The sequence below is a fragment of the Tachysurus fulvidraco genome, chromosome 3 (assembly GCF_022655615.1).
Source record: "Tachysurus fulvidraco isolate hzauxx_2018 chromosome 3, HZAU_PFXX_2.0, whole genome shotgun sequence".
NCBI classification, from domain to species: domain Eukaryota; kingdom Metazoa; phylum Chordata; class Actinopteri; order Siluriformes; family Bagridae; genus Tachysurus; species Tachysurus fulvidraco.
In genome coordinates this window covers 13,631,801-13,703,889 of record NC_062520.1, presented here as the reverse complement: position 1 = coordinate 13,703,889, position 72,089 = coordinate 13,631,801, and the positions used below count along the sequence as shown (strand labels likewise).

Below are 72,089 nucleotides of genomic sequence, written 5' to 3'. Positions count from 1 at the left end.
GTGTGTGTGTGTGTGTGTGTGTGTGTGTGTGTGTGTGTGTGTGTGTGTGTGTGTGTGTGTGTGTGTAAATTATATATATATTTATCACCAACAACAGGGTTGCCAGGGTTTTGGCTTTCACTCCCACATATTCTAGTTTTGGCAGAAGGTTGTGGGTGGAATTTTTATTCAGCTGGCTTAAAAATAGTAAGCTGCTGCCATGAATTTACACTGCTGTTCCATTACACAGGAGGAATGGAAATCTTCTTATCATCTGACATTTTCAATCAGTATAAACAAACAAATTATTTTATCGCTGCAAGTCTGATATATTTTTACCACTGTTCAGAGAACCTTACACAGCACAGAATTTACTGGTTAAAGATAATGCCTTCACATTTTAGATGCTTATGAACAAGCATTTGGGACATCTTACAGAGCAGAAATGGGTTTGAGAGCAGCATTTACTTTGAAGATGGACTCATTTGTGTGGTAAAAACTATCCTTTGTTTGTTGGAACATATTTATGAATATATTGGCCCAAGTAGGCTAGGTGAAAACATAAACACATGCAAATTCCTAAATCCCTAAGTGTCTACTTTCATATGAGTCATTAAGCACCACTGTGGATTGTGAAATTGTGGGATTGTGATTGTGTGTGTGTGTGTGTGTGTGTGTGTGTGTGTGTGTGTGTGTGTGTGTGTGTGTGTGTGTGTGTGTGTGTGTGTGTGTGTGTGTGTGTGTGTGTGTGTGTGTTTATATATATGAGTGTGTGTATATTCTGAAAAGCTAAATTAACCCAAAATATTCATCCTTTGAAATGGTGAATACCACAAGAGAGGTCTATTCATATGGAATCCTCTTGTAACCACAGTGAACGTGACCCCATTTGAATGCAGCACATATTCTGAGGTCCTACTCTTGCACTGTAACAGTGTCTGTGGTGGTTCCTGGTTAGGGTTTTGCAATAGTATTCTCCCAAAATCATTTTGTTTCTATTATAATAAATATATTTGCCTATTTCATTTCTTTGTTTGTTTTTGCTGCAGGTATTTTTAAAAGTTCTGATACTGTGCTCTGCTTGGTCACCTAGTGGTTGTTGTAGTTCAGTGGTTAAGGTGTTGATCAGGAGGTAGTGAGTTTAAATACCAGGACCACCAAGCTGACACTCCTGGGCCCCTGAGCAAGGCACTTAAACCCATAATTTGCTCAGCTGTATAAATAACAAAAAAGTAAGTCGCTCTGGATAAGGCCATGTTATGGCCAATGTACATGAATGTACAAATATTTGCACTAGCATGTATTTTGGTAGCAGAGAATGTGTAGCAAATACACTTAAGATCTGTTGTCTATAATACAGTAAGAGTATTGTTCATAATGGTCTAAAATGAATGCCTGTGTTCCATCAGGTGTAAAGAGAATGACTTTGAGAATGACTCAAATAATGTCTGTGTGGAAGTGTGTGTGTGTGTGTGTGTGTGTGTGTGTGTGTGTGTGTGTGTGTGTGTGTGTGTGTGTGTGGAGAGAGAGAGAGAGAGAGAGAGAGAGAGAGAGAGAGAGAGAGAGAAAGACAGAGAGACAGAGAGACAGAGAGAATGTATGTGTGTATAACTCAGGAAACGAGTGAATGAATGGCTGACGTCAAGTGACAACAAAAGAACGATGCCAGAGGGTTCACAGAAACCCATATTTACTATCATTCTACTTTCTTACTCATCAGTGTCCTTTCATTATCTTCAATACAAGAGGAGAGTTGTTTACCCCCCCCCCCATCCTTTACTCGCACATGTGCGCACACACACACACACACATACACACACACACACACACACACACACACACACACACACACGCATACACACACACACACACGCACGCACGCACGCACGCACGCACGCACACACACACACACACACACACACACACACACACACACACACACACACACACCATATCCAGATATAGTTGTTTATTTGGCTTCTGTTTTCACCTCTAAATTCAAAACCTTGCATCATTCAAAATGGTGAAAAAGCACTGCTTTCTTTTATTGTTGCCATAGTGACTAGACAAGGCTTCTGTATTCTGGACTGAATTTTCAGTTCAGGAAAACTTCTCACCTAAATCATTTCAAGTAATTCAGCACTGACACGTACTTCAACTTGTATAGTGTACAGTGTTAGAAACATTTGTGCTTACAGTAAATAGCAGAGTAAGTATTTTCTTGGTGCACCTGACAGGCTTCCTATACTCAAGTCAAAGTCAGGAGCTGGACTTTGATTAGTTTGGCGTTTTCTTTGCATAGTAAGTAAACATTTTGATTAGAACCTCCTCAATCATTGTCCTTTTGTTCTATGCAGTTAACCAAGATGAATCAGCCAGTCTGGAAAGATAAATGTGCCTGTAATGAATTGTGTCATTAAAATGTTTTAAGTATTATATGTGTGGATTTTGCTTTCAAATATTCATCCATCCATTTTCTGTACCACTTAGCCGACAAAGAGTCACAGGGAATCTGGGGTCACTTCCAGGAGAGTCAAGGCACAAGGTGGGACAACTCTGGAAGCAGTGCTAATCCATCACAAACACACCCATTCACAAACTACAAACAATTTAGAGATGCTAATCAGCCTTCAATGCATGTCTTTTTACTGGAGGTAAATTGGAGAAACAAAAGGAAACCATGGGCACAGGGATAATACTTGAAACCCTGAAAAGGGGATGGCAGAGGTCCCCAGCCCTGGAGGTGCAAGACAAGCATGCTAACTACAAAGCCACAAAGCTTTTCCTCTTTCAAATATAAATATTAAAATTAATTCTATAATAAAATAGATCTCATGTCATGAAATCAGTTTATTTAAATTTGGATTCTAAGTGTGGATAGTGACTTTATTTTCTCTTGACCCAATTATGTGAAGGACAATATATGTATCTAAGTATAATAAGCAGCAAGGTTATATTGCTTTGTGATCACTTTGTGTTGCACTTGCTTGGTTAGTTTTTTTATACAATATTTTATTTTTTTGCTAATTTAGCACAACCTACCAGTTAGGTTGCCCCTATCATATACCAGTTACCAAGCAGGCAGGCTTCCTCTGAGACAAGTGGAGCAAGCCAAATGCATCTTTTCAAACTGCTGCTCATGCTGCATCACAGGGCAGTGTAACACAGTCAGAAAAAAGTGCTATCCACCCTTTTCTGTATATATGAGCTCACATACACCTACAACTGAATAGTGTAACAGTTACAGTTGCGATTTACACTCGTGCTATCCAGATGATAGTGTAAAAGTGAAATAAATAGACAAATTTATTGATCCCTGAGATAAATTCTTTTGTTGCAGAAATACAATAAAATAAAAATTCAAAAATAAAATATCAATAAATAACAATAAATTCAGTACTTAGAATTAAAAAAAAGTTATTGCACAGTTAATTTGAAGTGGATGCGTTGACCAGTATGATTGTGGTCGCTTTGAAGCTGTACTGCTCATTGCTGAACCAAGGCTGCATCAGTCTGGAGCTAAAAGCACTCAGCTGCATGATTAGGTGTTCATGAAGAGAATAAAAGATGATCAGCATGATGAGGAGCAGTTTAGCCAGCATCCTGTCCTGCAAAAATGATTCAGTGTGGTCCGGATTGGTCCCAGCGAGCTGTCAAGCATACTCCCGACATACTCCTGCATAAAATATGGTGCTATTCTCAACTTATTGAAAATAAAACATCCTGCTTCGTAGATTGAAGGATCTGAGCTTTAGAGACTTTGCCCAGTTTTGTAGTCAATGTTTGTCCATTCTCAGTGTCCACCTGGTACCTTTAGATCCAAGTCCATTTCCATCTTCATTATCTGGGCCACACTGAGTTTTAGGTTGTTCCTTCTACAACCCTACATACCCGCCTCCTGTCTTTCTCTTACAAAAGTAGTAAAAAACATTCTACCATAACCGTTGACATCTTGGTGACAGATTAATCATATGTTAAATAAGTTGAGAAATAGTTTGTTGCAAAGCATTAGCTTCTATTGAGAAGTAGTGCAAAGCTCCTTACAGAGTGAAGGTAAGGGGCAGCTGGCTGTAATGGTGAGATAAGAGCTTTAGAGACTCTGACTGACTTGCCATTTGTCTGGCAGCCATTAAACAGGGAACAAGAGTGAAAGGTACACTTACGTTGTAATTTATTACTCAACCTGAGACATGTCATATAATCCTTCACACAAAAATAAGACTGAGTTCAAGTTATGCTTTGGTTATGTGAAATCTATTTGAGCTTCCTCAACACACTGCCTTATTTCACTGTGAAATAAGGATAAATAGGTCAAGACACCTGTTAAAAAAGGAATTGTGTGTGTGTTGAATTATATGTACCGGGTTCATATAATTCAACACACACACGAGTCCTTTTTTAAACCCACAATTCAGAACTAACAGAAGCACAGGCTTATAATTAAAGTATATAAATATACAATTTCTAAATAAGAATGTAACCATACTCATTGGTGAGATTTCAAGAGCATGCACTAAGTAAAATTCTCCCAGCAGAAGAGAAAATTCCTTGAAATGGAAATAACTGCAGGACATGAAAATGTGTCTTTGCTTCTGTTACTCATGTCATTAAATAGGTAAATATATATATATAAATAGGTAAATATATATATTTAATATATTATTAAATATATTTATATATATATTTATATATTTATATATATATTATTAAATATATTTATATATTTAATATATAAATAGGTATATATATATATATATATATATATATATATATATATATATATATATATATATATACACAAATATATATATATATACAAATATATATGTATCTACAAATATATATATACATACACACACCTCCAGGCTGTGTAAGGGCTATTTGACCATGAAGGAGAGTGATGGGGTGCTGCGCCAGATGACCTGGCCTCCACAGTCACCGGACCTGAACCCAATCGAGATGGTTTGGGGTGAGCTGGACCGCAGAGTGAAGGCAAAAGGGTCAACAAGTGCTAAGCATCTCTGGGAACTCCTTCAAGACTGTTGGAAGACCATTTCAGGTGACTACCTCTTGAAGCTCATCAAGAGAATGCCAAGAGTGTGCAAAGCAGTAATCAAAGCAAAAGGTGTCTTTGAAGAACCTAGAATATGACATATTTTCAGTTGTTTCACACTTTTTTGTTATGTATATAATTCCACATGTGTTAATTCATAGTTTTGATGCCTTCAGTGTGAATCTACAATTTTCATAGCCATGAAAATAAAGAAAACTGTTTGAATGAGAAGGTGTGTCCAAACCTTTGGTCTGTACTGTATATATATATATACATATTCCAGGATCTTCACCTTTTGCTTTAATTACTGCTTTGCACACTCTTGGCATTCTCTTGATGAGCTTCAAGAGGTAGTCACCTGATATATATATATACAGTATACACACAAACACACACACAATCACAATCCACAGTGGTGCTTAATGACTCATATGAAAGTAGTATGTGCTTACTAGAATGAGCAGTGGTGACTCATATAAACGTAATCCTAATGAGCAAGCCTGAGGTGACCGAGGTGACCGTGGCAAGGAAGAAACCCTGAGAGGAACCAGACTCAAAGAGGAACCTCATCCTCATTTATGGTGTGATTATAAACTTTTATTAAATACCTGAGAGTGTTATTGTGAATAATATCCTTTCTACAATCATATACACTCCGACAATTGTGTATTGATTAGGAGATTGTTGTCCTCAAAGACCACATGAAGTTGGAAGATGGATTTTCTCGGGTTACAGTAACTAACTACATCACCACAGTTATTATGTTATAGACTGCAGTCTGCTGATGAGCAGTGATAGATACATTATATATAAGTTCATTGCATTTTTTAATATGTGGTAAAAAAAAAAGAGTGCCCAATATTTATATACCATGATAATATAAGAGATTGGGTGCTAAAGTTACATGTCTTACATGCAACATGCCTACATGCTAAAAATCTGTGTCTTTATACAGTGTATTTGAGAGCATTCATCAACTTTGAATGTTGTCATTTTGTATTGCTGCAATGAACACATTATATATTATATTATATATTAGTTCATTGCATTTCTTAATATGTGGTAAAAAAAAAAAAAAAAAAAAAGAGTTCCCAATATTTATATACCATGATAATATAAGAGATTGGGTGCTAAAGTTACATGTCTTACATGCTTACATGCTAAAAATCTGTCTTCTATATTTGAGGGCATTCATTTCATGTCATTTTGTATTGTTGCAATGAGCAAATAATGGGATTTGTGATGAATGGCTGGTGAACTGAGTATCAAGTTTAGACCGTGATTGATTATAATTAAATAACAGGCATTAAAATACAATCACAACAACACAATAGGCTTAATGGGTAATAGAAAAGGGAATAAACTGTAGAATAGTGCAGAGGTGCAAACTTAGAGTTGAGGATTAATGTATTTCCCCATACTTTCTTTTTTTTTACCTCTCTCTCTCTCTCTCTCTCTCTCTCTCTCTCTCTCTCCCTTCCTCTCTCTCTCTCCCCCACTTTCTCTCACATCTCATGGCCACAACATCATAATCTGGATAACATAATTTTTTTAATATTTTGAAATAAATTAGTATATATAAGTCATTTTAATTTAATTTTAATTTAGTGAATATTCAATATCTTGTTCAATATTCCAAGCTTGCTGTTTAAATATAAGCAAATAAAGTATGATAGTGACCTTGTTAATTGCTTCGTACAAAAGGGCAGATGTTCTTCATGTCTTCAAGTTATTGAAGCAGGTGTTCAGATGACACTGACCAATTTGATATAAATGGATCATGTGCCATAAATACAAAATACAAAACAGAAGCATATACTAGTGTTTACAGATTTTTGGCCCCACTGTATATTTTAAAATATACACATAAAAAGGACTGAGGAGGAATATAAAAAGTTAAAACCAAGGTACTGTAGGATATATGGTGAAATGTCCTCAACAACATACTACAAATGTTCTCACCTTAATTTGCTATTCAATACTATTTAATTAAAAACCCAAGTACATGCTTTCTGGTCCACTCACTTGTGTCCTGTATTTTAGCAACCACAGGATCACAGATGACCACTTTGACTTTCAATTAAAAATATATATTATCATCCTTTTCTGTGATAAGCACACCGCTTCTGTTCAGGCACTCACAAATTAGCCCCTTAAACACTGGAAGTCAGAGAGGATTAAACCAGTGCTGTGGTTTGCTCCTTTAATGAGTTCTCCTTCTGGTGTCAACAGGATCAGGCTGCTTGGAATAAGACAGGGTGCAAATACTAATTGAGGATTTGTTTATATAATGACTTCTTAATGAAGTAACACAACGGTGCATATGCCAGCAGGTTGTCCAGCTGAGTTGAAAGAATGCACTGTTTTTAACTTAGTAATTTGAAAAACATGGACGCCATCAGCTAATCAGATTTCAGCAATTAAATATCAATTAAACTGTAAGCTTGTGTTAAAATGCTTTTTTTCTCTCTTTCTATTTGCTCAGATTTTCTTATTAGCAATGTTGCAATGAAGTAACACAATTATGCGTATGTTAGCAAGGTTCTTATCATACTGAACGTTCATTAATAGATTTTATTGAATGATCCTCTGTTTTGGAAGCACATTTTGGAGTTTAAGTGCAAGCTTTCTGCACACTTCCACACATTGTGCTGGTAGATAAGTAAATAGAAAGCAGCTTGAGGCAAAGTAAGTAAGGTTCTGTTATCTGTTGGTTATGTAAAGCGAGTTCACCAGAGCTGATATCAACTTGATTGAATTGTGGACTTTGTAAGACTTTGTGGACTTACCTGCATGAAGGCCATCAATTCAAATTTATTTATAAACCCATGGAAATACTTTGGAGGAATTGTAATATGTGGTCATTTTACTCACTGTGGGGTCCAGAAAGCATAGCCATGGTGTCTGCATTTATTTTCTTATCCACAATTACAGTATTAGAGATCCATTTCTTATTGACTTCTGTATATTGTTTCTGTTTATTGGGCAATTTTGTCATATGCATTGATTGATCCAAAGTCAATAACTTAATAATTTTATTAGAAATCTGTTCTGTGCATAGCTTAAGTGACTAGGCAGATTTTTATTGTGTACATTTAACTAATGTACTGAAGTAAATCTGTAGTGATCTTATTTTTATGAGGTCTAGGATTGCTTTTTAAAATCAACTGGACAAATTAATTCTTCAAGTCTATATTTTCTGCCTGACACAAGCAGCATTTTACAAGAAGCCTGCACATAATACATTTCCACATGAAACAGTTTACACATATTTAAAAATGATGGGTGATCATTCAGTTCATTATTAAATTTCTATTACAGGTTTTCACACAACACAACTCAGTCGTTGAGAGCATTGGAGCAAGTGGTGCTACCATAAACATTATGGACATGTCTTTTTCTGATGTATTTAAGGGAGTAGCACTATGGTATGTTATAGCTCTCTCTCTTGCATGAGATATTGATGGACCTGGTCATGAAGCTTTTTGTATTTCAGCTGTCATTCTGCAGTATTGAACGCAATTCTCCTTGTCTGACTCATGCAAAGGAAGAGAGGAAAAGTAAATCTACTTTCCAGTTTTATTGTCTTTCACTGCCTTACGTTCAGAAGTGTGTAATGGCTAGAGTAACCTACAAATGCACAGTGGATAAATACACTTGTGTTGTGTTCACTGCCTAGGGTTACAATGAAAACTTTATGTTCTAACAAGGTGTTAATGCATTGAGAATGACTTCCTGTTATTTACAACGCATCATATTACACATAGGTATGACTGGGAAAAGTGACAATAGATTACATTAGTAATTTATTACATTTATTTTTTAGTAATTTAGTTAATTCTACAAGCATCAAAACTATTAGCAGTCCTCATGTTCACCTGGGAAGCCAGAAACCAATGTAATAAAGTAAGATAACAATGCCATAGAAAAAAGCCCACAGAAAGCCTCAGCGGTAATTAAAAGATTATTAGATCTAATTATACAGGCCACAGGCTTCCTGCGCAAGCAATGAATTACCGTCATCTGGGCTTTTGTTTAGCTATGACTTCCCTTCCTATTCCAAGGTGTATCATGTGATATACTTTATGTATATATTTAGGAATAGAAGACTCACGGTCACTACATGAGCGTGTACAGTCTGAAGTACAGGTGCATCTCAATAAATTAGAATATTGTGGAAAAGTTCATTTATTTCAGTAATTCAACTCAAATAGTGAAACTTGTATATTATATAAATTCAGGACACACAGACTGAAGTATAAGTCTTTGATTCTTTTAATTGTAATGATTTTGGCTCAAATTGAACAAAAACCCAACAATTCACAAAAAATTACAATACTTCAAAAGACCAATAAAAAAACATTTTTAGTGTACAGTATTGTTGGTTTTCTGGGGGGCACGGTGGTTTAGTGCTTAGCACGTTCGCCTCACACCTCCAGGGTTGGGGGTTCAATTCACGCCTCCGCCTTGTGTGTGTGGAGTTTGCATGTTCTCCCTGTGCCTCGGGGGTTTCCTCCGGGTACTCCGGTTTCTTCCCCTGGTCCAAAGACATGCATGGTAGGATGCAGTGGATGCAGTGACTTTGGTTTTCAAAAAACACAGTGGATAAACACCAGCAGATGACATTGCACCCCAAATCATCACAGACTGTTAAAACTTAACACTGGACTTCAAGTGACTTGGGCTATGAGCTTCTCCACCCTTCCTCCAACAGTCCAGTTCTTCTTCTCCATAGCCCAGCTTAAATGCCTCTGACGTTGTCTGTGGTTCAGGAGTGGCTTAACAAGAGGAATACCACAACTGTAGCCAAATTCCTTGACACATCTGTATGTGGTGGCTCTTAATGCCATGACCCCAGACTCAGTACATTCCTTGTGAACTTCATCCTAATTGCTGAATGGATTTTGCGGGACAAGCCATTCAAGGCTGTGGTTCTCTCGATTGGTTGTGCACCTTTTTCTTCCACACTTTTTACTACCACTGAACTTTCTGTTAACATGCTTGGATATAGCATTCTGTGAACAGCCAGCTTTTTTGGCAATGAATGTTTGTGGCTTACCCTCCTTGTGAAGGGTGTCAATGATTGTCTTCTGGACAACTGTCAGATCAGCAGTCTTCCCTATAATTGTGTAGCCTAGTGAACTAAATTGAGAGACCATTCTGATGGCTCAGGAAACCTTTGCAGGTGTTTTAAGTTGATTAGCTGATTGGTATGTCACCATATTTTAATTTTGAGATTGGTGAATTGGTGGGTTTTTGTTAAATTTGAGCCAAAATCATCACAATTAAAAGAACCAAAGACTTAAACTACTTCAGTCTGTGTGTACTGAATTTATATAATGCACAAGTTTCACTATTTGAGTTGAATTACTGAAATAAATTAACTGTTCCACGATATTCTAATTTATTGAGATGCACCTGTATCAAATCAAAATTGATCAATAAGAGTAGGCACTGAAATTACAGCTCAGCTGCAGAGGTGTTCCTAACTCAAATGCATATCCAGGACTGAGTGTATAATCACCAAGTCAAGCACAGACCTGCTCTTAGGTCATTCTGCCATTAAACAAGCAGTATACCTTTGATCGTTGACACAATAACAAAACAGGTTGGCAGGCAACAGTGTAGATGTTAGGAAGTGTACACAGATAAAGCTCTTCCTGGCTGTAGCAATAACAACTGAAACAAACAGCCTTTTTTAAAATCACTTTATGGGACTCTAACCCATGATGATGGAATTGGAAGTCTGTTCAAAAGATTGATCAAGCTTATATAGGCACCCAAGCTGTTGTTGCTAATGTGCTTAAAGCAGGCAGAAGTTATACACTGATGTAATGACTATAAAATTGCAAATTATGATGCTCAAAATGACAAAATGCTGAATATGTCTACCAGATTTAATGAAATGGTGAAACTGCTATCAACGTGTAACTCAATCATATTTGCTTCCCAAAATTCTAAATGGTCCCTAGAGGATATTAGAGCCAAATATATGTAGTTTTTGAAAGTCAAAAGAGCAAATCATACCATTTTGAAAAATGAAAAGCAGCATTTGCTTTGAACTGAGCATAACCAAAGAATTCAGAAAAAAGAATAATGATGCTAAACATATACCCCTTAAAGGCATGAACTAAAAGTAAGCTCATATTCAGTACTTATGAGGGCACTAGATGTTTTGATCGAAACACATCCATGTTGCTGAGAAGTTTTACTGTGCAGATATAACTGTTCCACATTTTGTAGCAGTTATCCAGCAAAAAGCTGTCAAATGCCTGATGAAATGTGAGTAGCTGATGACATCCATCATCTTCCATTGACTATCTCTCTGACAACTTTTCAATTCAGTTGGAAATTGCTATTAAATTTCTGCAGCAATGTCCTCCCAACTAACTATAGAGATTTTGCATATTGGGTTTGGTGCATATTGTGCATATTATGTAAATAAATACAAAATCTCAGTGGATGTATCTAAATGTTAAAAAGGCTTTGATGACTTTATGCTGCATTAGTACAGCACCATTAGGTCTTGGTTTTTGTTCTTATGACTTTTCGTTTTTTGCTTCCCGTACTGTTCAATTAAATTTATTTGTATAGCACTTTGAACAATGGACATTTGTCAAAGCTTTACTATTTATCCTTAAAATGTACAGTATACCTAATGGTGAGGAAAAACTTTCTAAGATGATATGAGGAAGAAACCTTGAGAGGAAGCAGACTCAGAGGGGAACCCATCCTTATTTGGTTGACACTGGACAGTAAATAATGTAAATGAGGAATTAATAGGTCATCATAATCTAGGAGTTTATTATAGAGTTAATATTAATTCCTTCCTGACGTAAACACCAAGCTGACCACCGCAATGGCAGTTCAAAAATGACATGATAGTCTCCAAGTGGTTCTATACACAGCAATCCCATGGGTCATGGGCTGTCCATGCAGATCTATCCCAGCAGAGAGCACCAGCAAGTGACGAGACTCCAACCAGGGGTAGGCCATCAGGATGGTTTAGGTAGTCAGGTAGGTCCAGAAAGTAGAAGCGGTCACACTGGGAACCCAGAACACTGGAAGAGAGAGAGAGAGAGAGAGAGAGAGAGAGAGAGAGAGAGAGAGAGAGAGAGAGAGAGAGAGAGAGAGAGATTAGCGGTAGAAGATGGATGGATGGATGGATGGATGGATGGATGGATGGATGGATGGATGGATGGATGGATGGATGGATGGACAATGTAGCTATGACTATGTCGCTATGACAGCATAACTAAAAGAGAGATCCAGCAGGTGACACAGATGTGAGGGCTTCCAGGAACACAAAGCGTCCAGCCACTCCAACATCAGCAAACTTAAGTGACATGTGAGAGTGGTAAGGGGACAGCATTCAAACATCCCACCAAACACTATATGCCTATGAATCCTCCAGATCTTCTCTTTTACCTAAGAAAAAACTTTATAAAAATGCTAAACTGAACAAATGTCATGTTTGGACTTACAGTAAACACTGAGACTGTGTCTAATTTCCGAACACTAATCGGAAGGCAGCTCCGTAACTGCAGGGCTTTGTGGGAAAAAGAAAACAGTATAAGTGCTGTTCAGAAAAAGAAAAAAAAACTGCTGTGATTGGATCCCTAATAAAACAAATTGCCAACTAATACAGCTATTTGCTGTAGCCAAATTATAAAATAACAATGTTAATCTGTGAAGTGTTCAATCTCAAGATTATTGCTAAACCCTTTTTGGAGCTCATTACAGACAACAAGCTTCATGAACTTGTGAAAAGTTCTACACTTGGTTATATCTCAGTTAAGCACTGCCTGCAGCTGACCTAAACTCACAACCCCCTTGGTTCACTTGTAAAATTGTTTAAATGGTTTCCAAAAAAAAAAAAAAGATAGTGTAATTTTTTCATATCACACTGCAACCGTTTTGTTCACAACATCAAATAGCAGTGTAAGAAAGCAGAACACAGCGTATGCCATGGATTTTCACCACAGTGTACATTTATGTCCATAGCAACTAAAAAGAAAGAACGGTTTTCTTAGGTTATCAATACAGCTTTGGAGTCTTTGTGTATTTTTGCATGTGTTATGAAAGACTGAGTGCTCTTTTCACTACAGTGGGGTTTGAGCATCCATTAAGTATGACGGGGAGCTTCTGAATATTTGGCACATTGTAGGGAAGATGAAAGGAACATGCTGTGCTATTATGACATTGGTACACTGAGTCCTGCATCTTTTAGATTCCCCTAGAGCAGTGTTGGTGCAGCATATATTCAGAAGGACAAGATAGCTTAGTTGACCCTTACTATCATACTTAAGAGTATTATACTTATTTTCACTTCCTCTAACATCATCATGATGTGTTCAATGCGCAGAATTGGACATGTGTCTTTTACCTGCTTAGGTGTATGTTATGTATCTTTGAAGTTTAGCTCTAAGGGCTAATTAATAAGGAATAAAACACTTCATGGTGTGCTGTTGTAGGAAAAATGATCAACAACAGTATGGTGCGATGTACGTAGCCTGACACATAGGGTTACCACCCCAATGCCAATTTTCCAACATTTACCAATGCCTACAATTTTTATTAATAAAAACATCTAAGATATTACATGGCATATTTTAATCTGTTTACAGTTATGTTTAATATGGACTGTCTGTGAAATAAGTTCAATTCTGTGTTGAGAATTCTGTGTTTTCATTCTTGACATGAATGCAAATAACATGTTATACTATTTTATACATGATATACTTCAATGCTGTAAGGCAGTAATTCACAAGTGGTTACTAAATCACTGAATCATATGTCCTGTTTATAGTAATGCAAATTTTAATATACTAATTGCTATTCATTTTACACTATCATTAAAAAAGTGAAATAGGGGCCCCCACACAGTATCTTTGCATAGGGCCCACGATCCTGTGCTACGCCCCTGTTGTAATGTAGCGGAGCACAAACACTTCGTTACTGTACTTAAGTAGAAATTTCACGTATCTGTACTTTACTTTGCTATTTAAATTGATGTCAACTTTCACTTTTACTCCCCTACATTTCCTAGATAAAATGTATACTTTTACACCACTATTTTTCTACTAAGCATCTTCGTTACTCGTTATTACAAAATAAAATCAGAAGAAATGTGTGTGACTGTAATAAGGGAGGTTTGGCGAATCACTGCTCCTAGATTGCATTACGCAGCTCCGCATAAATATATATATATTTCAGCGTAATGTTGCCAAAAGGAGGCGGAAGCACAACTGAAACTGCCATGGAAGCACCTACTGGAGGACCTCCCGTTATCGTAGACGACGGATAGTGGTGAACTCTGTGAACAGGGTGAAGTAGATAACGTTATGCTGTACACCCATGGCCATATTTGCAAGAAATGTGTCTGTACATTGGAATGAAAAATTCTTCCTACCGGATGAAGTGCCTCTTATGCCTACCTACTTCAAATACTTAAGTACATTAAATATCAGAAAAAAAATGTTATACTTAAGTACAGTAAATATCAGATACTTTAAGACTTTTACTTGAGTAATATTCTAAAAGGTAACTTTCACTTCTACCAAAGTCTTTTTCTAGTACGATACTTGTACTTTTACTCAAGTGTTGCTTTCTAGTACTTTATACAACACTGCTTTTAACAGCAATGAGCAGTCCTTTTCTCATCAGCCTTTTTGCTCTCTGGACCAAAAGCAGCTTGCCATGTTGGCAAGAAATTTCAAAAGGCCTTTCACCTAAAGTGTTACTGACTTGAGGAGCTTGATTATTTCAGTAGAGAAGTTTGACGATAGTCACAAAATAAACTCTTAGATAATAAAGTTGAGAGGCTTTCAAATATAGAAGTTGTCTTTGTCAGATATAGTACCAGACATCCTAGATAAAACACTAAAGTCTTCTCTTCACATATACCAGCTTGTTAGGAAATTGTCACAATAATAACATAATGTGTTTCCACTTCTGTAGGGGCATTTATTAATTCTATTTTGATTATTATCTATAATTAGATATAGATACAGAGTATTTGGCTACTGAGTACTTTTAAACTAACCCAGTTTGCCATCAAAAGCCACAGCCTTGACAAGCCTGTTCTGTGAGCAGCTCTTCCTTCACTGAAAATGTTCTAAGAGCAAGAAATTAAAGCACAAATCCTTCCCCAATTAACCTCTATTAGTGCTCTTTGCAGTTCCTATTTTTGTCGCTAAAGTGCAATAATGACTCTATGGTGTTAAATAGGGCAATAATCTCTCTGCCTCATCATTGTGCAACATATCGTAGTAATGAATGATTCAGTGGCTGAAGTATTATATCCCCGGTGGATGAGCTGCCACTGGAATTAAAGTCCTTGGCCATGTTGTTTCTATAGAGAAAATAATTCATCATAATGATGAATGTGTGGTATACTGGCCCCTAAAATCCAATTCTGTACCTTAAATCATTCTTAAAGGTACACTATTTACAGCCAAAATAAGTCACAAAGACGTGTAATTTTAACAAGGAAAAGTGAGAATTTATGTTGTTTTTACTGTGTATATATTATTTCTCACTATTTGTCTTTCTGTGCATATTTTGGGATGAAATATTTCATTCATTATTGTCCTTGCAACCTGCACATCAATGGAAATACCCTGAAGAGAGAAGGGCATATCTGATGTGCCACCTACTTAAAAGCTTTATTAGAATTCTGGATGATATCTAACCCTTTGTAATGCTTTGCACGTATCCCGTGTGTGAAGATCAGTGTGTACTGACCTTTTTCTGAAACACGTTGGGCAAATTAAGTTTCCTGATTTAGTAGTGTGACAAACCCTATTAGACACAGCATATCCATGTTGAGCATCCTTGTACTGATATTCAGAGTAGGTACTGAGTACTAACTCAGTAGAGAAGATTTATCTCACTTTTTACATGACACCTGGTATCATCGTGAGATATAAAGGAAGGAGTTTTTGAGTCAGTGGATATCCAAACTTTTCCTCATTTTGTGCTATTTTACTTTGTTTTGTTATGTTTTGTTTTAGAGAATGGATTCAATGGTGCTTCACTGGATGTTCATATAACTCTAACTTATTCTTTTCCAGATCCATGTTCTGGACTCTGTGGCTGTTTGTTTGCATATGTTCCCTAACAGAATCTGGGGCCTTTCAGGAACAAGTATGTTTATATTTACTTGGACACAAGTGAACGTCGTTGAACAAATTGTGTGGCACCAAATCTAATTTATGGTTTTCAAAGCAATGGGTTGATTTGGACTCAATGGGTTGAATGGGTTTGATTTATGGGCTATTTAGAGTAGATTCATGATATATAATCCAAATGTAAAACTTTGAAGAGTTCAAGAGAGGGAAACATACTGTATATGAGAGAAAAAAAAAAGACTTCCCATGATTATGATTATTATGTTCTATTTTATTATCCAGCTTCACAGTTGATGTAAAATATAAAAATAAACTACAGACATCTCACTTAATCCTTAATTCTTCTTGAATCCTTGACTTTTTTCTTCTTGTATCTTTTTGAAATTTGGCTTTATTGCTATTAACAGACAACAATTTCAAGGGACTGACTTCAGCTTTTTGATGTTTGTCCCAAGGGCATAAAGAAGTGTGTGCTACAGCCAGCACAACTGTCCCCAAAGACACCTCCCTGGATTTTAGGTTTTTATGGCTTAAATAACAAGAGAGGGGTAAATATGTGTTTCAGAAACCATACAGGAATCTATAGACAGTGCTATTCATTATTCAGCAAATTTGCTTGTTTTAGTAGCTTCAAGGTGCATTTCCTGGGCAGCCATACACAAGAAATAGAAATCTGAATAATGTGCATGAAGCAGTGAGGAAATAAAAAAAAGCTATCAGCTTTGGTTTGGAAACCTGTCGGTCAAAACGTGATGTTATTGCCTATGCTCACTTGGAGAAACGAATATTAGATTATAATACCTGTGGTTGCTATGACCTTTTTATTTTTTTCCCTCTGCATCAAACATTTATTGATTCTGAAGTGTGCATTGATTAAATCCTCATAAAAGAATTCAATTATAGAACAGATCAGCAAGACAGACTTTTTTTTGTGTGTAGCTTTTCCTTGTTATCTGGATCTAGCCTTCTGAGATCAACTCTAACTAGTTAGAAGTTATAATTCTTCAAGCCATTTGTAGTCAAAGACAATAAAACGTTTGTCTTATTTATCATTTATTTTAAAATAATGACTTATTTCATTACTTAATGACTTATTCTACACATGAACTTAGCTGTACATGTACTTATAGGGTACAGTATCTGTTCTCTATGGATTTGAACTGAAAACAGGGCAGCAGAATAGGAATAATATATTGTTTTATAGACTAGAAGTCTGGGGAAAAAAGAAAATCTATTTGTATAAAAATTGTATACATTTTATAAATGAGAAAACCTTGTTCTGTTTGACAGTGCATGTTATGACAGTCTGATAAAGCGTCATAGTTTTTGTAATTCTTTTGTTGAGTTAATTGCAATGTACTTTTTCAAGTATCAGATTTATGAAACTCTAATTCATGTTATGAACTTAATATTTCACACCAATTGTCACCATTTTACTTCAATGCATAATTTCACTCAAACGCACATGTTGCCTTAGCAATTGATGTACTTATTCAATTCAATTCAAATTTATTTGTATAGCGCTTTTAACAATTGACATTGTCTCAGAGCAGCTTTACAGAACATAAACATAAAACAAAAGTTTAATATAAAGATTCATATAATTGTAAAAAATCGAGATTTATATTAGATATATTTAAATGTATTTGTATTTATCCCCAATGAGCAAGCCGGAGCCTACTTATCATTTTGATCAAGACCTCCAGCCTTCAGAACCTCAGCTTATGAATCAGATGATTTTACTGGCAATTATTAAAGATTAGAGAGAGATTTACTCACATAGCGCTTCTAAATTTCTAATAGTTTTTTAATCCCAAGAATCAACTATATTTCTGAATTTGTAAACTTAAAGCACTCCTTATTAAAGACTCTTAAAGCACTGACTTACTATGAAAAAGTACACTGCTGTGTGCTCCTAGGTCTGTTCCAGGGATATTGTGGATCTGATATTTCTCTATTTTTTTTTTCCTGCAGTGATTGCTGACAAAGAGATTTTATATGTGTCCAACTGAGGGTATGCTCAAACTATTACGTTATATTATTTTTTAAGTGTGACCGTTTTTTATGCCTCTGCTACTGGTTGTAAATGTCAGTAGTCTTCATTAGCATCCTTCCTGTTTGTCATACAGAGATGTTGTATACATGGTCATGTCCAGGAACTCTTTGTATTGGTGCACCAATCTGTCCATCAATCAGTAGTTAAAATTTAAAGTAGTTAAATATAAGATAATTATATGCTTATAGGATGCTTATCATTGTTATCACCAGATGAACTGAATTTGGTATTCATCCAAATTAGTCAAGGTATATTTAAGGGTATTTCAGGCATATGAATTAGTAACAAGAAGGTCTAGACTTTCCTTAGACTTAGAGGTCGAGACATTCCTGCTGATGCAGCTGGTGTTGAGATCTATATGCTTTTTGAGAGTAAATATGATCTTTTCTGAAATGTATTTATTATAGAGGAAAAAAACTAGAGTGGAAACTTTCAATCACTGTTTGCATTTAAACAGTCATTTTGTTTATATTCTGTATGTCCTGTGTGCAGTTCACTGTATATACCAGATGTTTTCACATATATAAAAAAGTGCAACTAATCTACAGTATATTGTGTTCTGCTTTTTGTACAATTCCGTATACTTTACTACGCTTTATTCTACACATTAATAAAGCAAACTTTATATAGTACCATTTTATGTAAAGCTTAAAATAGTCAATATGTTGGACTCTGTGTGTAGAGCATGGTTGTTATAACAGTTTGAACTTTGTAGAAACATAAAAACTTTTATTATTAAAAAACAAAACAAAAAAAATATTTAAAAATGTAAAAGAACTAAAATCCTCTTTTAAGCCAGTGAGGTTGTTAGGGTTAGGTGCAGGCATAGCATTAATTATCTACAGTAATAAAAATTATTTAAAAAAAAAAACATGCAAAGATATAAATATAAGGTGTGTGCATGTGCGCGTGTGTGTGTGTGTGTGTGTGTGTGTGTGTGTGTGTGTGTGTGTGTGTGTGTGTGTGTGTGTGTGTGTGTGTGTGTGTGTGTTTAGTTCTTGACTTCAAACAGTAACTAAACAACCTTTGTTAGAAGTTAGAATATTAGAGTTACTCTAATATTGACGAGAGCATGCTGGCGGACTTTAAGCAGAGGCTAATGAGACCACTGCCATCACTGGGGAATGGTAGTGGGTGTTTGAGTCAATAGGAATATCGTCAGACAGTTTATTTAGTTAACATGCTAAGTCGTGTTAATTTAACATTAATGAGTCATTTGTGCTCACTGCATATATGTACTGTATAAGCTTTCTTGGCTAGTGTGATATGTAAGCTCTGCTGTCATGCACAATTAGACTTGTTTTCTTATCAGTGTTCATTCAATCCGTCACCTGGAAAGAGTAATAAGCTTCAGGTACTGTACACATTTATTCTGCAAGGTAGAACCTTGTTCTCTATTATACCCATCATTTAAAAATGTTACTCTAAACCCCCCGAAACTGATTCTTTTGCTGAGAGCTTTTTCGATTTTCCTGCCTGGGTTCTGGTGTGAACTTCAACATTCACTTTCCGTTCTTTTAGCTATGACATGAGAGACAGTTTAGACATTACTTTCACGGGGCAATTCTAAATATTTAAAAACCTTATTACATGGTGGATCTATTATCGAATAGCAAAAACACCAGTTGGTCTTCTCAGCCTGGTTTTTGTTTAGAAGTCTAAAGAAAGTGAATTGTTCTATTATTTTCTCTTCATCTTTCAGATTTTTTTTTCATCTAACTTCCAACATCCAGGTATGGTGCAGAAGGCAATAGGTGGGAGATAATTCCTGCTCTAGAGAGGAAATGAAATTTCTCACTGCCATTTCTGAGCAGTTCAGAGGTCTGAGAAAATCCATCATATCATTATACTTATCTACAAAGCTATTCAGTCAAAGGTATTTATATGGTTAGCTTTCTGTTTTGTTTGTGAAAAAATATGGAAGGGAAAGAAACAGTTTTTGTGCCTCTGTCATGCTGAAAGAACGAAAGCACCTTGCAAAGAGATTTTGAAGAAAACTTTTAGCATTTTTACATTTATTTATTTATTTGTTTGTTTGTTTGTTTTTTTGTTTGTTTCTTTTTTGTTTATTGCTTATTATATCTGTAATAAGTTAACAATACATAAGAATTACATCAATATGCAATATTTAATCATTTTTTTCCTGGTGTCATATCTTTCATTTAACACTAAATACCATTGAATCACTCACATGTGGTTTCTTAAACCACGCATAACCACACATTGCAGTACACAAATAAGTAAATAACATTGCAGTCTGTTATTATTTGTTGATTATTTGAAATGAAACAATAACTATGAGGAGAACGTGCAGAACAATATTTTTTTATTTGAGACTATTTACAGTATGTAGACATAGATAGAGGTGTATCAGAATCACTTGTAGAAACAAACACGTATTTTATGTACGAATCCTGATATTTTCTAACTATAGCTTTCTTTTTATAGGCTCCTTGCAAAGTAGCTTAGATAAAATATTATTCGATTCAAGTTTCAATTCAAGTTTATTTGTATAGTGCTTTTTACAATTGACATTGTCTCAAAGTAGCTTTTCAGAACAAAAGGTTATTATACATTTACATGATTTAGCAGACGCCCTTATCCAGAGCGACTTACATTTTATCTAATTTTTATACAATTGAGGGGCACAGCAGTGGCAGCTTGGTGGACGTAGGAATCAAACTCACAACCTTCCGATTGGTAGCCCAACACCTTAAACACTAGGCTACCACATAATATAAAGATAATACAAAATTCAAGATCAATATTAGATAAATATAAATGTGCTTGTATTTATCCCCATTGTATTTATTTTTTCCTGTTAGGGGTCACCACAGCGAATAATCTGTTTCCACCTACATTAACTGTATTCTTGGCATCCTCTACTCTTGCACCAATTAACTTCATGTCTTCTTTTAACACATCCATATATCTCCTCTTTGGCCTTCCTCTTGACCCCTTACCTGGCAGCTGCATCTCCAACATCCTTCTACGAATATAGCCATCTCCCTCCTCTGTACATGTCCCAACCATCTCAATCTAGCCTCTCTGACCTTGTTCCAAAAACATCCAACCTTAGCTGACCCTATGATGTGCTCGTTCCTAATCCTGTCCATCCTCATCACTCCTTAAGAGACCATCTCAACATCTTCATCTCTGCTACCTCCATCTCTGTCTCCTGTCTTTTCTTCAGTTCTACAGTCTCTAACCCATACAGCACAGTTGGTCTCACTTGTACACCTTTCCTTTGATTCTTGCTGACACTCACACACAACACTCCTGACACTTTTCTCCACCCACTCCAACCCGCCTCCACTCGCCTCAAATTACCAAATGTGAATAAAGATCAATATACTGTGATAATATATTACTTATGCTCTGAAATGTAACCTAATTTACTTTATTTAATGGCAATGAACAGTACATTTGAACTGGAGAATAAAAATAAACACATTGGACAGGAATTATGAATTAAAAGAGGCATAAAAATGATATCGCTATCTGATTTATAGGTTCTGAATTGTATTGGTTGTAATGCAGCAAAGTATTACTATTTATAAATTGCGGTCCTATACCCTCCTTGCTTAGAGTCTGGAGATGTTGCATGATTGATAATGAGTAAATTCAGTGCTACAGGAGCACATCAGTGTATATTTCCTCTTTGTAGTTATGTATTGGATTCTCTGCTCTGTGATTATTGGGGACTGTAGAACTATTGGCAGAGCACTAGCTTCTGTGAGAAATGACCATGGCAATCATCAGAGCACCATTCAGGCAAGAGTGAATGAAATGCAGCTCTACTGTCACTCAGCCATGTGAAAAGCCTGCTACAATGTGTTGATCATCCTGAGCAGTGTGCACTGAAGGGTCAACTAAAAAGCAGGATGGTCTTTTTGTTAGCAGCTGTTGCCTGAGAGAAGGGATCATTCAATTCACTATGGAGGCTTATAATGGGAACTTAATGCTGCTTCTTTGGTGTAATCTGCCACCCAATATTGTTTTCTCACTACGCTGTCAATTTATAATGAGCAGATACTTTAATTAAATTTTCTTTTAAACCACCTCGTCTGTTGCTCTTAATCCTACAGGCTAATCTTGGCATTTGCACTATTTGTTATAGCAAGTGGAAACAAAATCCAGTACTGGTAAACCATTAACTATTGGCTCTATTAATCTATAACTTACCTCAAATCTCTAAAGTGGTGTACACCAGATCTCTGATGCTTTGCTGAATTCAAACAAGAGCATATTAAGTTCTCTCTTATATTCATTTTCTATAATATGAAAAGCTATTAGGGTTTTTTTTTCTTTTGCATTCAAATCAACTCTATAATAGGTGTTATATACTTAAACTGGACAACTAGTACATTTACAGTACTAGTCACCACATCGGGGAGCTTTAGTCACTACTATAGGAAAGCAAGCTAAATGCTCTTTATTAGGCTGAAAATAATATAGCTAATTATAAATAAAGATAGTGGGGATAGTGGAGGTGTGTTTTCAACCCCACTTCCATCTACTCCTGAAAAAACCTTATTCACTTATATTTGTCATCCTCCAAGGCTAAATAAAGTGAATGTGGCTGTGACCAGTGCAGTATGGAAGAAAGCTTTCAGAGCCACAGGTTGCACATTACTATCCAATGGCAGTTTATAGCCTGTTGATGGCACAGACCAGCTACTGTAAAAGAGAGAGCACATTCAGACCTTTCATCCGGTGTTACTTAAGCCAGGGTTGAACATGGCAGAAAAAAACGTCCCAGACACTGCTGTAAACATTGTGTCCTTATACTTCATTAAGCTAAAAGGAGCTTCTGTGCTGCAATGCATGCTCTCAGATCACAATCAGTATTATTGACTGTGCTATAAGTTTATTCACATGAGTACATTTTAAGGATTGGGACACCATTAAATAGAGGAATATGATACACAGGTTTATTCTTTGTCACATATATTGCAGCAGTTATTTAATGTTGTAGTTAACATTATAGCTTATAATGTATAAGCTTATGCAGCCTCTACTTTAGGTTTAAAGAAACATCATGCGACTTGAATCTAATGACAAAGCCATAAAGGGTGCTGGAAGCTTCCAACTTTTCTGGGCCCCTTGTTCAAATTCATATGCTACTGATATGCTTATTTTACCAGGTTAAAAAAAGGTGATTCATGGAATCAAGTGTTTAATAGACATTGGTGGAAAACTACTCACCAGTGATGAACCAGCGATAAGCAGAAGACGGAAAGAAAGACAGTATAAACATGGGGGTGTGTAAAACAAATAATTCTTAGTGCACTGTGCAGAGGAAGGAGACACAATTTACTCTAATGGCATTGAACATTATGGTTGAAATGGTACATAGTGATGAAATCTAAAATTGCATTTGACAAAAACACTCAAGGCAGGAATGGGGCATAAACAGAGGCAGCTGGATCCTGGAGGCGAGTGATGTTTTCCTCGTAATAATCACAACAGTCGACATTAAAGTTCAGTTAGCCAATTGTGTATTCGTAGTTTGGTTATGGAGGTTGACAAGAATGAGTAAAAATGGTTTGCACTGATGTGATGCCTGCAGTATGGACCAGGTGTGTTTGCTGGCATAAGCACATGGATGAGGAGTGCTAGTGATGAAATTTAATATATGGTTTACAAGTGCTTATTAGAATGTAGAAGCTGGAGTACAGGGCAACAAATCAAGAACAAGCCATCATGTTTTCTTGTTTGTTTGCTTGTTTGTTTGTTTGTTCGTTCGTTCGTTCATTCAATCATTTATTCATTCAATCATTTATTCATTCAGTCATTCATCCTCAATAACTGATTTCTCCCGTTCTCAGTCATAGTGGAGTCCCTTCCTAGAAAATCTGGATAGAAAGTAGGAAAACACCATTAAACAGTACCCCAGTGTCACAACCAGGGAAGGAAGGAGACGGACCGATACACAGGATAGCTTCAAATGAATGGGGTTTAATAAATGATAAAGACAAAGACAGTAAATGACGAGGACTATGATAATACAAATGACGAGACCTAACCTTGACTAGATGTAACCAATGACTCCACGCTGCCATCGGCAACGCGGCTCACATTTATACAAAAGACAATGAGATACAAATAGGAGCAGGTGTGGAGACAGGGAGGAGCAGACAAAGGCGGAGCAGACAAAGGCGGGGCAGACACGTGACAACAACAATAACACATGGCCAGAAGTCCGGGCTGATCCCTGACACCCAGTTGGCATACAGTGGAGGAAAAAATAATTTTGTTACAGATGATAGGTGACTCTCTATATGACAGGTTGAAAACGTGGACCATGTCACCCAGCAATACTCCCAAATCTGTTCATCAATACTGATTTAAAGATTAATACTTGATACAAATTTTTCCAGTATTTCAGTTTAAAATGCTAAAAATATTAGATTTATGAATCTGTTCTGTTTGTTGGGTTTCAACAGGAAAGTTTCATTTATTCATTCATGCATTCATTCATTAGTATCTGATTTATTCTAGTCAGGGTCATAGTGGAACCAGAGATTATCCCACAAACAAATTCCAGTTTCACTATGAACCTGACCATAATAAATCAGTTACTGACTGACTGACTGACTGACTGACTATCTGACTAACTGATTGACAGACTGTCTGACTGACTGACCGACTAACTGATTGGCTGACTATCTGACTGACTGACTGACTGACTGATAAATGAAATACATTTTCATTTCATCTTGGCATAATGTTATCATTATATCCTAATATTATTGTCCTTGCCCTCGCTTTGCTCTCTTCAGTGCAGAATTTGGTTTAACAGTCGATGCTGCCATGCCACATACTGTATCAGCACTATATTCTAGGCCATAATGAACCAATATACTTTTTACAGAATTGTTAAAAAAACAACAAAAAATCAACAATTTCCTGCAATTCTGTTTTTCCCCTTCATTATTTACACCTTAGATGTTCTCATGACTGAAAGCAAATTCTCATAATGTATAAATGATATAAACATTACTAAAGCCTGTCAAACAATGCTTTAATTTAACTGACAGATCCTAAAAAAATATTCTTATACTAAAATATTAAATACTCATTTTAATGATAATACTTCGGAGCTGGGGAAAATGCAAAGACATTTTTTCACACTTTGAGAGCTCAAATTATAATTTGAATGATAGAAATGTATTATATAAAACATACACAAACAGATAGAGGCAAAGTCACAGTGTAATGCAAAAATATAAATTAAGCAATTAAAATGTTTAATCGTGATACTAATTCAATTTTCACAGGTTGGAATATATCTGTGACTGTACTGACCATGTGTTGGAGGTGATATACTGTATGCAGGCAGTTTATGAAGAAAGCTTTTTGTAAAATCCTGCTACAGTAGGTGTGCTGAGAACTCGAGACATGAGGACTATGGAGGTGGGTTTTATAGAGCATAACTCTGACATTCTTTTATTTATTTATTCTTTTATGTCTTTAAGCAGATTGCTTTGTAGCACTTCTTTTGACAACTCAAATACAAAAAGGCAAAGCGCACACACATTTGGTGCAGCTCAGCTCTGCCCACATTTTCTCAAGTTAGAATTTCTCTCCCAACACCGTTTTTGACAACGGTGTGCAAAATAATTCATGAAATTACTCACATCTGAATTCCACAATCCTTTTACAAACAATGCTTGTCAAGATCTTTATACAGTAAATCAACAGGTGCCAATGGGAAGTCCTTCCACATTTTCAAATATAAATATCAGTTTTAATTTCTGTTTCTACTTGAAGTGTTTCAACAGTTCTAACCATGTGTGGATGTATGTGAGCCTGGTATAAAAATGATGGACATATTAAACATTTGTCCTAGTGTGATGAGAAAATGTTTAATCAATTTTCTTAATTCACTTTTTAGATGTGCAAGACATCCACAATACACTATGCAAAGGTTAGGGGTTATAAGTGATAAATGAAAAGAGATTATACTGTAAATTATAATTATAATTATACACTAAATTAGTAGCTCCTTCCTCATTTCAGTGGTGTTTTTATGTGTGTGTGCCTTTAAGTGTGTGTGTGTGTGTGTGTGTGTGTGTGTGTGTGTGTGTGTGTGTGTGTGTGTGTGTGTGTGTGTGTGTGTGTGTGTGTGTGTGTGTGTGTGTGTGTGCGAGTGTGTGTGTGCGAGTGTGTGTGTGTGTGTGTGTGTGTGTGTGTGTGTGTGTGTGTGTGTGTGTGTGTGTGTGTGTGTGTGTGTGTGTGTGTGTGTGCGAGTGTGTGTGTGCGAGTGTGTGTGTGTGTGTGTGTGTGTGTGTGTGTGTGTGTGTGTGTGTGTGTGTGTGTGTGTGTGTGTGTGTGTGTGTGTGTGTGTGTGTGTGCGTGCGCGTCTCAATGTCTCTCAAACTGAGAGGAATAACTCTCCAACCCCATTTCCTTCCATAATCCTCTCAAATAAATGTACTAAATCTCAGGATGTACTCGTAAGTTCATTTTATAACTTGACTAGGCTGTTTCCTCCGATGATCTACAGAGCTCCACTTTACATCGTTACTCTATACTCATTAACTTAGTAGGCACAAAGCAGTGGAATGTTCCATCAAACAACTAAATTGCTGTGTTTGTCTGTGTGCTGTGTGTTAGTTAACAGCAGCATATCCGGTTTGGGTAAACAATCACTTCTAGTTCTTTACTTCAGCTGAAACAACAGCCCTGAATTAGCACTTAGTATTACATTTCTGTTGTTCTATTTGAACAGCAGACTACTAATGACATTTATGTTTGGTCTGTGTGCTCTATTTTTGTTGACTAATCCAATTTAATTCCATTTTATGTGAACTATTTTGTAAAGATAATATATTTAACAGGACACTGTTGGAACTTTTCTTTATAGTTCACATTTACCTTTCCTTAAAATTCCCTTAATGGATGTTATTAAATGCATTAGGCAATGTGAGTAAATCATGAACTTTACGTTATTATATCAATTTGGTCAGAAGGTTGTGACAGTGGTGCCAGCTGCAAGCCAATTCCGGGGTTTATAATAATGCAATTATGTCTTATACATTATTGTTTCTATAAAAGTCACCTGTATATCAGATAATCTATGTAGTCTAAGGCTAATAATAATGTTCAAATTGAAAAAATATATAATAATAATATTAATAATAATATTAATAATAATAATAATAATAATAATAATAATAATAATTGTAAAAATAAAAGAATTGTTCTATAAGAAAAACTTTTTTCCCTTTTTTATTTTTGTAAGGAGACATTTATTTAACATTTTTATTTCGTTTGAGTCAGTTTTCTTAGTTCATTCAAAAGAAAAACTTTTGAATTACATATTTTTAAAAAGAAAGCTGAAAATGAATGCTGAATTTTGACAATGGATCTCTACTATAAAGTATCACTTCAATCACTAAATTTTATCTCACTGTAGTTTTTCACTGAATGCCACCTGCAAGCAATAAGTAACGGTAAGAAAGTAAAGCTGAAGTAAAGCTTAATACAGATAGAGTCTATTCGACATGTTGGTCTGTTCGTTCCACTTCTACTACATCTACATGCTAAGCAAACACGAAAAACATAGTTCACCTTGAAAATATCAGATTCAATGACATCAGCAGGCTATATTTACTTCAAGCACTTGCAGCACTCATACTATATCTGTGTTGAACTCGAGCAGCATTTACAGTATGTTGCTGTGTAAAAATACTTTAGTCCAACATAATGCTCTTAACATTTAACGCTTTCTGCTGCGTGACAACCAAAGCTCTATGAATGACACTAATGGTGAAAACAAATCTTTGCACAAAAAGAATGCTTCAGAGACTTTACTCATTTTTTTGTCATGTAATCTTTTTAAACTGTATGGAGAATATAGAGGAGTGCAATACTGTATGCTGGCAGATTCTGGCATACACCATTACCGGAAACAGGAGAGTAAACAGGCCCTTATCAAATAAATAATGTCTCAGCTTGCTGGCCAGGGAGTGATAAAAATGAAGCAATTTGTTTTCAACCTCATTCATATCACTAAGTAAACAAAGGTTCTCACTCTGAAGTGCGTTCTTGAAGGACTCGATTTAATACCACAAAGAGTTATGATTTTACAAAAGCCGACTGACTTAGATACATAATGAAATCATAAGAGTTTTTAGGAACTTTTCTTTTCCTTCTACTCACAAAGTAATTCTGGAGAAAGCTTGCTGCATGTAGGCTAATTTAAATAAGTAAGCATAAGTAAAATAGGCAAGCTATTATAATAAAAGTACCAGTGATTCAATTCAATTAGAATTCATTCATTTATTTATTTTATTAGTGCTTTATGGATGCTCACAGCAGCTTTACAGACATAAAAATTCAGAATCAAAATTTAAGAACGTTTAAAATTAAAATTTATATCTATCATTAATGAGCAAGCCAGAGGTGACAGTGACAAGGTGACTTAAAAAGGAACACTTCCTCATCTGGGTAACACTGGAGAGTGTGATTAAATCGGTTCCTTTTACAACTGTATGTAGTCAAGCGGAATTGTATACATTTTTTGTATATTTTTTAACACACACACACACACATACAGAGAGAGAGAGAGAGAGAGAGAGAGAGAGAGAGAGAGAGAGAGAGAGAGAGAGAGAGAGAGAGAGAGAGAGAGAGAGAGAGAGAGAGAGAGAGAGAGAGAGAGAGAGCAATATAAATCAATGCATGCCTAGGTCTAGTAGATCCTATGAGAATAAGGAGATAAGGTCCATACAACATATTCATTTATTACAATAAACTTTTAGTATTTCTCTGGAACACACCATTCGCTATTTTCAACACAATGAACTTAAAAGCCACAGCAGCATTTCAAAATCCACAAACCGTTACCTGGCAACCATACGATTCGGTCGGTCACAGGTCTGGGCTCCTAATGATTGGTCACAGGTCTGGGCTTCATCTGAGCAGTGAGCTGTGAGCACCTGGACCTCATCAACAGCTTCTGCTACATCTTACAGACTCATCAACACATTTACTTTAGGAGTGATACAGATGTGCATTGCCAACCAAACCATTATATCAGATGCATAAATATGTACGTTTCTCTCTGTGTGTGTGTGTGTGTGTGTGTGTGTGTGTGTGTGTGTGTGTGTGTGTGTGTGTGTGTGTGTGTGTGTGTGTGTGTGTGTGTGTGTGTGTGTGTGTGTGTGTGTGTGTGTGTGTGTGTCTGTGTCTGTGTCTGTGTCTGTGTGTCTGTGTGTGTGTGTGTCTGTGTGTGTGTGTGTGTGTGTGTGTGTGTGTGTGTGTGTGTGTGTGTGTGTGTGTGTGTGTGTGATTGCTCTCAAGTTGATCTTCCTCTGAGCTTCATTCCTAATTATCTGATCTTTAACAATCCTGCTGATTCTAGTGTAGAGACCAGAAAAATAACATCGGTCTCATCTGGGTACAGACCTATACTGATCAGTGATCAGTTATAACAGTCTATGATCCATGCAAGCATGACTATGGCACCTGCACATATCTTTGCATAGTCATGCTCCGGCCATTAATTACCGTTGTTCACCGAGAATAAAATTAGTTTAAGGAAAGATGAATCCATTATAATGTGGTAAAGATCTGCTTAAATAACAACTGTTGCTGCAGTATAGAGATGCTGTAAATTTTGGGCATCCATCCTGACATTCATTTGTTAAGTAAAGTCCTTGCTAGCTTATCATTCGACTTCCAGCCAAATGCTTCTGCTGTAGTGTCTGATAACCAGATCACTCACAGCCAAGACCTGTGACCGACAGAAATTGTACAGTTGCCAGGTAACCGTTTGAGGACATGGAAATGCCATGGCTTTTATGTTTATTCTGCTGAAAAGAAGCAATGGCAGAGTTTAACTAATTCTCTCCTTCACACCTGCATTTTCTCATATCCTATATAAGGTCTATGCTTATACTTAAGATTGGACATATTGTTAATGAATATTTCATATGGATCTTATCGGGGGGGGGTTGAAGGTGTGTACTAGACCCAGGTGTGCATTGATTCATTTTACTGTGTATTTGTGTGCTCATTTTGTTTGACTGCTTCATGTTAGTCCATTTGTCATGAAGACAGTCATCTGAACATTTCCCAAGCCCTTTCTCTATACGATATGATGAATCTCTGTCATTATATTTGGTTTCATTTCCTTCATTGTGCGTGCGTGTTTGTTTGTTTTTTACCTTAGTGTACTTTGCCGAATAAAAATTCGAACGATAGGCCTCTGCTCTGTAGAGACAAGTGACAAATCTATAAGATGACCTACAAGATCTATAAGATGTTAAATATAATCTTCGAAGTGTTTAAACCCATTTGTATATGTCTGTCAAAGATAGATTTCTACTGTCTACTTATTCATTATTCGGCCCTTTATGCTTTGCAGTCAGGTTGGGTAACATTGTGATAATTAAACACAGAAATAAATTAAATAATTAATGAAATTAATTACTACTACTACTACTAATAATAATAATAATAATAATAATAATAATACATAATGAAATTATAAATTAAAAACAGACTGTAATTTTCTGCCTTTTGATATGCTCTTTGGACATATTATTTTTTATTATCACAAGGTTTAAATCACTGGTTACAAAAAAAAAAGTATTAAGTACACAGCCCCCCCCCCCCCCCCACACACACACACACACACAGACATTAAAGATATAGAGCAGTGTAACTCTTGCTTGCGTTTTATTTTTTGCAATCAAACAGGAAGATACTCAATACTACAGTTATCTTTAGTTCTTTATCTTTAGTATAGAGTTGTTATTATTATTGCACCCTGTGGTCAAAAACAGCATGTGCTTATAGAGGCACAGTGAGGAAGGCATCCTGCTGCCCAATACTGTCTATACTCACATTTTCACTTCATTGCTTTATGAACATGTTCATATGAACATGAACATGAACAGTGTATAGGATGGCATGGCTGCCTGAGTCATAGTCTCTATAACACATTTTGTGAGTTTAAAATATTCATTTGAAACTGAAATAAATCTAATCAATTTTCAGTCCCACAGTGTATCTCTGATGTACTATCATAAAATACTGTAAAATTATGGTGTGGATGATGTCCATAGATTAGAAATCTGAACTATTGTTTGGGCTCATTTCAGGCCTTTTGTATAGTTTTTAAGATGTAGTTGCACTTGAAATGTTGCTGAAACCTGCTGTATTGACATGGTTGAACCTTCCTAACACCACTTAAAAACAATAAACCACTTAAAAACTATATGCTGGATACATGGTATAACTGTCTATTATGGGTTACTCTAACATTTAGCTGATAGCAGCCTATAGAGAATAAAATGTGTTAGCCTTTTGAATACATTTTCTTAGAGGCTATTTATTTATTATTCTACCAAAGTTCAACAAAATCTGGTCCTATGCTTATCCTGGGATCAACTCAGCTTAGGGATGTTCACCTCCTGTCTGAATGGGATTCTAACTGGGGTGTCCAGTTAACACTGTCTAAAACATCATGTAGGTATGTGGATTGCCTGACATAAATGACCACTATGTGTGAATGTATGTATGATTGTCACCTCCGGCTTGCTCATTAGGGATAGAGGTTAGTATATATTAGTATACATAAACTAATGTATAGTAAATATATAGAGTTTGTATATAATATTCATTTTAAACTTTCAACTTCGAGATTTTAATTTTGTTTCTTTAATTATTTAAAGCTGCTTTGAGACAATGTTGTTAAAAGTGCTATACAAATAAATTGAATTGCATTGAATGTGCATCCTGTCTTTCTGGAATAAGCTCTGGATCCAGCATTACAGAAAATGAAGGAATGTATAGAATATTATTCATTTTTAATGTTTTTCATTCATAACTGTCATTTCTTTTTTTAAATGCCTGCAATCTTCATTCTTATGAAATTATGAAATTGGGAGGTGTATAACTTTGCATTAGTCTAGTCTACATAAATTTAACACTCAATTCTCGTGTTCTTGGCGAAATCCTTTGATTTTTTTAGTGGAACAAAATTGTGAAATTGTCCTTTCTTTTTCTGCAGGTGTGTCTATAGCTTAAATCGGAAAAGGCTGACACACTATTCAGATAATCAGAACAAATCAAGAACATGCATTATGGTGGATCAGTACCCTAATATTGGTGGAGTTTTAACCTTTACTGTCAATACTAAAACAGGCCTGCTAGTTCTAGACTGACTAGTTCTGGGTTAATAAATCATTCCAGTTCACTAAACCTGATATGTTTCATTATTTACCAGAGGCATGAAATGAATATAATTAATGCTTCAAGATGACATATTTCAGATGGGTCCACATCATAATTACTCAGGTACAATCTGCTTGAAAGTAGTCAATTGGAATTTAAAATGAAGTACTGATAAAATCTGTGCACACAAAGTTCTCCCTATAAAACAAGGAATTAAAAATAACTATTGAGAAATAGCTCTGTGGGTTTTTTCATTGTGTAAGTAATTAACATTTGTTCTGGCTGTGTTCAGTAGAATGTAACACGCTGAATGAAAACTGGGAAAAAGAAGACCGTATTATGGATCCTGCCTGCTAACTCTATGTATGTGTGTGGCACCTTATTTCTGCAAAAAAGTTATAATAATACATTGGTTGAAAGTCATGTACAGGGTTGAAATTGCTTACCCAGACACCTCATTGTCCTTGGGGGAAAAGGAAAAGAAGCAAATTATAGGAGAAAGAGGAAAGGATGTGATCAATAAGGAAACACTGCTGCTTTTTCACACCTTTCATATTGTCTGTTACAGCCAATGTCAAAACTTTCTGTGAGTGTATGTTGATCACACATTTGTATTGTACACTATGTACACTGTGCTGCAAATAATGCAAGCTGTTGTACCGCACTGATAGTGATTGCTTGATTCTGATGCAAAAAGTCAAAATGTTGATTCATTTTATTATAGCAGCACGGCTTTGACAATAGTTCTGTCAGAAAGGTCTGTAATAATATTTATAAAAGAATTTGCAGACATTCCACAGCAATACATGTAATTATAAAAGGATAAAAAGTATGCAGTGTTCTTAAATATAAAATGTAATTGTTTTCATTGCATTAATATTTATGGTAATATTATCTATAGCACTACACTGTTGTGTTTTATCTTTATTAGTGGTCTAAACTCAAGCTCTCATGTCTACACCAAGCAATCTGTTTCAAGTAGTGTGAGACACTTTGGAAATGAGATGGTTTGTAAAACTTTTTTTATTGATCAGATCCTTTTCATTCTTCATGCATAATTTGCTACTGTCTTTTCCTGTGAGGACAATAAGCCTGTCCACGGGGGCAATTACAGCCTCCTCTATGATTTCACCCAACATAGGATTGCTGGAAATGTCCTTTATGATTGAGAACTGAGCGTCTGCCATACCAGGATGTGATGCCCCAGTGAGGACAGATTCTAGAGCACTAGAACAGAACATATATACAATAGAAATTGTATCAGATTGGAGACATGTGTGTGTGAAATGGGAGTAGAGCAAGGGGTTTAGCATGCTACCCTGTGGGGTGCCTGTGTTGAGGATGACGTCTTGCTTATCTACACATCTTGGGGTCTGCCAGTGAGGAAGTCTAGAATCTAGCTGCATTATTTGGGACCAAGTCTTAAATCATTAGGTAGACTGACGTTTGTCCAGTGTCACTGGGATGTGTTTTTTTTAATGTATCTCAGCACCAGTCTCTTAAATAATTTCATTAAGGCAGCTGACTTTATGTTTGAGTGCTGTTTTTAACAAGTAGGTACTACTGAATTGCTTAGATATAGATTAAAAATGTCTGTGAAAACAGCAACTACAGTAGTTGATCACTGCAGGTTTTCAATACACATCCTGAAATTCTGTGTGGCCTGGTAACTTCCTGTATGTTGATTCTGTTGAAAGATCTCCTCATGTCATTCACAGAAACCACAGGTATAATCTTGTGCAAAGCTGCGCTGGGGTGGTCAGGGGGTCTTTGTAAGACAGGAGAGAAATGTTTTATTTTTTTTTAATGTTCTCATCAAATATCTCCCATTTCTCACCAATGGGCTCATTACACTGTATTCTAGACATCAGAGTGTGTGTAAAAATAAAGCCAGGCAGTGTTTGGGCTTCTTTGGCTCTAGTGTAGATATAAATGGGACTCAATGGGACATGACTGTTACACGTCTACCAGAAAACCCTGTTGATTCTTGTAGCTGTCAAACTTTTCATTCTCACCCCGGTGGGCCTGTGGGTTGAGATTCATGTGAATGTGTTGTTTTCTTGCCACAAGCACACAAAGAAAATGGCAGATTAACATCAATGTGTTTCAGTCCAGGGATTTGATTGATAGTGTTGACAGTGATGCATTCAATGATAAGAAATATATACTAATGGCTTTTCATTGTGAGTTACTGAGCAACTGAGATTCTTACGTCCATTCTTGCACTTGATTATGCATTGTCTTTGTACAGTATAATAACTTGTTCTAAGAACATCTATGCAGTAAAAAAAATATATTTTTCTCATTATTCTAGTTTCTAACTGGTATGAGTATTTACATCCTGCTTTACATGGAGATTTCAGAATAGTTTAGTCTTCCTGTTGACTCATTTACAGTGTGTCAGGTTGTTTTGACAGACCATTATTTACAAATTACTGTGTAAAGCCTGTCCTTGTACACATATACCCCCACTGATAAAAGGTTAATTTTAATTAAGTGCTTAATACTACCACTGTAATTGAATTTTAGTAACTCTCTGAACAGATATATGAGCTCATTTCTCTGATAACATAGGAAGAGCTGAATGATAGGGGATAATTGGTATGTGGTAATTTAGTGTTGGATTACTAATTGGATGGTTGTGAGTTCAATTCCCGTGTCCACCAGGCTGCCACTGCTGGGTCTCTGAGCAAGGCCCTTAACCCCCAATTGCTCAGTTGTATAAAATGTAATTCGCTCTGGAAAAAGGTGTCTGCTAAATGCTGTACAGTAAGTGTAAATTGTTACTTTATTTTTACTTTGCCATTGACTTACTATACTAATTAATAATACTTACTTGCATTTAGGCCAAGGCAGAATGTTTAGCTATACAGTTTTCATCTTGTGAAAGAAAATGGCTGATTGTGCCATCAGTGATTCATAAACTGACTTCATATACTTCATATAATATGTGCATTGGGTGACTGAAGAACACAAAATAATAATCCTAATCTATCAGTTTATTCAAGACAAGGTGCAACTTACAAAATATAAATATTCACAACAGCAAGAAATATCATGTGAATACATTAAACATTCAGCCAATGAACTACAAAGATTAATGACTGACCAATGCACAGTATGGCATTGTACATACTGAATGGTTTCCAGAGTCTATGAGAAAAGGGGTATCCTTTTGAATCAAACATATTCTATCACATGAACATTTATCAGAGTGCATTCTTATTTTAAACCAGCTTATATAAAGTTTTGAATGCAATATCAAAGACCACATTCAGGAACACAGCCGTGCATCTAAAGTTACACACATTGCAGTAAAAAAAAAAAAAAAAAAAGAATAAAGAAAAATGACATTTTACAGTCATTTCAACCACCTTTACTTTAAATAATGCAACCACATAATGAAATGAGAATGACCAGACTGTACATTCTTCCTCTCTTTTATTCTTTGTCTTATGTTGATATGCAAATGATCTTTTTTTTTTTTCTTTTAAACATGCTCACAAAATATCACAGTACGGTACATTCTACCTGGCTGCATTTTATTTTTTAAAGGTTTACATTATTTAAAGCTTTCTAAGCTGTATCAGAATTAACACACCATAGACATGAAATAAATACGATATAGGACGCAGGCTGGATACCATTATCCATTATGGCAAAACTATATAGAAAATTGTTTCTGATATCTCATTGGAATGTAAACGTGAAAAGCATCTTTGTAACAAGTCTCTTATGGGTGACGAGTTTAGCATTGTGCATTGTGCAGTAGCTGTATTAACCCATGTGAGCTGGGCTTTGAGGACACAAGGCTGTTAATCATCTGGGCAGGACAATTTGAGAGATTTCCTGTGGATTCTCTGCCCTTTTGTTTATTTAACACTAAGTCTATAGAGAAGAGACTTAGTGCTTTGTGGCCATTTCTGTATATAGCCTATATCATGACACCCTGCTACAAAATGTTAAAACACACCAGAACCATTATGGACAATCTGACTCAGTTTGGCCCTATTTTCATTTAAATATTTAGACTGATTTACCAATCACTGGCTATGAACACTTATCTATCTAAAAAACTAGGCTGTAGATAACATGCTGTCTGAAAGTGAGGACTCCTTATATGAAAGCTTCTTTCTTCCAGGCAGGAATTCACTTTTAGGCCCTGGAAGCTCTTCCATCTCTGTGAGGAAGTGATCTGGACTCTGGCCGTTGGAGGTCTCCTTGATTACACTGTAGGTCAGTGCCACGCTGTATGTTGCTGGCTTCTGTGAGCTCTGTGGCCTGCAGTGACAAAGCTTGCGGAAAGCAGCACGAAACTTCTGAGACATAACGTTGTAGATTACAGGATTGATGGCGCTGTTCAGGTAGATGCAGAGTCGACAGAAGAGCAAAAACCATGTGTCAGAATAGGAATCTTTTAGGAACGAGTTGACCACCACCAGTGTACGATAGGGCATCCACAGCAACGCAAAAAGAATCACCACAACAGCCAGCATCTTTGTTACCTACAACACAAACAAAGAAAAAAGACTTGAACCAAATCTACTAACCTTCGTTAGGTTTTAATCATGCATATCTTTGCATAGAAATTATTATACACTTGTGCAATAATCCAATCAGCCAATCATGTGGTAGCAGTGCAACGCATAAAGTCCTTCAGGTACAGTTCAACAGTTCAGTTTGATTTCATTTCAAACATCTTAATGGAGAAGAATCCAGTGACTTTTACAGTGGCATGTATATTGGTGCCAGTGGCATGTATATTGGTTTGAAGGCTATGGTAACAAGAATCTGATAACTCACCCAAACTGCACATTTACCCAAACTTTGAAAACAACTAGGCAGAATTTTTAGCCACTGAAATCATATTTTCCCAATTCTGATGCATGATGTGAGCATTAACTGAAGCTTTTGACTGTGTCTGCATGATTTTGTGCATATTTTGCTGCTGCCATGTATTTGGCTGATTGGATTATTGCATGCAAAAGCAGGGTACATGTGTTCCTAATAAAGTGGCCTGTGTATGCAGATAAGTTCCTCGCCCACCTTTAGTACTGCCCCGTGTGTTGTATTAAATGTTCAAAGTTATTTACATTAAAATAAAGTATAACCTTCATCATGGCAGCCACATAAATCAGTGGCACCGTAGCACACACTGAAGTATTTTATGGAGGATTTGCAAGATGGCAAGAAAGTGGCAGTTATTTACTGTGTGTCATGTGATCAAACTCCGCATCTCTCACAGAATACTGCTTTAAGATTCAACATTGATTCTGAGATAAAGGTCAAGCTACTTTGTGGCATAACTACCTTGACAAATTGCCAAGCTTGTATAGATGGTGATAAGCATGAGTAAAAGTAATAAGAAAAAAAAATGAAGCAGAAGTTGGATGGTGCAGTTTTGGCATAAAACACATTTTGTGAAAAATAGAAATAAAGTGGAAACAGACCCAAAGGGTTACACTAGCATCTGAGAGCATAGCACAGAACAGAATACATAGGTATAGAGACATAACTACTTGGGTTTTACATGATGGAAGCGGCAATCCTTGTATTAAGTGAAAGTATCTCAGCTGCTACCCACAGTCAGACCACACTGACAGGTAAATTACTTCTTTCAGTGAAGTCAGAGCTGAAAACTTGTAAAACAGGACAACACTAACATAATACAGTAAAATCATTACATTTCCATTCAACTGTACTACAGAACAAATGCCATATTTTACAAATACATCCTATAGATAATTAAATGATAGCAACTCTCTTTGCCCAGCCATGTCTCAAAGACTAGATATTGTCCTTCACTGGGTTTCTTGTCCAGTTTAATGTTGAGTTTTTCTGCTTATTTTGCTGTGCATACAGACTATCCACAGTGCTTGTTAAGCTAGTTTAATCTGAGATTGTAGTTGTGAAATCTAATAGTTGTGAATGATTTAGAATAAATGAACTGCAGCTGGTTCTCTGTATACAGTCATGCCTTCAGGTGACGCTGCGCACGTGACTAAACACTACTAAATACCTCGTTACGTTTAATTCACAGTTTCTGCACTGGCTTATGTTGAATCATACATTTAACGTGGTTTTCGGATTTCTTTTCTTTTTTTTCTTTTTTTTAATATTATTATTTTTCCTTTTTAGTTTGCTATCACCCTAAAAAGAACCCGCACCATGCTGCTACTTGTCCTGGGGTAACACGTTTAACTATTTTCCCCGAGTCAATCAATCAACTAATGAACAGCCAAAGCTGGACGTTGTGTGTTGAAACATGTAAAAACACAAAAACACTAAAACGTCACTCTAGGACCTGAGAAAACAAGAGAATGCGCGCGCGCTCAAATGAAAGCGCACAGATGCGCGCGCGTCAGCTTTAAAAAGGAAAGATTAAATGTCTAGTGCATGTTTATATTTTTTTCTAGTGTCCAGGATATGACAATTATTTAAATACCTGTCTTCGTGAGGCCGCTGTGCTTCCAAAAGAAGAGTTTTTGGAGTGCTTTTTGCTCTCTGCGCGCGAGCCTTTCCTCCAAGTTTGCGTATTTTCCTTGGGGTCCGACGGCAGAGGGTTGAGAAACAGGATCCTGGCGATCAGACCGTACAGTACAGAGGCCAGCAGAAGCGGAACCACGTAGAACAAAGTGAAGTCAGCGAAGTAGATCGGCTTGTATAGTCTCCTAGACACCTTGTATGCGCACACGGTTAAGGTGATGTTGTCGTAAATCTTCGTTTCGATGTCAGACAGTAAAAACCACATCACACAGTAAAGAGTGGTGAAAACCCAAACTAGGACAATGATCTTTTTGGCCCTAGAGAGAGTGCAGAGAAACTGCGCCTTGATCGGGTGGCAGATGGCGATGTACCTCTCCACGGTGAACGCTGTAATGGAGCAGGAGGACGCGTTGATGCCCAGGTACTGCAGGTATGTTATGGAGAGGCAGCCGCCGTACCCATATACCCACCCCCCAAAAAAGCTTTCTGTAATGTTAGGTAAACCCGCTGCCGTGAGCACGATGAGGTCTGCTACCGCCAAACTGACCAGGTAGCAGTTGGTGGGAGTCCGCATGTGTTTGGTTGTGAGCACCACAAGGATCACCATCACGTTCCCCACGATCCCGGCGCCGCAAATAACTATCACCAACAACACACTCACCACTTTGTACTCGAAGCTTTGATCGGCCCAAATACCAAGAGTCCGGTTATCGTTTCCAAATAATGTCTCATTCTCCATGCTTCACTTCGCTCCTGCCCTTCACAGGATCACCGATCACCTTTTAAATCCAGCACACAAGCCATAACCGAAACAGACAGATCATAATATAAAAAAATGTCTATAAAAGTAGCGAGGTGTTGCGCAAAAACACTACCAATTTGCCACTAATGTTTAAACACTGCTTCTCTTATATGTATATACTTTTAATGCACGTACTTCTGAGGTTCCGAAAGTATTCCCAGATATGTATGTGTGGCTGGAAGGAAAGCAGTCTTCTCTGGTGTGTGTGTCTAAGGTGGAGAGGGCATTGATGGTGTGTCCGCCCTTTGGCTCAATGAGGTGTTACTGAGCTCTGCATAAGCCTCCGCTACAAGAGTGCGCTGGTGTAGTAGGCAGGAGTGAGAAACGATCCCACAGCCTACACCACACTGGACTCTTTCCAGTGCAATCACGTTAAGAGCCGCCCCGTTCTTTGTAAAAGAGTCCAGACTGCAGTTTTGCCAGATTAGATTTATTCCGGTTTAAAGCAAATTTTCACCCGACGTTGTTACCGATATCTCAGTGGGGTCAGGAAACCTGCAAGCATATCAGACTTAGTCTTTGTAATACAAGGCGTAGGAGTACACACAACAGCAGAATACACTGGTGTATTTGTTTAAAAAAGATGTGAAAGTATATACTTTTATCTGCAAACATTACAAACTGCACTAAATTTGTTATGCAAAGAGAAGTGCTCCTTTCTGTTTATTTATTCTTTCCGCAAAGGAAAGTATAGTGCTTAAGCGGAGTTAACATTTCCTCACCAGGCCTTATTTACTTCCTTTTTTGAAATCCTTCCAATTTTTACTTTTTTAATCTTCCAATCCACTAATTCACTGATTGCTCATTTTCCAGCTATAGAGAGCTTGGGTCATATTATCTGAATTGCTCCAATCTCTTCACAGTAACGAAATGACAGTATTGATTTAGAGTGGTATGATTAGCTATGGCAATTATCTTCTCTTGTTTCACTTGCTCCAATCTGCTTTGATCTCCAGATGAGTGGCAGATTAAAGCAGGGGGGGACATAAAGTCTTTGTAAGGTTTTGAAAACTATTATTCCCCAAAGATAATCCCTCAACTTGCATTTTATGATAGTGGTGGATATTATGTGACTTCAGAATCTCTGGTAGGTGTATGATTGGACTGAGGTCTGGTGAGAGTCAAGACTACAGCATATAATTTACCTTAATCTCATCTACCTCAAACCATTCAGTGAGCCCTCATGACCGGTGGACAAGGATATTATTATACTGGAAGAGACCACTTCCATCATCTTTTGTTGCATATTTTTACAGCTTTGATATCTTGACATCCATCCATTTTCTGTACTGCTTATGCTATACAGGGTTGCAGGGAAGCTGGAGTTTTTTCCAGGGGAATCAGGCCACAAGGCAAGGGACACTCTGGGCAGGGTGCCAACCAATCATAAGGCACAATCAATCACAGTCACACTCACACACTAACAGACAATTAAGAGATGTCAGACAGCTTACAGTCTTAGAGCCAGTCAGCATGTCTTTGGACTGGGAGGGGAAACTGGAGTACCTGGAGGAAACCCCCAAAGCACAGGAAGAACATGTAAACTCCACACTTACATTGTTGAAAACGGGATTCGAAACACCAACCCCAGAGGTGTGATTTAAACTATATATAAAATAATGAACCCTTTTCTATACTTTAGTGCTCATTCAGTCTCTTGTCATTTAGAGCCTGGAATACTGCAATTTGCTCCTTCTGGTTGGCAGATCTGTCTCTGATCACCATTCGACCCCTTCAACTGATCCAGAATGCAGCAGTTTTCAACCTTCCTAATTTCTTAAATTCTACTACACCCAACCCACACACTTAAAGCAGCTTTAAAATCCATGCTACAGTACATGCTTTTGATCCTCCAGCACTACTTGAATGCTCCCACCATCTCTCAGGGTACAAGGAAGATATACATCAAGACTGTTCACTGTTCCAGCACCTAAGAGCTGGAATGAACTTACTCAAGATGTCCAAATAGTCACTGACTGTCTTCAAACATTCTACACGAAGGCCTACCTCGTCCAGAATTAATAAAACTAGCAATTATTATAGACAGGATTAGAATTGGTCTTAATATAAGATGAACTTGTAGATTATTTGCCAATACAGCAACTATTTTATTTATGTTAACTAACAAAAAAGCATAGATAGATAATAAGTTCTGTGTTTAATATTTCATTCTACACTTTCTGTAGGCTTTCCAGTCGTGCTTTTAATTTACACAGAATGTCTTAGCTTAATCCTTTTTGGTGCTTCAAGTAGGCAAGTGCAGAAGTTAGGTTGCCGATGTATTTCCTGACAGTGGTGTGTCACCGCCCCCTTGTGTATTTATTTGAAAATAACAACTACTACTTATTAATACATTGACTAGACATCTAATGGTCCAGTACAGGACAGACAATTAGGGGTCATGCCAAATATATGAATTATATATTAATATAGAAATATATTTATTGTTCACTGTTCTCTTACATGAGAACAAATAGAAAACCTTTCACAATGCCTCAATTCTGAATTCGGAATGCTACAATTGTGAATTCTGCTATTACAAGACTTGCACCGATAGCAAAGGGTGACTACAGAGCTTTACCAGGAAGTATAGGATATTTGTTGTTCAATAGATTATATCTGAAAATATATTAATAATTTCAACAGTTTTTTTTATATGAAGCATAACTTTAGAAAGTCTCAGAAAGACCTACTGCTTCTTAAAGAATTTCAGAGACAGTCCTTTTTGAAACTGCTTCCAACAAGCTGACACACAATTGGGAATGAAAGCAATGCAGGATTAACAATGTGTACACTACTTCAGTGTTTATATACAGTGTTCATCAAAATCAAGTAAATGATATGTCAGAAAAAACTATTATCTTTGTCATTTATTACATATAAACTCCAAATGATGGATTCAAAGTAGAGACATGAGTAAATATCATTTCATATTACACATATTAAACAATGTTTGTGTAATATTCCTTTTCATAAAGCAAGGTTATCTCTTACTTAATAGTCTGAGCAAGGTAAATAAATGTATTTGATGTTTTGTTGTATTACCTTATTTTAACACAAACAAAGCTTTTTATACATCAGATCAGATCTAGGACTTATATGATCCATTGCATTTTTATGGATTTAATTAATCAATTGTGTTTAGCCTCACTATAGAGTTCATTGAAGTCAGTGAATTTTATTTCAGCTAGCTTTAAATATAGACATGTCAGGCTTTCCATCACTTTCCATGCCAGTGAGCCACTCAGAATTTGGCAGCATTGATTTTAAGGGAATAAATTATACATTTAGCTGGGACACGATGCTCTTTAATTTTACTAATGACAAAGGCCAGTTCCTACCATACAGAATGTACACTTTCACAACAATGCAAAGGCTAGCCATTCTGTTGGCTTTTCAATGGAGCAAGAAGCCTGGAACTGATAATTAAAACCCCAATTTATGTCTGCAGCTCTAGCTAGACAAAAGGTTCATTTTTTCTATTTTTATTCATGTGGCAGATGCTTTATGTATATTACATCACTTTAATCTACAGGTACAAAATCAGAAAAAGACACATTGACATTACTTTATTTAATATATTTAATGGGGTTTCTATATGTAATGACTATATATAATGTATATATATACTATATATACAATACTGTGCAAACATTTAGGCAGGTGTGAAAAATGCTGTAAACAAAGAATGCTTTCAGAAATATAAATAATGAGTGTTTATTTCTGTCAATTTACAAAATGCAAAGTGAGCAAACAAAAGAAAAATCTAAATCAAATCAATATTTGGTGTTACTACCTTTTGCCTTCAAACCAGCATGAAGTGATGGCACGGCCCCCTCTGATCTCAACATCATCAAGTGTGTCTGGGATTACATGAAGAGACAGAAGGATGTGAGAAAGCCTACATCCGCAGGAGATCTGTGGTTAGTTCTCCAAGATGTTTGGAACAACCGCCGAGTTCCTTCAAAAACTGTGTGCAAGTGTACCTACAGTAGAAGAATTGCTGCTGTTTTGAAGACAATGGGTGGTCACACCAAATATTGATTTCATTTAGATTTCTCTTTTGTTCATTCACTGCATTTTGTTCATAGTTTAGTTCAGTTTAGTTCAGTTCAATTTAGATTATTTTCTTATTTTCTTTTTTGTTATGTTTTGTTTGATGATTGTGCCATTGTGTTAAGCCTTACACACTATTAACTTGAGTCCTATAACAAATAAAATAAATTTGTTTTGCCTTTTCACTCATGTTTTCATTTTTTTTAAAAATGGTCTTGGAACAAAAAACATCTTTTCAACAATTCTCCCAAGGTATGCAAACTTTTGTGTATATATACGTATATATACATATATATACGTATATATGTATATATACGAATATATACATATACGTATATATATATATATATATATATATATATATATATATATATATATATATATATATATATATATATATATATATATATATATATATACATGTTACATGTTAACCTGCTGTTAGTTTTGCTAGTTATGACATATTGTTATTGATATTAATTTTTTTATTTTATTATTGATTTTATTCATGCATATAATGTGAAAGATATTCACCATGCATGAACGGCTAATGAAGGAAGGGAGTACTGCATGCAAATATTTTATGGGTCTTTAAATGATATATATGCATGTGCTTACAAACAACAGCACATCCTGGTAGTATATCTACCATTATCTTTTAAGACATTTCTGAAAAGCTATGTGGTTTAGACAAAATATGCTTAATAAAAAACAAAATATGATTTACCATTTAAAATCTAACATTTTATTTGGATATCTCTTGTCATATTAGTAGAATGTTGTACATTACACACATACATTTCAATTGTAAGGAATTGGCAAAGTTCAGAACCTTGGACAGTTCCTGCTGTACCTGGAGCAAGATGCAGATGGGCAACAAAAGTATGACTGCAGATCAGTGCAATCACCTTTATCCTATGATGCAACCTTTCTATCGTAAAGGGAGTGATGTCTTCCAGGATTACAATATTCTGCTCCACAGTTCATGAAGGCTCTCTAAATGGTTTGTTGAGGATGAAAATTATGTAAATCAAATTCAAAGGTCTTCACACTCACCAGATCTCAACCCATTTGTAAATGTAAGATTTTGAGCTTATTTGTTAGACAATAACACCATCATCATTAAAAAACTACTTTAGGGTATATTTTCTGAAAGATCCACTTTCACATATTCAATACCCTGCTTCTACTCTTTTCTCACTGACAGCAACAGCTGCAATGATGGTTACAACTCGGCTCCACTTATCCATTAAAATTATTTTATCCGAGATTTGCTATCATGAAAAAATATACTGTGATTCATAAATATTCAGTATATTTTATTCTATTTTCTTTTTCTGTCTTTTCTAGATGAAAATTTGGTTTCTTTGCTCGTATGAATAATAATTGCACTTGGCATTTGAGAGAAAATCCACTTATTTCCCCACTTTTTCTGGCTAGCACTTCAGTAGCACTGCAATTACCAATGGGGTTTGTTTTACAAAACCCCATTGTGCTTCTTTTCTTTGCCCACTTATCTACATTGCTGCATTCCTTCCAGTTTCTTCTTTTAAATTCCTGGCTCAAACAGTTAAGGCTCTGGGTTGATGATGAAAAGGTTGGAGTTCAAGACCCAGCACTGCCAAGCTGCCTCTGTTAGGCCCTCGAGGAAGGTCCGATATCATGGCTGACCCTGCACTCTTACCCCAAAATCCTATTTGTATATGTTAAGAAAAGAATTTAACTTGTATTGTAATGTATATGTGAAACATTCTTCTTCCTCCTCTGTATCTGAAGGCATTACTCAAACCCTGCTCACTTGACCCATTATCTCACAAGAAAAAAAGTGAGACATGTCAAAACTCTCCTCTGTACTGACACCCTAGGTTGTAGAATAAAGATCCTCTGTCTGTCCAAATAGCCGACTGACTCACATGTCTTTATTCAGAATTCAACTGAGCTGAATGAATCAAAACCATAATAACTTGTACTAAGTTGTTGGACTAACTTGCCTCTAATAGGATTTTAGCATAATGTTGTTCTTAAACACATATATAGTTGTTCTAGATTGAGGAAATTTTGATCTAGACTGTAACTAACTCTAGTTAGAGGTATCTGCCAAATGTGATAAATAGAAGTATAGGCATTCCCTTTTCTTTCTTTCTTTCTTTCTTTCTTTCTTTCTTTCTTTCTTTCTTTCTTTCTTTCTTTCTTCAATTTTAAAAATTAAATTGTACATTTCCTCAAATTAATACATGTCAGTAAAATTACACCTGTGAAACAGATATGGAAGTATATTTATGGTGTCAATTACTTTTTGTGATCTTGTCAATCATACTGGATTATAACCATATAGCACAGAGCAATTTACTGTTTTAATAAGATTTTTTGGCAATTTATATTATACCAACATTTAAAGATCAGTGGAAATAAGATCAGTGTTGTCTTTCATATCCAACATTTGATACAGTACATTTTGACTTTCCTGCAACATTATGTAAAATAAACTGTCAGGATTTATGAGTGCTTAATGGTGCATTCCCCAACCTACACCTAGCCAAAGTGTGGCATCAATCACACAGTTTGCTCACTTTCGCTGACTTATAATGGAAATATATCTGGTCCCCTGTCCAAAGAATGAGTCTGGTATAAAAACTTTTGTTCAATCATAAAAACAGGTCACATTAGCATTAATCTGCTTATGTAATGCATTTTCACCTTGCAGTGTATGACGTATTTATGCTGCTTATATTACACTATAATGTACTAGATGCATTGAATCAGTAAACATGTACAAATGTATGATGAGGGAAAGCCATCTTTGAATGGTATTCATCAAGTCAAGTAAAGAAGCGTTTATTGTCATTTCAACTATATATATTTATGCGCTCATTCTTACTCCACTCTTTCCTTCTTACAGCATTTTGGGTCATGTTAGAATATATGACAGAAGCAGTGTAATAAAATTCTAAAACTGTGCATCAATTCAATCTTCAGTGTCTTCTTATAATTACATTTAAACAACACATTCAACCCTTTTCGTTATTTAAAACTTCAAGGAGATAATCCTGATCAAGAATTCGATCACAATTATTTGTCGGTGAGATATCTTTCATAATGAACTGGTGGAAATGAATCATGAGAATGTATAAGTGGTCACCGACAGGTCACTATAAAGAGTTCTGATTTTGTACAGATGTAATAATTGGTTAAATATTCGGTTTTATAAAAAGAATCTAACTCAGCATCATCTCCAATAAAATTGCAGTGTGGATATTTTCAGGGCTATTTTGAGACAGTTGAGTAAATACATAATTAAGTCACTTTTTTGAGGAGACAGATGGCACTCTAGTGGGTACAGATTTTCATTTTCAGTGAACAATAAGGATCTGGATCACACACACACACACACACACACACACACACACACACACACACACACACACACACACACACACACACACACATATATATATATATATATATATATATATATATATATATATATATATTCAAAATATGAATTAGAAAATGTGTTGAGCAGCCACAAGCCTGCAGAAGAACTTCAATGTACCTTGGAATGGATCATACAGGTTTCTGGATCTGTGCATTTTAGACTCTAGAAAGGTTTCCTCACAGGATAATCAGTCAGAATGACTTTGTATTGATTTGCAGTGATTTCTCTCTGCAAGTGGCAAGTGGATTCAAACCATGCTTTTAATATGGAGCATATGTAGAGTACTGAACCAACGATGCAGCCCTCCTGTTCTTCTTCCTCTTCCTCTTCCTCCTCCTTCTCCTCCTCTTCCTCCTCCTTCTTCTTCTTCTTCTTCTTCTTCGTGAGCAGGAAAACGAGGTGAAGGTAAGGATTTGCTAGGCTAAACGGTGGCGTTAAAGGATTTGTGCAGTCCTAAAGGTAATGGGCGGGACATTATTTTGACAGACATGCGTTAACAGACTCGGGAACCAATCAGCCTGCGTTTTATTCGGTCCTAATGTCAAATGTTCCGGTAAGTGGAGGCGTCCTTGCGGAACCGGAGCCTGCGCGATACTGAGACGTGCCGGGACGCGACCACGTTTAGCGACACACAAAGGATTTGCTGAGCAAGTATTACATTTCTTTCTCAAACGCAGAATAGCCTTTTACCTCTGTAGCCTATGTACAATGCACATTAAGGAACATTTCTAGCGCTCTGCATTTCTCCAGCGTTCATATACAGGTTATAACTAGTGTTTGTTTTTAATTCTCAATCGACCTTCAGAGTTTCATGGTCAGGTTTTGTACGCAGCGAACAAGAAGATTACTGTATTGCACATTCATTTTCATGCTACTCTGCAGACGTGGAGGATAAAAGCCTTGCTTTTCTTTTCAAGCTTTTATAAAGAGCCTGTAAGAGTCTGTGGTTTGCATGAATTTATTTATATGTTTATGGAATAATAAGACTGTAAACTGATCAGTTACCCCAGGCAATGAAACCAGATCAACTTTCACCACAGCAAGGGGGGCTGAAGCTTTATTCATTCTTTATTCATTCTTTATTCATTCTTTAGTCATTCTTTATTCATTTTTATTCATTCTTTATTTATTCTTTTTTTTCTATTTCATAAAGATAACTTGTTATTGTGTTGTTGTTTTTAAATCTGTGATTAAATACTTAAGAGTAGCAACAGTGAAAGATTTCAATCCTCAGCAGATCTCCTTGTCCATACCAACACTACTGATTTGTGTTGATAGGTGTTGATGTGACTGTCTTGATGGAGTGATTTGGCAGCAAGAATCCAATGGCCTCCGTGGAGCTGCTTTACATAGATAAAGAGAGCGGGCGAGACGATCCACCGGATGTCCCTGATTCAGACCCATCTGTTCATGGGATAGATTGTCCAGCTGAAGGATCAAGCCTCAGGGAACATGAAAGCAGTTTACATGGAAAAGCTTTTGTCACAGAGGGTCAGTGTCATTCAGCACCAAAGATGACCCCAAGCAAAGGACTAACAGGCAAGCGCTTTCGCCAGGAGAAGATCAGGGTTTGTTGTGACGAGGAGCTGGAGACCTCTTTCACTTATGTTGATGAAAATGTCAATCTGAGCCACGTCACGCCAGAGACGAGCGAGAAAAGCCTCCATGATGGGACACCTGGCCCCGACTCCCCAAACGAGAACCGCCTTGAATTTTCCTTAATGTCTGACCTGACATCGGAGAGCGCAGGAAAGCCAGTAGATTATGGATTTATCAGTGCTGTCACCTTCTTAGTAACAGGAATAACTTTAGTAATCATATCTTATTCTGTCCGTCGTGACTCAGGAGTAAACCCGGATTCGGTCTCGGCACGAGAGATGGAGAGACTGGAAAGTGAGAGTGCAAGGCTCGGGGCACACCTGGATCGGTGTGTTATTGCTGGGCTTTGCCTTCTCACGTTAGGTGGGGTAGTGCTTTCTACTCTGTTGATGATTTCAATGTGGAAAGGAGAGATGTACAGGAGAAAGGCCTTCTCATATTCCAAGCACTCAGCGAAGCTTTATGGCTCGACTAATTTGAGAACAAAATCAAACTCTGCTCAGTCATCAGCACATAATTTTGTTGAGGAACACTCTGCTGGTAATTTAAGCTAATCTTTTTCTTTTTGTAAACACATGTCAAAATTAGACTTGCATACCACAGAAAGTGTGTTTTAAGTCATTTTTTCACTGGACACTGCGGTACAGCAAGCTTTGTTACTCCAGACTAATCCAAATCTAGAGTTAGCCTTACCTTATTAAAGCACCATGTTAGCTTCTGATGGGTTGTGGGATGCAACATCATTTCACTATGCAACACTAACAGTAGCAACGGTTCCTACTTTTCCATACACACACTGACAAGGGCTTGCACACTTTTCTTTTGTACTTTATTAAATTATTATCAGATGCTACTACTAAAAATTGCTGTGCCTTATTTTCTGGTAAATGGTGATTCTAGGTAGCTAGTGTTTCTTTTTTTTTAATGATGGTTGTGTGACTCGTATGATAACTGTGAGGATTGTGGTATGATTCTGTTTGACTAATGAATCTGCATTATTTATAGCTCCACTGGATTTGGATGCCCTTGTATGAAGGGTAACCGATTTCATCATGGACATTTTTCCTGCAAAAAAAAAACACATCAAAGTGAAAACAGCTTGAATATAGTAAAATGGTTTAAAAAAAAAGCCTGGTATTTACTAGTATAAGATTACACTAAAATGTATATTAGAATACTAAACTATTTCTATTGAGCATTTCAAGCCTTGCACAGCTGGCAGATAATTTTGCCAAATTGAAACATTTGTTTTTAGAAAGACATTTAAATCTTAAAGTTAGTAAAATAATGCCTAGAATTAGGTTTAATAATCATTTATTTGGTTTATTGTAATTGTATAATAGGAAATACTAGATGAATGTCACTATATTTAAGATATTTTCACATATTGTTTATTCACAAACTAATATTTAATCTTTATTAGATTAAGATTATTAAACCTATTTCTAAATATTTATTTTTATTATTGTTTCAAGCAGTTACTCCAGTTACAGAAAATTCTGCTTATGTCATTTCAAAAAGAAAGCAAAATGTTCTGCCAGTCTACAGATATGTACACTGTAGTAGCAATGAAAATCTTGGCAAAATACAGGATCATAGATTTGTTACTGAAAAGTGTCCAGTGGAAAAGCGCTATTAGTCACACACTTTATAGTCCTATAATAGTCTGTAGGCTTTTTTCTTCTTTCTTTTTTTTTAATTGGCTTGTGAAGATATTATTTAATTATTGTTTGAAATTCTCTTGAAGTTCGCATATTTAAAAGGATTACTAGCTTCCTATCATTCTCCCTTGTAACCATAACTAACATTTAGTTCTTAGTGCTGATTAGATGTGTAAATGCTGGTTAGAATGTTTGAGCTACAGCTGAAAAACTGACAGAAATTCCCATTAAATCAATTTACATGGTTGCTGCTGCCGTACTGACAATCCTTCTCAGCTCTTACTGCTTTATTCTTTAGAGAATGGTTTAATGTAAATATTTCCAGCCTTAATCTTTTCGACAGGAAATGTACATTTCCAAAAATCTGTTCAAATAAGGGCTCAGTTAGGAGGAAAATCACGTAGCAAACCAGAGCCCTAAATCCACTACACGCCGCAAAGTATCACATATACTGGAAATTTATGACCATTTTTGCTGCTTGTGTCTTGCCTTGACAACTTATATGCAACTGCTGTATTTTTTAGCAAATACGCTCCAGGCGGAAATGTAAACGCTTACAGCCTGAATCTTATTCAATGACTTAAATGGAAATCAGCTGCTAATTGTGTTTGTTACTCCAAGGGCTTTTTTTCTGCTTCTTTTTTTTTTTTTTTTTACGTGAGCATTTTTATTTTCTCAACTAACTGAGTCATATTAATGATCATTTAAAGCATGATATAATCTTCAAAAGTAAGTCATTAAAATACAATTGCATGCTTATAATGACTTATTTACTGAATATTGTCATCTACAATCCCAGAATGGAAACAATGAAGGTAAACACGCCTTGTGTTTTGTTAACTTGAAGAAACACGGTGTATGTCTTTACTACACAAGATGAATAAAAATATGCTGTTAAGAATGTACAGTATGGTTTATTTCTTCACATAGTATTATACCACCTTCCTTCCGTATTATCTCCATTATTGCCCATTTCATAAAGTATATGTGCCATATTGGTGACTTTTTTTCTGTTGCCAAGTTTCCCATCATGTCAATCAGCTGAAACAGTCCCATATACAAGCACTGCAGATAAGATATTACTTCTATGAATAATCCATTCACAGCAATGATAGACTTGATAGTGTGTGTGATGCTGGGATTTGACTATGATACAGATCTCTGATGCCACCAACTGTACTGAATAAACTCCTAACATCTTGTCAAGTTTCCACATTTCATGTCATATATATATAAAGTGTGCTTAAGCATCTATATACAGTGACTTTTTTTGCTATACTTGTACACGCCTACCTAGAAATAGTAAAAACATATTTTTACACATGCTACACATTACATTAAGTATGTCTAAAATATAAGTGTAATGACATCTAGGATATGATGATGAAACTTAAGGGCTGTTTCTAAACCTTTAAATCTCTATGATCGCTATGAATCTCTATAAATCTCTTTAATCTCCTGCTTGAGCCCAGCCACCTTGATCATGCTTAACAATTGGCAGACCACTAGCTGACCCCCTGCGAGTACATGAACCATACAGTAGTAACAGTCATGAGTTCCCACCTATCATGTTTCTGGCCTATAGCTAGACAGCTCTGCTTGGCTGACAAAAAAATTAGTGTGAAATTAAATGAATTTCAACCATATTCCCCTTATTTTAATTCCTTTCACAAGATGATTTTCCTATCACCATCAAAAGGTCAATTAGAAGTGACATGAAGGAAATGTTATAATATGTACAGCCATAACGCATCAAGCATTAAACAAACGTATTAAAAAACTAGTGCTGAAGTTTCTATAGTAGAAGCTTAGTATCGCTGTGGCTTTTCTATGAGTGTAGGACTGCAGATTGCTGTATCGGTCTACTGAGTGCGCTGTCTGTTTAGGAAATTACAGATTTGAGAGTGTATGGCTCGCTTTGACTACATGCCGATCATCATGCAAGTCTCTGAATCTAAACAATGAAACAAACACACAAAACTAATCACATTTTCCAACAATGGATAAACCATAGCTTTGAGAAAATATATATAATAGAGGATCACACAAAAGGCTATTATTATAACTGCAATTTTCTTCTCTACCATTGACCCGTCTTACGAAATGGCTTGTGTGGTATAATTAGGTCATTTCACCTTGCCTATTATAGATTGTGCTGCAAAGTAAATAAAACAAATTTCACATTTTGTTTACTGAGTTGCAGCAAGAGCTTGTCCATGCAGCAGGAGATGTTTACAATACCCTGATTTAACCTCATGCCTTACTCACATTGAAAGCAGAACTAATGCAGGAGTTATTTATAATGCATTGTGATTGTTCTAGTTGTGTATTCCGAGTTCTTTATGCTGAAGTTTGACCAACACTCCACGTAGGAAGCTGCATATTTTTCATCCAGGCGACCCAGGAGACCTCCTTCAACAGCACATGTATATCTGTAGCTGATGTTAAGCTATATGGCTTTGCTCCTTTACCTGATTTATGCCTGAGCACTAAAGTGTGCTTTACTAGACAGTGGAAAGTTTCCAGTCATATTGATTCATCTGGAGAGCACTATCCAGCGATCGCTTTGGGTCCTGACCTTAGCTCATCCTTGTTTTAATGCCTTCGGATCAGGCATATTTTTAGTAAGCCTGCCTCATGGACATTAGAACAGCATATTTACATTAGGCCAGTGTCTTATTCAAATGCAAATTAAATCCTTAAAACGATTTTGCCAGACTGGATCTAAGCAAGGCTGCATTTTACATTAGCACCCAGCTGCACACAATTTCAGAATGACTGTTCCACTCTATTACCGTGGAGCATTTGTCATCATAAAGTCGAACACAGGTATTTTAAACAGCCCTGTGTGGATTACAAATATGCATTGCTCAGTTTTCTTGTTTAAAGCTTCCTGTAGAAGACTGATTAGAAATCAACTGAAAGTGCTACAAGTTAAAGTCGTATCATTGTAAAGCACTTATGGACGTTCCTGAAAATGTCACCATAAAGGATTGCACACTATATCTGACCCAATTGTAGGCCAATCTGTAAGTCATTAGTTGTGAAACATTGTATAATAAAGTCCCACATCTGAGAACCTGCAACTTGCCAGTTACTGAAAATGTATTAGGTCATAACAGACATGTCAGTTCAGCATACATATATACATATTAAATATTAAACAGGTCATTGAAATATGCCAAAAGTGAAATTAGGTGTAAGTTCTGACATACAATAATAACATTATCTTTTAGCTGTGAGGTGTAACCCTGAGGTCTGAACTAATAAACAATGCCCGTGTATTTGCATTGATCTCACTCAATCTAACTACTAGCCTATGGGTGTATTCTGGGTGAATGCATTCTGGATAATACAACAGTGCATCACAGGGCAGCATGAAGACACGTCCACACCTAGGGACAATTTAGCGTAGTCAATCCACATACTGACATATACTGACATGTTTTTGGGATGATGAAAGAATCCGTAAAAATATATATCTAAATGGATATAGATTGGGCCGAAGAGACTGGATCATATAGAAGACATGGCTAATAAATGCTATTCCAGTAATAACAATTTAGTTTATTATCATTTAACCCAATGAAAGCAGGTTTGGGATTGCATTTGTTATATCCATGTTAAATAGTACTCCTGCATAGATTTTCTTTGGTTCAGATAATCTACTGAAGAGTTCATTCAGGAGTGTTGTAAGTCTTCTCTACTTACTTCAAGCACTTCTAGCATTGCTTCTTTAAAACAACAGCACTTTGAAATAGTCATGGTACTGATGGATTTTTTACATAGTTAATTAGTTAAACGCTGTAATTCACATTCAAACCACGGGGTGGCAGCATTAGATCTAAAATATGATGGCGTGTGGCCACGGTATGCGTTGTGATCTTATTTCATGGCACGAGACAGATCAATTTCATACTAGTTTCTTTACTAAGGCTTAAATCAAGCACGTAAAACAATCTCAACGCTTAAACATTGCATTGTTTTGCGTTTCTTGTTTCCCTTATTGATTTCAAAGCAAAATGGAGGCTTGTGTAACCCTAAAAGCACTGACCTCTCATGTCAAATAAGTGCTCTAGCTTTTTTTAGGATGACTCTTAGGATGGTGGCCTGTGCACTTTTTTTTCTTAGAGCTTTACTTTCCAACCTTGAATCATCAAGCAAGCCACATAAAAAGGGGGTTGAATTATTTATATACGCTGATGGTCCTTCAAGATTTAGACTGCTTCCAGACTAAGATGTTCTTCTCACCTTTTATCGTCAATGTAATGGTGCTTTTAGTGTGCATGCTCCAGGCTTAAATGCTATGTTAGCAGCTTTGTTGCCTTGTCATGGTTAGTTTAACAGCAGTGTCGACAAGATTCGAGCTGCCCAGCCCCCAATGATGTGTGCATACAGCAGAGGATGCTGCTTGCGGGAATCACTGGCGAGCTATCGTATCTGAGCTGCTCTCAGGTTTCTCAGCCACACAGAGACCTGATGTACCGCCTTGCTATTCACCTTGGACTCAATTTTCTGTACCTGACTATAATTATTGATAAATAGAGAGAGAGAGAGAGAGAGAGAGAGAGAGAGAGAGAGAGAGAGAGAGAGAGAGAGAGAGAGAGAGAGCACACAGTTGATGTGAGTTGATGAAAGAAAAGTAGAAAGGGATATGTTCAAACATACAGTATACTCTACATGAAAGGATGTTGCAGGGAAAAAAGTATAAATGACTTCAAGGCATCAGGCTTACATCATAGACAAGCTTTAGAGTGAAGATGCAATGACCACTGATAGAGTTCTCCTAATTGATGCTCTATTTTGACCTATCTGAACAGACAACAAACAACATCTGGAGCTGGTGAGAAACAGCTGAGGGTGCTTTGACACAAATCTCTTTGACGTTGGTAAAGTTTGAGTGTGTGCACTATAATGTTCTAACAGGACCCTGAAATATATACAATGATCCAGTCAATAAGGAGATTTAACTCTGTCTGTCCAATTGATGTACAGGCTGATGTTATGTAAGCAATAAAACATGACCCTAAGTGCTGCTATAACAAAATAATCCACAACGGGGTGGTGATATTCCCCAGCACTATACATATTTACTGTTAGCACCACAACGTTGATTGTTTTTCTTTAAAAGTGTGTGGTGAAGTTTTTCATTCCTTTTCAACCAAAGTGATTTGCCAACAATTAAAAGTTCTAATTAATGAATGATGTCATGGTTCTAGTTCCAGTTATTGTTATTGGAACATCTGTAGGACATGCTAGTTCCTGTTATTGGTTATGTTACAGTATAACCAAAATGTTCCATCATTCCCTCACAAGCCTCTCTTTTTTTTCTTTCTTGGAGTTACTAAGACAAGAACACTTGTCATGTCACTTTCCTGTGGCAGAAAAACTAGTTATTGTTACAATGCACAGACAACAGAGACTCTTTCCATCCATCCATTCCATCCATCCATATATATATATATATACATCAGACAGTCAGCCTTCACTGCATATCTTTGGACTGGGGGAGGAAACCAGAGTACCCCAAAACACACAGAGAACACACAAACCCCATGAACAGAGGAATCAAAACTCAACCCCAGAGGGTCGAAGAAAAAGTGCTAAGCACTCTGCTAAGCCTTTGTGAACTCACTCATTCCATAAATGCTAAATAAAAATATCCTTACAGAAACCTCTTCATGTTAACAAGTTGTGATTGCATTAGAGCTGGAACAATTGTATGAGCTGCTGTTGTATAAAATCAATCAACACCTTCTGGCAAATCAGATTCAAATTCAAACCCTATGAGGCAGCTATATTTACTGACATATTTGCAGTTTGGACCCACACTAAAAATAATAAAAGTTTAATCTTATGAATCTAGATTATATTTACCTGTCTGATATAAGTGCATTACCTCATTGCAAAATACATTTCTTAATATCAAAAGAATGCAGCCAGACTTTGCATCAGACTAGTGATGTAAGACTTCATTTACTATGCAGTTGAATGATATTCATCATTTTCTACTATGGCTTTCACTGATTTGAGTGCAAGAAGAGTCTATATTACGTCATGTGACTTTTTTTTGTGGCATCTCCAAATATGGTTATCTCTGATAGTCACTCTTCAGACACTAAGTAAGTCTGTTCAAATAAGCCCAGAGGACAGTGAACGTACTTGGAGGCTGCCGTATGAGATTGACAGGTGTTTAATATTCAGGACACTGTTGCCTCGGCTTCCTATCCCCATATTTGGTGGCTCAAGACTCGTGTAAAACTACGAGTGAGTCATCGCACAGAAGGCAGAGGCTGAGATGGCTCCCTCCTAACCCTCTCATTAGATTAATCTGCCATTGCCATGTTTATTGGTATAAATAAAAAGACTCATCCCTCTGATTCTTCCGGGAGGAGGTTCATCTACATCCAGTCCTGGCAGGCCTCAAGGTTAGCTTGAGTCGTGCCAGGAAGAGAGCTATGAGCTGTGCGGCTGGGTGGAGGATGTCTAAACAAATCTCTGTCCTGACAGGTGTCCTCTTTGCCAAGGTGTGTCTAGGGCTGGTGGTGGAACAAGGTACAGGGATTTGGGGCTGTGAATCAGGATGACGTAATCCTTTTTCGCTCAGCCAATAAAAGAGAGTGGCCAGTAAGACCTAGCTCTGTACGTGCTGTCAAATTCAATAAGGTAGTGCTTTAATGTTTTCGTTTAATCAACCAAATTGCATTATAGACAGTGGCCAGAGAGGAGAGGAGAGGAGAGGAGAGGAGAGGAGAGGAGAGGAGAGGAGAGGAGAGGAGAGGAGAGGAGAGGAGAATAAAGAGAGAAGAAGAAAAATAGAGAAGAGTAAAATTAATAGATGGAAAGAAATTAAAGAAACAAAGAACAGGAAAAGAGAAGAGATCAGAGGAGAAAAAATGAGAGATGAAGAGAAAAATAAAAAGAATTGAAGATAGTACAGTAGATTAGAGTTAAGGGATGTAAAGAAAGGAGAAAAGAAAAGAAAAGAAAAGAAAAGAAAAGAAAAGAAAAGAAAAGAAAAGAAAAGAAAAGAAAACTGTGGAGTCAAGTTAAATAAATGCCAAGAATATCTGAATGTAAACCAAAAGGAAAAAGTTACCTGACTTGATGTGAAACTGGAACCTAACCCATGTTATATAATGCACTTTTATTTCACTTTTATTTCATAATGTGAAAAAAATAGTGTTTGCATTATGTCACACATGTTGAGTTCACACGTGCAACTCCAGCGAGTACATCTGATGTCACTTATTTTTTTATTTTTTTTAAATATTCATGTAATTACACATGGAACAACTTATGATCACACCCCTGTTCTGTTACTATCTTGGGTCTGTACAGTTAAGATGATGGGATGATCAGCTTTGTGGGTTCACTGTAGGCATCTTAATGATTGCTGCTGGAAATAATCATTCTCACTCATTATCAAGACCAGCATCATGATTGGTTCAACACTGCTGTCAATCACAACCTTTGGTTTTGGTGATCTCATCCCAGTGCAGGCCTTTACATGAATGTGCCAAAAATCCCATAAATGGTAATAGATGAAGGGGAAAAAATGCCATTGCGCATACATTACATTTGAGTCTCAGAGCATGCAGAAAGTTTCCACATAAGTGATGTGTGGGTTCACCTCCTTGAAATAAGATATGCTGAAGATTATACGATGCTATTATGCACTTTTTTTCTGGATTGAAGATAAGCAAGACAAAAAGAAAGGGGGGAAAATGCTGACCAGAGATGGATGATTGTTCTGAAAATGTGTGTTAAGAAACTCCAGCCTTCGTTATTTTTCACCGACTGTGGTACAGCCTGAATGATTTTGGACTGCATGACATATCAGTCAACATCAAAATGATGGAGCAAGTGCTCTGTCCCGCAGACAGTGTTAAAACGGTTGAGATCACACTCTACGCTCAGCAAAAACATCTGAGCCTTAGAGAAGATGCAAAGTAGAGGAGAAACTAAAGGGATGACTTCAGCCACAAAGTCACTTTGACACAGCCAATGAGGAATCGGGTAACGGGATCAGGCTTCATTATGTGACTTCAGGCGAGCTGGCAGGCGGCCAGGTGAGCTGGACGCACAAATGGACATTGATTTTTCAATAAGGGCCCTCAGAGCTGTCAGCCAACCACAGCACACTGATATCTTCCCCCTGAGGAGATGACTTCTGCTGCCCAAAGCCTGGGACTGACTGGCATCCACATGCAGCCTCTTCTAAGACCCTTGACTCTTAGACCCTTACCCTACAGTGTGTGAGAAAGTGCAGGTACCATGTAAAATAAGAAACCTTGAGAAAGTCATTTGTTTGTCATTCAGTAGGACACAGCCCAGTGGTTCAGTTGTAGGCACAAGCATGCTTGTATTGTTGAGAGTGAGCGAGGTTATAATATTCTCGCTCTGACAGCTCGGTCATATTTCCCAGTTCCCTGTAGGCTGGGCTACGGGCCCCCTGCTCCAGGGCCAGACACATTTAGTGCTCCCCATCCATCAGAGTAGCAGAGGCCAGCACACACAGCACTGCCCTGCTCCTGAACCCCTCAGGCCATCTACGGCTCTGAGAGGACAACAAAGACAGGATCGAGAATATGTGGCAAATACACATAAATACATTTTTTCTGGTGAGTCTTTTTCCACCCATGGCCAATATCCCTATTGCTCAGTGCTTGCCAAGTAATCATTATTATTTGATAGATCCATTTTCTTTTGTTAGGAACAGCCAGTAATATGGCAGTGAAGTTAGCAGATGAGAAAGTCCATATTTGCACTGTTGAAAAAAAAAATTGTACAAGTTAGACTCAACATAATTTCCATTCTCTAAGACGCCAGCGTACAAGACAAATTTTTTAATGTGAAATAATTCATAATCAGCCCTGCCTTTTTTATCAGATAGCAAACTCAGACAAATTTACTTAAATATCTTTATTCTATGTGACTGCAATGCAGTAAAACTCACACAAAGTTTACTAAGTGCTTAATATTAATGAAAAGGTACTTGTCAACAACTTTGAGGTAATCCATACACCCAGTTGAAAAAGAGAAATTTTGCTGGAAAAGGCTGTGGGAAAAATAATGGGAAAAAGGAGTTTAGGTTGGTGAGTTTAGTGAAGGGGATTGTGGGGTTCCACAATCTGTTTTGCATGACTTAGGATCACACACACAAACAAATAAAAATATCAAATACCTCCCTCTTTTACTTAGCAAGAAGCAGTTGTGTAAATCTGACATATGTACCCTTGTGGTCTCTCTGCCCCTCACTGTGCCATAAGTATGTCCTCTCAGTGCTTCATATACCTTCTGGCTACGTTACAAACAGAGTTTTATGACAAAACATAACAGGAAGCATCAATCATCAGCTCTTTCTCTGCATGTTTGGGAATGCAAAGTTTTCTTTTGTGTTTGTTTTAGCCGTATAGTGCATTCTGAATGAGAAGAGAGGAAAAGCGAAATGTGTGGTACTAAACAAAGTGAAACCTTATAGTGGTGAATGGGTGTAAATCATGTGCTCCTACTGACACATCTACGTACACAGCTTCTCGTATAGGAAATGTGCAGGCTTATGTCAACAGTCTTCTGTTCATAAAACTGCAAACTCGCATTAGATGTCAGGTCATAAACGAATCACCTGCAGGCTTTTGGAACTAATCGCCACCCTGACGTCAGTGAAGAGCAAAGTGTAACGGGCAGCTTTGGCCAGACTCAGATTTTTTTACCGCATTTTATTTGAATACAATTTGCCAAGATAAAGCAAAAGCAACTAATCATTTTCTCCTCTCAATACCCATCCCTTCCAGTAAACTCAATGAAATAGCCATAGCAAACCGCGGCTGCCTTTTACTGAATTTATGAATCAAATATGAAAAGTTTTATAACCAAATTTTGTATTCTTTTTACTTTATAGAGCCAATACCATATGACTTTGGATGCCACTTCTAGTCTGTGCTTCGTATGCTGTCCTATCCCCTGTCAAAGCATGGGCTTTATGCATAATTCATTCAGGACAATCCCCAGAGAGCAGATAGATCAAACTAACCTACTATTTCACTGCAAGCAAACGCTATGCAACACAATCTCCAAAAGTGATCTCAACCCATCAGAAAGCAAAAGGATGTAGTTCACTGGGTTCAGAGCAATGAGAATGCTCTTCACTGGATCCTTGAACTGTTCTTTTCAGAATTAGCTAAGCTTTTTGATGTGTCCTGCGAAGCTCCCTGCACATGTGTGCGCAGTCAGGATCAAGACAGCCCAGTTCCATTAGGTTGCTGGATGGAGCCCATTTGCCTCGCCTTGTCTTGTTAACCACACATTTCTCATACGCGTCAACCCCTAACTGTCTAGATTCCTTCAGCAATTAAATTGTTTCTCCCGTTCCTAGTCTGCTTTCTTCCCTTTCTCTTTGGCAGAAGAGGTGACCATGTTGGTCAAGTTGTCTCAGGGCTTGCGTTCCAAAGCTGCCAGAGTCAATTTGCAGACACTGCTGTGATTTGTCAAACAAAAGGAGTGGCGTCTTATTGTGAGGGGAGCGTCTGGGGTTCGGTGGGTGTCAAGAATCACAAAATCACAACAGGGCGTGCCATTGTTTCCCAAACCCCAATGCTTTTCAAGCATCTCTCTCATCCCTTTTTCCCCTCTTTCCTCTGCTAGAGAAGTTCCTTACAGAGAGTACATAAGGAGTATGAATGAAAAATAAGAAGCATTTGTGTCCTTTGAAGGGTGTGAGCCAAAAATCTGATTTTTCATGGTATAAGTGGAAGGGCTTCTCCCTATCTGAATGACAAAACAGACAAAACATAAATAGTTAAGAATGATGCAGTGTCTTTTTTTTTGTCTGAAAAGGGTAATGTGATTGTTAGGATTAATTGTTTGAACATTCACAAAGCTGGCTTATGATTCTTAAAATTTTAATAGTTTATAACAAAAGGCCAAGTCATAATGAAGCAAAGGTTTGTGCCCATACAGAATGAATAAAACCTTTGGGCTGGAATTCACAAATCAATTTGGTTGAAACAATCATAAAAGTTTGAGGGTTATACAACTGTTTCATGCACCTATGGAGAATAATGAACATAACTGAGGAACATATAGATTGACGTTATTCATTCAATGGCTAATACTGGACGAGTCACGGTGATTACATCATACCTGCCTACACCTGAGCAAAATAAACTTTTATCACCAGCTGCAGTACCTAAACAATATTGCTTATTCTCAGTAATGTACTTCCTCAGGACCTAGCTTTTTTATTCATTGTGTATTTTTTATGTTACTGTTTCTCATGGGAAAGCTGTAAGGCCAAAGAAAACTCTACATGTCCTTGCCTTAATGGTTGAGTGAATACTGAATGATGTTAGACTGGAAGTCTTACTGTTATGAAAGCAGTGAGAAAACAAACATGACAAAGATAGATTTTTGTTGAGAGGATTGTTGAACTGGGCTGGAGATATAGTACATGCATGTAAATGGTTGTGTGTAATTGTTGAGAAGTGAACTCACATGCGATGCCAGCTGCACACAAAATTTCAATGCAGCACAAATGGTATGAAAGACATGTGTTTTAACATCTCCCAAACCATGTGCTCTAGTGAATTGGGTCATGAGAGCCATGATTGGCTTTAGCTTTTTTTTGACAGTTGGGTCTGGTTAATGTAAGTTCCAGCAACTTCTGACGGTAGACTACTTGTTACTGTGCATACTCATTTATTCATAATTCATTCATTATGTATTGTAGATATCATTAGCTAACATGAATTATAGAGCTAGGATAAGGTGCAATATGTTCCCGATCAATGTATTGTTTAATAGACAATGTGTAAAAACAAGGTTGGATCAAGCTATTAATGGTGTCCACATCACTGAATTAATATGAATATTACTGTTAGTAATGTTACACCAATTGCTCATTTCTAATCTTGGTTCTGATATACTTCCATTCTACTTCAAACTGCTCTCACTCAGAGTATTGAGTTAAATATTTTGGTCTACAGTTATCTCTCATTCTCCATGTCTCCATGTCCATGTCTCCATTTTGCATCTTCTTACTGATTACTGAAAACGAATTCCTATAAAATAAGGTTTATCATCTTGCTGCAGACAGATTTTACTGCACCCAGCAAGCTGATTTGGCCAGCAACATTATGAGTAGATCACATTTTACAAACCTCCAACTGCTCATACAATCCCTCACATGTGTATCATATGTTTTGAAATAAGCTCAAATGTTTTTATATCATAGCTGTTTGACATCTACTTTATACTGCTGACTGGATAGTCTTAGGTCTAGGTCTAGGGTTAGGGTTAGCGTTAGAACACGGGGTTTTCTACATTAGTACACTACATTCATACTACATTATTTAATTCAGTTCAATTCAAATTTAATTGCATATCACTTTTAACAATGGACATTGTCTCAAAGCAGGTTTACAGAACATAAGTAATCATGCAAAAAGTACAAAAAGATTATACAAAGATTTATACAAATATTCAAGATTAATATTAGACATATTTAAATGTGTTTGTATTTATCCCCAATGAGCAAGCCTGAGGTGACTGAGGTGACTGTGGCAAGGAAGAAACCCTGAGAGGAACCAGGCTCAAAGAGGAACCTCATCCTCGTTTAGATGACAATACAGGGTGTGATTATAAACTTTTATTAAACGTCTGAGAGTGTTATTGTGAATAATGTCCTTTCTACAATCATATACACTCTGTCAATTGTGTATTGACTAGGAGGGTGTTGTCCTCAAAGACCACATGAAGTTGGTAAGTTCTCTTTGAATGTTCCCAATCTTAGAAAAGTGGAACATAATCAAAGCTGGCACAATCGCTGGATGCCTTGGAATGGTTAAAAAAAGAGAAGAAAATAGAGAGGAATAAGCATAGGTGCTTTTCATATTATTAACCAGAAAAACATTATAGTGTGTATCTACTGGAGCACACAGTTAGGATGTTTATGTTAGGATGTATTATGTGTACGCCTGGCTAAAGACATATGTCTTTAATCTACATTTAACCTTCATGTTGTCCCTGGGTCTTTTTGACCCCATTGGAAGAATTTAATGTGTCATAACTTTGTTTTTCTTCCACATATTTGCCTGAAATTTACCAGGATTGTTCCAAATTATGAACTTTACAAGCAAAATTAATTTAGTCTATTTTCGTTGAACTATGTGTTCAGAACAGTATATACTACGTGTTCGTGATCCTCTTGGGTCATTTTGACTCGGCCTCATTTAGTGGGGCAATAGGTCACATCTTTGCCCTTTTCAGTGCAATGAACATACATACAGACACAAAAATGCACACGTAAAATGTCCACTAACACACACAAACACACACAAGCACACACACAAATTGGGCATTGCATTTCATTAGGCCTCCAGAAAAAAAAAAAAGCTACTCATTTGTAAATATTTCACACTTGTCAGATGCATTTGTCCAGCTGGGGGCAAAATCTGATCTACCAAGAAGCTTTACACACACACACACACACACACACACACACACACACACACACACACACACACACACACACACACACAATCAAACACTGTTCAAAGCATTGGACATTGCATTTCAGTTGGCCTCTAGACAAAACAAAGGCTACGTATTTTTAAACATTTCAAAAACATGCACGCATGCGTACACACACACACACACACGCACATGCACACGCACACACACACACATTCATATTTCTATAAAGAAGTTCAAAAATAAAATACATGTGTTTGTAAATCCTATTTGTTTCCTCTCTCTTATTTATACATTTAGTTGCATCAGTCAGCTTTGGCCTAGAGATATGCTGAGTAATGTTTGACATTCATCAGTCAGTGGTTATCCAAAATAATATTTAATAATTTCTGCTTATTTTACTCAAAACATGGCGTAATTTTATAAGGTTTATCGTTCATAAATTAAGTGTAATTAAAAAAAAAAAGGAGTGTAAAAGAAGTTTTATTCACATGAAATTATGCCATGTTTTTGAGTGTGTGTGTGTGTGTAGCCTGTTGTTGGTTGATCAGATGACATCAGGTGGGTAAAATACATATTACAAGTGTAAAATAGATATTACACACAGAATGGTGATAATTGTAGAATTTTTGATTTATAAGCATTCAAGTCAATTTGGCCTGGTTTTATTATTTGCTGACATTAAAAATGGATGCAAGAATTCAAAACACTCTTCTGCCCTTGAAATATACCAGCCTGTAATTGTGCCTCTATAGTGAAAATAATTACAAATTTCTGGGTTTTTTTACTAAAAAATGAGGCATTTTTGCATATTAATGAGGTTTATTATAACAAATATGACAAAAAAAAAAATTGCAAAATATATGTTAATATGTTGGAAACAAGTTAGACTAAAAAAAGGCTATCATATACTGTATAGGTAATTTTTTATAAGCAGTCAAATCAGACAAGGTCAAGTTGACTCAGCACTTCTAATTTGTATAGGAGGACAACACAAGGGTTAAACACTGAACACTGAGCCCTGAACACTGTCAGGAAGGCTATTCCAAAGTTTAGGAGCTAAATATGAAAATGTATTGCCTTTAGTAGATTTTGATATTCTGGGAACTACCAAAAGTCCTGAGTTTTGTGATCTCAGAAAGTGTAAGGAAAGTGTAAGTGTAAGGATTGTAGCATGTTCGAAGACCGGTTAAATACATGGGAGCTAAACCATTTAAAGGCTTGTATGTAAGTAGCACGTAAGCAGTTTGTAATCATCTCTAAGCTAAACAGGTAGCCAGTGTAAATATGATTAAATTGGGGTTATATGATCATATTTTCTTGTCCTGGTAAGAACTCTGGCAGCTGCATTTTGGACTAACTGTAGCCTGTGTATTGAAGATGCAGGACAACCACCTTATAATGCATTACAATAGTCCAGTTTGGAGGTCATGAATGCATGAACTAGTGTCTCAGCATCAGATACAGGTAGGATGTTTCTTAGCTTGGCATCATAAGGTGGAAGAAGGCTGTTATAAGAATGTCTGTGTTTCTATTATGAGTTAAACAACTGGGATTCAAAATAAATATGGAGGTCCAGACCTCTGTGAGTCTATAGCTAGTTGCAGCCACATGGCCAAGCATAAAAATCTTATGTGACAGCCTTATCACTTATTATTCTATTATTTTATTACTTACAGCTTTTTGGTTGCAAGACCAGAGGTTCATGGTGCTCAAAATCTTTTCTCATAATAAATCTAAAGTGTCCACTCAAGATGAACCACTCAAGATGAGGTCAATATCCTAAGTAATTTTAGGAGTTATTTTTCACTGACACTCATTCGGATCTCATGATTTCTTCCTGCTGACTATCCCTGGTCATATAAGACAAGAAAATAAGGGATTTAGAAACGTTTCAAGAAACTGCTTCAGGGTGTAGCTTCTGAACGTTGCTGCCTGTCTGGCTCTACATGCTACTCCTGGACAGCTTCATGGACAGGAAGAGTCACCCAAAAACACTATTAGTACACAATCCAATATGTGGGTATGACTATGTCAGCTAAATCTTGGCCCCTTGCCCTGTACCACAACACCCACAGAAGGATGATGAAGACTATGTGCTCTCACGCAGTCCAGCTGAATAAGCTCCCACTGAAGTTAAAGTCATGGGTCACTGAGGGCCTTCAACGTGGGCCATGAAAAATTGCTCTCCTCCTGTAACAATCTGCCAACACAGATACCTCTGGAACACTCACCCTGGGAGTACTTATGATGCACTAATGTTCTGTCACTGTATTATGTTCACAATAAAGTGAGCTTGGTTGGAAACAGTGTGTGTCCTTCAGCAACGTGCTCCAGCTGGAAGCTACATTGTTCCCTTTAGGTACTTCAGGGATTAAGACATTTATAATATGAGATGGCATTCTCTGAACATTAGTGTAAGTGTTGCAAAAGTGCTTTTATGTAAGCTTCTTATGGGTATAGCTCTAGTTAAAAGTTTCCTTTAAGAGATTTTCAGAAGAACTGCATACATATAAAAGGTGCATGCACCAAGGACTCAGTGCTAACAGACTGCTTCACAATGCCCTTATGACAAAGTCACCAGTCCATCACAATCTAATCCTGTCCAATAGGACAAATGCATTGTTAAAACACATCTACAAAAATTATTGGCTATTTTATACATGTTAAACTTACAGCAATGTGAATTGATTTATTGTTCTAAACTCAAACATTAGAATAAAAGTTTTATAAACAGTTAAAATAAACCATGTATGATACACAGCTCAACATTATTGTATCACTTCAAGTTATGCCGTAATGTCCTCTAGAATTTGAAGAATTAATTGTCTGTATGAATTTGGCCACTTTAATAGGAACATATTATTTGCTCAGATCTCAGTTTTCGTACATAACAATCTCTATAGTTTTACACGGGATGGTGGGAAATAACAAAAAACATCCGGCTGAGCTGAGAAAGGTCAAAGGAGAATGGAGTGGTTTGAGTTGACAGGAAGGCTACAGTCACTTAAATAACTACTCTTTACAACTCTGGTGTGCAAAGGCTCACCAGAACTCAGGAATAGACAAAGAAACAGGTAATTACTTTCCTCTTTGATATATTGGGCATTTTGAGATGCCATTCTCTCAGCACGGTTGTCATGAGCTACTGTTGGCTTTCTGTCTGCTCTAATCAATCTGTCCTTTCACCTCTATGACCTCTCTAATCAACAAGTCGTTTTTGCATTCAACTGGTTGTTTTTTTGTGTTTGAGTTTTGTGCAAACTCGAGAGAATTTTGTTTGAGAAATCCCAGGAGCTGGGGGGTATGTTTGCCTTGAACCTCCAAGGTTATGGGTTTGATTCCCACATCTGCCCTGTGTGTGCAATATTTGCTTGGTCTCCTCTTTTCCTCTCCCAGACCAAAGGGCTGATTGGCATCTTTAAATTTATATGTGTGTGTGTATGTGTTGTGTGTGTGTGTGTGTGTGTGTGTGTGTGTGTGTGTGTGTGTGTGTGTGTGTGTGTGTGTGTGTGTGTAAGCCCTGCAATGTATTGGCACCCCATTTTGGGTGTCTTCTTCTTTGTGTCCTGAATCATGACATATGCTCTTGGTTCCCTGTGAATCTGAAATGAAAGGAGGCAAAATCCCAGGAGATAAGCAGTTTTTGAAATATTCAAACCAGCTTTTTGGGCACAAATGATCATGCCATGATCAAAGAGATAAAATTTTTCCCATTTTTTATGTTTCATATGAACATTTTGAAATGATTTGATATATAGCACGGCTGCTATATGTTTGACTGATTGGAGACAACATGATTGTATAGGTTTGATGTTCCTAATAAAGTGGAAGGTGAGTGTATATAATCAGCTATCATGAAGCTGCTTAAGTGCAGATACTGACCTGTCAATAAATAAGACTTTCCAAATACTAGGAGATTTTAGTTTGCCTTTATATGTGGTTTTCTTCCCATAGTTTATTAAATGAAAAAATGTTGACATTTCTATGTTCTAAAAAATTTTTTTCTAAATCATATCCTGCACAAACTTGGAGGAGATGCCAAGGGCTTGGGAGGACACACTAAATTCTATCATCATCATCTTTTTACCTTTTGGCTTTAAAATGTATCCACAGTCAGTAGCAGCAACAACAAAATGCTTCTTGTTATATTTTTATTTTATTGACTAGAACAGTGGGTTTGAATTGAACTACTGGAATCTCCTGAACACTGTTTGACATGCACTGATGCTGGCTTTGGATTTTCACATCTGCAGTTGGCAGAGATGGTTGGGGGAGGGAGGGGGAGGGGGGAGAGAGAGAGAGAGAGAGAGAGAGAGAGAGAGAGAGAGAGAGAGAGAGAGAGAGAGACTCTGGAAAAACGTTGTCTTCTACATTTAAACTTCCCAAACTTCAGTTAGCCAGTTCTCCTAAAGAACATATCAATTTATGCTCAGATTAATGAAAGCAAATTGAAGATAAGCCTTTATCCCTCGCAAAACACAAAAGCAGTAAACAGTTGAAGGATTAGAACAACATATACACAATAAATAAAAATTTATTAGAAATAAGTACAAATTAAACTCTTATCTTAAAGGCAGGCATAACCTGCATGAATTTCCATAGCACATGCCCATATAAGCTTGTATGGGCCAGAACATTAACACTTAAGTATGTGACGTGCATGTACACTAATGGGTTCCATTATCAGGGTGTAATCACTGAATCGACATTGTACATACAGAGCTGTTATGATGTGTAACCAGCAACACAGCTGGGCAAGAAGTAACCAAGGTGACATCGCTTTAAAGTGACAATTTAGAGTGCATCAACACCTCATTTTCTTGTCGGATCCTCTATATACTACTCATTCCTTCCTTTCATCCTTTTCCCTGCTTTCTTACATGGAAGCAGGGAAGCTTAGTTGTGATGCTCAGAAACAAGGAAAAAATGTATAAAAGCAGAGCATATTCTTCCTGGTCGCTGACAATACGTCTATAGGCGGTGATAAGGAAGATTCATGTATAATGGGCCTCAGTGTTCAGTAACAGTAATATTGAGTCAGAATCACATCCCAGTGAATAATATATGTTGCCAAGAGCTGGTCTAGTTTTTATAAATGTAGGAAAGAGTAATTAATTCAATTATGAAGAAGGGGTTTAAGTTTATTTATTCATTTCTGGGTTGCAGTGTGTTATCTGGGTTTTGTAGCTTCATATCTGGTGACAACAGATTAATTATATTCTAAATCTTTACAGTTGTACAGAGAAAAAGAATAAATGTGTTAAAAGGATACAGAAGTTTTGGGATGATTATCTTGAATAGAGAATCTCCTGAAATGACCCATTTTTTCAAAATGTGCTAACAATGAAATGTATTCCGTTATTATGCTATCAACAGGCCAAGGAAAGATCCTCAAGTGCCACATATTGGGAACTGCTTTGCATCCTGTGTCTCAAGAACAAGGAGAATATATACAAGCTAGTATTAACTAGTAAAAAATCTAATCAACCTTTGAATGGAATCCTTTGGTCCCTGCAGTGAGAAAAAAAACACATTGTGTAGAATATATTGGAACAGACACACCCTGTATGCTGTTGACTATGTCCAAGTCTGCTAATATTTCTATGGTACAACTTGCTTCACTGGCTTTGACTGTAGACCACTTCTTCAGCTGAAACCCAGGTCAGAAAGCCTTATTACCATGATTGGGTATTATGTGGCTTGACCAGTTGGAAAGCTCTGCACAATAAAATTTTACTGAGTTCATAAACCTCTCATGGATGTAAGAATTGCTCTACTCTATAACTGGAAGGTGTTAAAGGCAAAGCTGTAAAGTCATAGCAGTGGAGCAAGGATATCAGTGAGGAAGTATAGTAGTAAGATTACAGTAGATCCCTGTAAACCACTCACAGTTGAGGAAAATAAGCTTTATAATATAATAACCATGTATATATCAGTGTTTCTGTCTCTTGTACATTTTTTAATGACTTTCAGCAACATTCCCACCAGCACACCAACCTTTTTTTTTCTTCTCTGACTAATGCCCTTTTATGATGCACAGGCTTTTAATTCAGTGACTCATCTAGAGTTGCTGTACACCACACATTGCATTTTTTTAAAAAGGTGCACCATATTCATAGTTTGGGATATTTATATTTTAGTTGTAAATAAATTTGCAAACCTTTCAATCGTGTGGGCCTTTTTAAGTAAATTTCAGGTGCAGGTTAACATGGAACTGCTAACATGGAACAGTTCAAGGGGCGACTCTAATGTAAAGTATTGTACACATGAGAATGCTTCTGGCTTGCTGGAGCTACACTTTGCAAAAAAGGGAACATGAAGCACCCCTTCATGCACCATGTGCTCTTACACAAAGAAAAGTATTTACAATGCCAAGGCAATACGTGCTGCTGTGTTTGATACACTCATGCAAATGCAACTTACACTACCATAGTGTTGGAACGCCTTTCCATGATGGATGCATAATCCTCTTGATATTGGCGTATTGTTTGGGGTGCGTGGGTGAACCATAATGTTCACATCACTCCAAATCCAAGCTTTGGCTGCTTCTCCCAAGGACATATAAGTGCTAATGCCAAGGCTGTGACCTTCTTCACTGTTTGCCTTAAAAAAAACACTGTATATGGCACAGACTAACGTAAAATTTATGGCAGGGTTTTAGTTTGGAAAATGATTTTGTTCAAGGCCAATATGCTGAGGTATAATCTGGTGTAATCATCCCAAAATCTGGACTCAGTCACACTCTGGTCATATGACAGAAAGGTATACAGGGCAGTTTCACAGCAGGGCAAGAATAGCTGTAATAAATACTGCTAATCAAGTTCATGTAATAGAAGCACATAATGTATACAAAGACAATGTATAACACTGATTTGGAAATTTTGTATTCAAACTGATGCAAAATAACGTGATTAACAAATCAAATGAAGGATAGAGTCTTAATTAACTGCTTATAGTAATACCAAAATACTGCATTCTTCCACCTGTACAACAGCAGAGTAATCTGTAATAAAATCATATGGTTAAATGTCCTGTAGTTAGTTAGTGGTCTGCAACTTTCTTGCTGTAAAGAATCACCATCCTGGATTGAGCGTGTTTAATATTTTCCTCTAAATACAAATACAATAAATGTATGATTTTTCTCCATCTAATTCCATTTATAAAATAGAAATTAGAAAGTACATAGAAAGTACACTAATGTTTAACTTACTACACATTTATAGCTCAGAAACAAATACTGCATATAGTGATGTAATGTATGTTTTGTTTTCTTATTTTTTTTTAACTAATTTAAGGACACTTTTTTTCACACAAGCTCAGCCAAAACAGAAAAGCTTGTTGTCCGCTCTCCTGTCTTTGTAAGTAAAAATCTAATCTGATTTCTTGTAAATCTGCACATTGTTAGATAAAATTGTATTTAGAACTGCTGGTTAGAATTGATGTTTTTCACTTTGTAGGCTACACTCACCAAGGCCAACCACATACTGTAATTTTAGTTAAGTAATGACTAAAATAAGTAATATTTGGTCAGTTACACTATATAACATGCAAACTTGCCTAAACAGAATGTGTTTTTGTGTTATAGAATACAACCGAAATTGGTACTGCCAGAACATGGCATCCAATCCAGAGTGAATTCTCCTTCAGTGCACTCAATGTTTCCAGGACAGTCTGCTGGAAACCTCACGATCATGACCAGGACAAAATGGTCTTGGATCCGATTCGAGGTTCTTTATTTGTCACATACATATTACATACATGTGATGTAATATAGTGAAATGTTTTTCCTTGGTTCCTCATCCCACATTCTAACAACGAACAGAGCCAATAACAAACGGACACACACAATAAAAGTAGAACATAATGAAATATAATAAACATGTAATAATATATAGTAGACTACAGAGAAATGTACTGTGAATAAAATAATGTTTAATGCATTCAGGATTCCTAGATGTGATGTTTATGGGTAGATGTAGTTTGCTTCATGCACAAAAACAATAAGCTACAATATAGGAATTAATGCCAAGGCCATAAAAACATTAGCATGTTCACTATTACAAAAGCTAACAAGCTCACAATATTGTGCACACATATACTGTACATGTGAACCTGCAACATGTATCTTATTATTCTCTATTGTTAGTGTTCTTGGGTTTCCTA

General features: G+C 36.6%; 2 protein-coding genes across 5 annotated transcripts; one reads left to right on the top strand and one right to left on the bottom strand.

The window, feature by feature from the left end:
- Positions 1-35,394: 35,394 nt before the first annotated feature.
- trhra (thyrotropin-releasing hormone receptor a) lies at positions 35,395-40,080 on the bottom strand. Its single transcript, XM_027148990.2, has 2 exons — positions 38,856-40,080; positions 35,395-36,915 (listed from the first exon to the last, which is right to left on the bottom strand). Exons 1-2 carry the CDS (start codon positions 39,633-39,635, stop codon positions 36,487-36,489), a joined length of 1,209 nt encoding a protein of 402 aa, XP_027004791.1. The 5' UTR covers positions 39,636-40,080; the 3' UTR covers positions 35,395-36,486.
- A 7,491-nt stretch (positions 40,081-47,571) lies between these two features.
- Positions 47,572-50,747, top strand: LOC113644245 (transmembrane protein 74). 4 transcript variants are annotated; one of them, XM_047810686.1, is made up of 2 exons: positions 47,572-47,595; positions 48,469-50,747. In XM_047810686.1, the coding sequence occupies exon 2, from the start codon at positions 48,516-48,518 to the stop codon at positions 49,341-49,343; it is 828 nt and encodes a 275-aa protein (XP_047666642.1). In that variant the 5' UTR covers positions 47,572-47,595; positions 48,469-48,515; the 3' UTR covers positions 49,344-50,747. The 4 variants fall into 4 exon arrangements, with proteins under 4 accessions (XP_047666642.1, XP_047666639.1, XP_047666640.1 ...); XM_047810683.1 differs by lacking the exon at positions 47,572-47,595 and adding an exon at positions 47,603-47,837; XM_047810684.1 differs by lacking the exon at positions 47,572-47,595 and adding an exon at positions 47,603-47,841.
- Positions 50,748-72,089: the final 21,342 nt, after the last annotated feature.

Coding starts and splice junctions, on each gene's coding strand:
- trhra (XM_027148990.2), bottom strand. CDS start 39,635: ATGGAGAATGAGACATTATTTGGAAACGATAACCGGACTCTTGGTATT. Junction 36,916..38,855: donor CAGCGGCCTCACGAAGACAG/GTATTTAAATAA, acceptor TTTGTGTTGTAG/GTAACAAAGATGCTGGCTGT.
- LOC113644245 (XM_047810686.1), top strand. CDS start 48,516: ATGGCCTCCGTGGAGCTGCTTTACATAGATAAAGAGAGCGGGCGAGAC.